Consider the following 72089-nt stretch of genomic DNA (forward strand, 5'->3'; position numbering starts at 1 on the left):
GGTTGAGGTAAGAGAGAGAAAGGCCCTGGGGCAGAAGCATGTTGAGCGTATTAAAGAAATGGCAGGGTGGCCAGAGGGACTGAAACAAATGAACAGTGATGCAGCAGGAAAGGAGGTCCAGGTGGTGCTCAGGACTTGCACATGTCTTGTAAGTTATCGTAAGCAGTTTGGTTTTTACTTTTGATGTGATGGAAAGCCAATGGAGAGCTTTTGAACACTGACGGACATAACTTGACTTATGCCTTAGATGGTCCACTTTGGTTACTGGGTTGGGAAGAGTGGCTGAGGGTAGCAGCAGTGGGATCAGTTAAAGAAGGCTACTGCAGGCATCCTAGTGAGAGACGGTACTGGCTCAGACCAGGGTGGCTGCAGCAAGCTGGTGAGATGTGGTTGGATGCTGGAAGTATTTTAAAGGTAGGTCTAAATCTTGGATCTTGACAGACTGGATGTAGGCTTTAAAAAAAAATTCTTCATTTATTTCTGGATATGCTGGCTCTTCATTGCTACTCAGCCTTTTCTCTGGTTGCAGCAAGCGGGGGCTACTCTTTATTGCGGTGCGCAGGCTTCTCATCGTGGTGGCTTCTCATTGCGGAGCACAGGCTGTAGGGCACACCTGTTTCAGGAGATGCACAATGCAGGCTCAGTAGTTGTGTTTGCTGGGCTCTAGAGCCCAAGTTCGCTTGTTGCAGTATATGGGCTTAGTTGCTCTGTGGCATGTAGCATCTTCCTGGATCAGGGATCGTATCTATGTCCCCTGCACAGGCAGGTGGATTCTTTACCACTGAGCCACCAGGGAAGCTATGGATATAGGCTTTGAGGAAAAGTAAAGACTTTGGTCCACAGGCCCGTAAGGATGGGGCTCAGTTAAGAGTCTTAACTGAGATAGGAAAACAGCAGTTGGAGTAGGTTTGAGCGGAGGATTGAGTTTGGTTTTGGATGTACTAAGTTTGAGATAGCTGCAGGACAATGGGGATATTAAATAGGCAGTTGGATAAAGGAGTGGACCTGAAGTTGCCTTTGTTGATAAATTACAAAGTCCAGGGTGTGACTGTGGCAGTGGGTGGCGGAGATGGCACGGAGGACAAAATCTTAAGGACCCGAAAAGAGAGAATATTGGCAAGATCATCCGTGTGGATATTAAAAGTACCAAGAATTTTGATAAGGGTGCTGTTAGAGTGGCGATGAGCCAAGAGCAAAACTCTTGCTCAGCGGGGATGACCGTGACAAAGAGGGATGAGGGGAACAGTGGATGGTGTGAGATAGAAAGCTCTGGGGTGCGGATTCGGGGAGAGTAGAGGTCTGAAAAGGTGGTGAGGGGCAGAGAGCTGTTATCCCACCTCCAGTCAGCCTGCGTAAGGGGTGTGAGGGGGGAAACGGCCACCATTTAAAGGGGCTGCCGGAGAGTGGCATCCTCAGATTTAGTTACAGTGACAGGCGAAGGGCCTGGTTCCGAGGAGGCTGAGGCTAGCAGAGATTTTGCTGAGGACTGGCTGTGTGATCCGGCAGGTATAGCAGTGGATTTCAGAAGCTAGCAGTGGGTGTTGGCAGAAGACAAGGGTCAGAAAAGGAGATGTCCATGTGGTTTGGGGCCCTGGAGTGTTTTTGGTAGCTGATTCACAGGAATAAAAAGTCTGGTGGTCATGAGGAGGAGGGTGGTGGCTGAGACGTGAGTAGCGGAGGGAGTGGGGGAGGGAGGGGGGGTCTTGCCAGGACAAGCGGTTCTGGGGCTTCGTCTTGCTTCCTGCTAGCGGAAGTGCCAAGGCTGGGGAAAATAAGGTCTTCCTGGTGTGTGGAGCTCCCTCTCGGTTCCTCTGGTGGGGCAGGGAGCTCCCTCTTGTCTCCTGTTGTCAAGGGCATGGTGGCCCTAGAACTCAGTCTAGCTTAGAAAAAAGAGTGCTTGCTGGAAGGTCTCGCATGGGCTCCAAGGGCTGCCTGGAAATCAGCAGCTTAAGTTCGTGGCTCCTCTTTTCAGTCTTTGCTGTTAAGACTCAGCAACCAGCTTCATCGCTCTTGCTCTTCACTCAGATTTGAGCTTTTGAATGGCTCAGCTGACAGAAACAGGTAGGACAAATATGTTTCCCGGGAGGCAACCTCTCTGGATTGTGGGATGAAGATAGGGGAGATCAAAGAGATGGTAGAATGATTATGAACTGGACAGACCCGAGCTGAGATGTCTAATTCACTCAACTGAAGGTTCTCATGCATTAAATGAGGGGTCATTTGATCATATATACACATTCAGTTGAGGTGAAGATTTAGTGAGGTCGTAGATAGACAACTTTTAGCACAGCATATCTTACCCAGTTGGCACCCGCCACATACCAAATTTTATTTTTATAATCACGGTATCTAGTAATTTGTCATCATACAGAGGGACACATTTGATTTGTTCCTGTTGCGTTTGAATCACTGGGCTCATGAGGAAGCTGGGGAGGAGGTGTGTGTGTGCTGGACAGCACGGGAGCCCTGGGGTCTGGCTGGCCCCCACCGGGACCAGCAACGGGCATTGACATTTCAGTGTGGCTTTGTTTTTCTTTGCTTTGGTCTGAAGGGACATTGCATTTCTATTTGTATTTTATTGCTTTTTCTTGTGGAATCCTATCCTATAGAGGTTTGCTTGCATACAGGAACCCCCGACAGTCTGAGGACTCATTCTCAGCTAATGCCAAGGGTCTCGGTGGGTCTCCTTCTCCTCCTGCTACGGCAGCTCCTTCATCTCCTTGACCTTCACGACTGACCTCCACTGGCTTGCTTTTGTCTGGTTTCTAACTCAGTTTCTATTAGGACAGACCTTGAATGTGAGCAGCCATGCATTCGCCCCTTGGATAAGAATTTTTAGTTAGTCCTTTCATTTAGAATGTATTGACTTATGTGTCTATCTGAGCACTTGTGGATAAACGTGGGCACGATGCATAGATGTGCTCTCTATTGTGTGTCTTAAAGAGATCATAAATGTATTGATGGAAGCTGTGTGATAAGAAAAATGTGGTGTGTGCGGGAATCATTTTGGTTCCTACTGAGAAGCCCCAAGGACGCCTAAGTGTACTGAGTCAGTAATGTATTATTGAAGAGGAGCCTATTATAATTCAGGTCACAGTGATTTGCAGCTGCTGCAAGGTCACCAAGACCCCTTCTATGATCTCTGGATTGTCCCAGGTAGCAGAAAATGTTAAACTGTGGATATCAAATGCTGATTTTTCTGATTTCTTGCTTTATTGCTGTGGACCTTGCTGTAAAACATGGGCACAGTTTAGGAGAAATAAACTGTTATGGAATTGAGAAACAAAAGCCCCAAGGCATTTTTGACATGAGTCATAAATAACACCCAGTTGTAACTTGGGAAATGTATGACTATAGAAACTCTTTGGATATGTTGCCGATGATATTATTTGATCAGTTTCTTCCAATTTATCCTATCAGATGTCTGAAGAAAGTAGATAAGCGACTGAAGACAGGTGTTTTTAAACAGATGATTTAAAAATATTAGAATTTTTATGCCTATCCTCCACTGACAGACCAAGTTTCTGAAGCCAGGTGACTTTTCTTCATTAATAAAAATGATAAATGATGAACCTACCATAAAAGCTCTTATCAGGACCTGTGTTCCATCACCACTGCTCTTGAAGGGGCATGGAATATACTGGTTCATCCTCTTTAGAATATCACGGTGTTTTGTTACTTCACTCTCTCTTGTTTTAAAGGATTTCACGGCAAAACACATACTTTATTACTTTAAGCAGATTTTAAAGACACTTGGTGAAATATTGCATGGTTGTTATTATAAAATGAAATATGTTGATTCAGTTTGCCCAGTTCTTGGAACAGGGCAAAATTTACAATGTTATCTTAAATTATCAATTTGAATTGCAAAGAACCATCTTTTTATTATGTAGAGCAATTCACTAGGGGAAACATAATGTATGTATTGAATCTTGTGTAGGGGAAAAGAGTTTGATTGTTACAGACCACAAAATATAGCACGCATAGTCTCCAGTTAACTCCAGACTGAAACATAGCCAGCCTGCCTCTTTCCCTGTTTTCTGGTCCTGTGTTGGATCCTGGTTCTCAGTCATGCGAAATCATGGCAAGTCAAACACTCCAGGGCCATAGTGGGGTGACTTACTAGGCAGTTTTTTCACAAGCTGTTGAGAGGATGGACAGTGTTGTTGTTACTGCTTTCATTGGAGTATGATTGCTTTATAATGCTGTGTTAGTTTGTGCTGTGCAACAGTGTGAATTAGCTGTTAGTATGCATATGTCCCCTTCCTTGAGAGCCCCTTCCAGCTGCATTCTCCATCCCACCCCGGTCCACTCTCAGTCATCACAGGGCACTGAGCTGAGCTCCCTGTGTTACTCGGCAGCTTCCCACTAGTGTCTGTTTCTTGCATGGCAGTGTGTATATGTCAGTGCTGCTCTCCCAGTTTGTCCCACCCTCCCCTCCCCCGCTGCATCCAAAGCCTGTTCTCTATGTCTGCGTCTTTACTTCTACCTTGCAAATAGTTTCATCTGTACCATCTTTCTAGATTCCATATCTATGTGTTAATACACGATATTTGCTTTTCTTTTTCTGACTTACTTCACTCTGTAAAGCAGTGTCTAGGTTCATCCACATCTCTATAGATGATTCATTTTTGCTCCTTTCATTTTTTTTATAAAATTTTTTATTAGAAAACTGAAATTTACAATGTGTTTATATCACTCACTGAGTACATGGCATTTAAAAGCAACATCATTACAGAAAGATAACAAAAATACAAAGTCTTAAAACCTACGGGATATGGAAAACATTATCCACGGAGGCCTTAAATGTAGTAGACTTTACATAAAAAGGAAAAGCAATGAGTATACAAGTATACAGCCTGTTTAAGAAGTTAGCAAAATAAACAGAATAATCATAAAGAAAATAAAGCAACTAATACATACCAGGTATTAATGCAATAAAAATAAAGTTGAGAGGCTCAACAGAATCAAAGCTGCCTTAAAAAGCTTCTCTAAAATGGGAAACATCAGGTAACAATAATCAACAAGAAAAATCTTGCAAATAAACAATACTCAAAATGGGAATTACTCATAGAAGCATTAAGAATATAAATAATAGAAACAAGAAACTGGAGCCTATTATACAGAGTGAAATAAGCCAGAAAGAAAAACACCAATACAGTATACTAACGCATATATTTGGAATTTAGAAAGATGGTAACGATAACCCTGTATACGAGACAACTAATCTTCGAATGTATAGGCAATTTTGTTCCTTTTAAAGGTCAAGTCATATTCAAGAATGGACAGTGTTTATCAATGTATATTTGGTCCATGATCCAATCCTGGGTTCAGGATGCCCCACTGTGAGAGGACCAGGCCAGTTTTTATCTTTACTTGTCAAAGCTGGTGCCAGTGTACAGACTAAGGCCGCACTTACCCCTAGGATTCAGCGACCATTTGGCCCCACACGGAGATCCCAGTTCACCCTCAAGATGACAGCACTGACTCCAAGTCTAACTCTGAGCTTCTGCCCCAAGAAACACAGCTGCCATTTGTTTGAGACTTGGCGTGCCTTCTCCAAAGCCAAGGGTTAGTTAGTGTCTCCATGGAGAGCTTCAAGACAATTGCTTTTGTTGCCCCCAGTTGATTCTCTCACCTCCGTGCCTTTGCATGGGCTCTCACCTCTGCCTGGAACACTCCTCACTAGCACCTCTCCTGCCTAGCTTCTATTTGGCTCTCAGAACTTAGCTTGATGCACTCCCCCAGGAGCCCCCAGGTTTGCCTTACACGCTGCTTGAACACCCATGCTTCTGCTGGGGGAGCCCTTCCCACTCTACCCTGGAAATTTGGTTTCCCTCCACCACTGGGCTATAAGCTATTTTCTTTATATTTAAAAAATTATTTCTTTTCCATATTTAAATCTCTAATTCATATTGACTTTTTGGGTAGAATGTGAGGTGAGGGTCTCATTTTATTGTCCAAATATTTACAGAAGAATTCTTCCCTTATCTTTTCCTTATCTGCCCTGAGAAGATCCTTCTATACTCATCCACTGTTTGTTGAGGGACGGCTAAGTACGAACCTTGCTGATGCCAGGAATGAGAAATGAACGATGCTGCTCCTGACTCAAGAAGCTTGCGTGCATGATGCCTGCTAAGTCGGTTCAGTTGTGTCTGACTCTTTGTGACCCTATGGACGGTAGCCCATCAGGCTCTTCTGTCCATGGGATTCTCCAGTCAAGAACACTGAAATGGGTTGCCATGTACTCTTCCAGGGGATTTTCCCAACCCAGGAATCGAACCTGAGTCTCTTAATCTCCTATGTTGGCAGGCAAGTTCTTTACCACTTGTGCCACCTGGGAAACCCCAAGAAGCTTACATTCTATCAACTATTCTTCAATTAAAATAAATAAATAAATGGAAGAAGAAGTTTACATTCTGTTGGAAAAAAGCAAACAAATAATCATTAGATCATATGAAACTGGCATTTTTGTAGGCCAAGAATGATCAGTATTGGCAATTTCATATAGTTTAATCCAATGCAATACAAAATAAACACAGTGTCTTACTTGATTCCAGGGATCAGAAGTAGGGGAGGGACCATGGGAGTTAAATAGGGGAGGAAAGAAGAAGAATACAGGGGATGCCTTTGGAGTTGGCCTCTGTCCCAGCCACTGGTGGTCAATCTGCTGGAACTTCTGAGGAGCTTTATGAAATGTGAGTCAGAGCTGCCTGCACAGGGACAAGGGGGAACTTTATCCGTGAGTAGTCTCTGAGGGGTTACTTCCCTTGCATGTCATCGGATTGGCCCATGGGTGTGTCCAGTGGGTTTCTGTGGATGTTCCAGTCTTGGCATCAGAGAAGGCCTGGGCCAGGAAGTGAGAGGCAAGCAGCTGGGCTGAGAGGTGCTGTTGTCACACGTATGTGAAGTTGGTCGAATGGGGCCTGGGGCTAGTTGCTGGGGGCAGTGGCTGGAGTAAGAGACCGGACTGAGACAAGCAATAGCTGAGGTCCATCTAAGGAAGAATGGTGGATTCTGTGGAAGTTCGGCTGGGAGGCAGAAGGGTGCAGTGACTAGGGAAACAGAAGAAGGGAGATTGAGCTGAATCTTCTAGGGCTCACTGTTCCCCCCAGGTGGAAGTGGGCAGGGGAGTGGATATTTCAGGTAGACAGAGCAATCTGGGCACAAGCCCAGAGGCATGAACGAACATAGCACATTTAGGGGATTTGAAGCAGATGGATCTGGCTGGATTGTAAAGCCTGGGGAGTGGAAGGTAGGATATGTAGCTAGAGAGATAGCAGGAGTCAGATCAAGAAGCTGACTTGGGAGGTGTATTAGTTTGCTAGGGCTGCTGTAATAAAATACCACAAACCAAGGTGGCTTGAACAACAGAATATAATTGATTCAGAACTCTGGAGGCTGAAAGTCCAAGATTGAGGTATGGGCAGGATTGATGTCTTCCCAGGGATGAGAAAGAATCTTCCTTGTTCAAGATTCCTTCAATATTTTTGGTGTCATTCACACTTAACAACTGCCAACATGAGATATTTTAAAGTTTAATCTGCATTATTAAAATTTTTCTATTACTGAAGTATAAACAACCAGCAGAACAGTAGATCAAGCCCTGATTTATAGCAAAAAGCAAAATGGCTGTCTGAGGAGGCCTTACAAATAGCTGTGAAAAGAAGAGAAGCAAAAAGCAAAGGAGAAAAGGAAAGATATACCCATTTGAATGCAGAGTTCCAAAGAATAGCAAGGAGAGACAAGAAAGCCTTCCTCAGTGATCAATGTAAAGAAATCAGGGAAAACAATAGAATGGGAAAGACTAGAGATCTCATCGAGAAAATTAGAGATACCAAGGGAACATTTCATGCAAAGATGGGCTCGATAAAGGACAGAAATGGTATAGACCTAACAGAAGCAGAAGATATTAAGAAGAGGTGGCAAGGATACACAGAAGAACTGTACAAAAAAGATTTTCAGGACACAGATAATCATGAAGGTTTGATCACTCCCACTCACCTAGAGCCGGACATCCTGGAATGTGAAGTCAGGTGGGCCTTAGGAAGCATCACTATGAACAAAGCTAGTGGAAGCAATGGAATCCCAGTTGAGCTATTTCAAATCCTAAAAGATGATGCTGTGAAAGTGGTGCACTCAATATGTCAGCAAATTTGGAAAACTCAGCAGTGGCCACAGGCCTGGAAAAGGTCAGTTTTCATCCCAATCCCAAAGAAAGGCAATGCCAAAAAATGCTCAAACTACCGCACAATTGCACTCATCTCACATGCTAGTAAAGTCATGCTCAAAATTCTCCAAGCCAGGCTTCAGCAATAAGATGTTCAAGCTGGTTTTAGAAAAGGCAGAGGAACCAGAGATCAAATTGCCAACATCCACTGGATCATTGAAAAAGCAAGAGAGTTCCAGAAAAACATCTGTTTCTGCTTTATTGACTATGCCAAAGCCTTTGACTTTGTGGATCACAATAAACTGTGGAAAATTCTGAAAGAAATGGGAATATCAGACCACTTGACCTGCCTCTTGAGAAACATGTATGCAGGTCAGGAAGCAAGTTAGAACTGGACATGGAACAACAGACTGTTTCCAAATAGGAAAAGGAGTATGTCAAGGCTGTATATTGTCACCCTGCTTATTTAACTTACATGCAGAGTACATCATGAGAAATGCTGGGCTGGAGGAAGCACAAGCTGGAATCAAGATTGGCGGGAGAAATATCAATAACTTCAGATACACAGATGACACCACCCTTATGGTAGAAAGTGAAGAACTAAAAAGCCTCTTGATGAAAGTGAAAGAAGAGAGTGAAAAAGTTGGCTTAAAGCTCAACATTCAGAAAACTAAAATCATGGCATCCGGTCCCATCCCTTCATGGCAAATAGATGGGGAAACAGTGTCAGACTTTATTTTTCTGGGCTCCAAAATTAATTAAAAGACACTTGCTCCTTGGAAGGAAAGTTATGACCAACCTAGATAGCATATTACAAAGCAGAGACATTACTTTGCCAACAAAGGTACATCTAGTCAAGGCGATGGTTTTTCTAGTAGTCATGTCCGGATGTGAGAGTTGGACTATAAAGAAAGCTGAGAGCAGAAGAATTGATGCTTTTGAACTGTGGTGTTTGAGAAGACTCTTGAGAGTCCCTTGGACTGCAAGGAGAGCCAACCAGTCCATCCTAAGGGAGATCAGTCCTGGGTGTTCATTGAAGGGACTGATGTTGAAGCTGAAACTCCAATACTTTGGCCACCTGATGTGAAGAGCTGACTAATTTGAAAAGACCCTGATGCTGGGAAAGATTGAGGGCAGGAGGAAAAGGGGACGACAGAGGATGAGATGGCTGGATGGCATCACCGACTCAATGGACATGGGTTTGAGTGAACTCTGGGAGTTGGTGATGGACAGGGAGGCCTGGCGTGCTGCGGTTCATGAGGTTCCAAAGAGTTGGACACGGCTGTGCGACTGATCCGAACTGAACTGATTTATAGCAGTTGCAGACTTCTGCTTTGTAAGTGCTCCCAGCAAGGAGTTGGGAAGAGGTGTCAGCAGCACGTTATTACACAGCATTGCTGCTTTACAGATGCAGTAGATGTAGATAACCTCAAGAGCATAAATAATAGTAAGATGCAATAAAATAATTAGGAAGTGATGAGTTCTGAGTATTTATTTAGTATTTATTTAGCACAGTATTTTGTAAAGAACCTGCCTGCCAATGCAGGAGACATCAGAGAGGCAGGTCAGGACAATCCCCTGGAGTAGGAAATGGCAACCCACTCCAGTATTCTTGCCTGGAGAATCCCATGGATAGAGGAGCCTGGTGGGCTATAGTCCATAGGGTTGCAAAGAGTTGGACACAACTGAAATGAGTTAACATATACTCATATATTATACATATAAATTAATTTATAAATACAATATAATTTAGTTAGTTGTAAGCTTGTATAATTTAATTTTTAATAATGGCTGCTTTGCTGCTGCTGCTGCTGCTGCTAAGTCACTTCAGTCGTGTTCGACTCTGTGCGACCCCATAGATGGCAGCCCACCAGGCTCCCCCGTCCCTGGGATTCTCCAGGCAAGAATACTGGAGTGGGTTGCCATTTCCTTCTCCAATGTGTGAAAGGGAAAAGTGAAAGTGAAGTCGCTTAGTCGTGGTAAATATTATTCCTGAAAAATGTAAGAGCCACTTCTCAAGAGACAGTGGGTGCTGGCTCCTGTAGGCCATTCCTTCTCCTTTCCTCTCCACGGACTCAAATTCAGTCCAACCGTCAAGGTCCAGTCAAAACTCCACCTTGCTTCAAAACCTGCCAAGTACATATCACATCTTACTTTCCTTAATTCCTTCAATCCTTTCAGTTGATACCAGTCCTTAAAGTCTGTCTTATACTACTGCTCAAGTTTGTCTTCTGTTTTTATCCGATCTGTTTCATCAACAATATGGTCGATTCTGTGAGGGCACAGAGCTTGCATAGTCATCTTTGTACTTTCTGACAGTATCAGCATTGTCTTCACACATGAGGTACTAGATATTATGCTGGTGAGTTTCTTGCTTTTTGGATAAATTAACATATACATTTGTATAATACCCAGTTGTCCCCATCTCATAAAGATGAGCGCAGAGTTGCAAGTCTGATTCCAGTCAAATGGGAGTTTATTGTGTTTGCATAGCTCAGACTCCACTGACGTTGGGGGTTGCAAAACTCACTCAGTATGACCTTGACATACACTGTTCATGTCTCCTGACTCACTTTCTTTGAAAAGATCCTCCTTTAGCCCTCAGAGCTCTGGCAGCCCACATCCAAGCATCATTATTTGTCTTCCCTTAGTCACCTCATCCTTTTCTTATGCAGGGAGTTCTGTCTACCTGTTGAATTTTGAATGAAAACCCAATGGACAGAAGCTCTGTACTGAATTCTATATTTTGTTCTTTGCTGAGCTTCCATGAATATAAAACATCAGCACAAAGGGGAAAGTCAGCAGGTAGAGATCAACACTATCCATATTTAATGAGGAGGGAGCCTGAGTTCATAGACGGGAAAACCACATTAGACGAAGACCAAGTTCAATAACTTGCCCAGGCTTACTGAGTAAGCTTCTAGCAAAAAATGGATAAATATCTTATGATGAACTTTCATGATTTATGCTTTAAAGTATTACCATCATTTTAATCCCTAAGGGGGAAAAAAAGCAAGCAGGGAAGGAATTACATAGTGATTGGTAATTGGGAAATTTCCCTCACCTACAGTGGAGTAAAAAAGGAGAGAGGCAGGGACCCATATCCTTCACCAAGGGTCTGACTCTCTGAATGGGCTGGCCCAGATCCCCACCATTCTCTCTCCTCAGAAGACACCAAAACCCTCACAGTCTCCCCCACTACCCAAAGGTCAATGGTTATGAGGCACAGAGGCCTGGAGTCCGAAGTACAGTGTTCTTCCTACTGTCTCTGGTTGTGTGACTCCCAGTGTGGAGCCTCAGGTGGCCCTCAGCTCTCCCGATGAAAGTGTGTCCCAGCAGTTTCTCCCCTGGTCCCCAGCGGGTTCTGACATCTTTCTGAGGAAATCCTTCATGGCCGCATGATCAGTAGCCATGGCTTCAGTTACGATACTATTGCTTCCAGAACCCTCCTTGGGTGCCTGGGATCTCTCCTGTGTCTCCAGGTGCTAAGTCTTTCGGTGGCTGGGCAGCCATCATCACTCTTTCAGTATCAAATATACAGATGAATGCATTCTTTTAATAAACAGCAGTAATACGGCAGTAATTAATACGGATCACACGAATCGGGGTTTGATATTGTGACATTGCAGGGACATCAAAAGATAAAACGTGGAGTCCCACATCAGCCCAGTTCCTATTCACACCCACTCCTTCTGCACTGGACATAGAAGCACCGTTGAAGCTGTCAGAAAGATCTAGCAAGTCCCAACCCCAAATTCAGTGGGACCGTGCATTGCATTCTTGTTCTCACAGCTGCTTGCTCATTTAAATCGTTGTCTCTCCATTCAGTCACCCACCCAATATTTATTAAGCAGCTAGTATGTGCCAGGTACCGTGACATGGAGAATTAGACCGAAGGCTCCTATTCAAGGTGCTCACAGCCTAATTAATAATAATGATAGTAATAATAATACCAGAACATACAGAATGCTTAGTATGTACCATTTCTCAATATCATGAGGTAAATATTTTTTATTATTCCTTACTTTACAGGTCAGAAAATAAAGACACGGTGAGGTTTAGTTGCTTGTTTTCAGACAGTTAGGCAGGTAAATAGACACTTACTGTATCACGGAGTAACCCGGTGATGCGGGGGAGCCCCCTGTTCAGGGGCACACTCAGGAGTCAGGTGGGATTCAAACCTACCTTGGTTGCATACTTGTGCCCCTGCCTAATTCTAGGATTTTTCAGGCATCATAAAATTTTAGAAAGGGTTTTTAAGAGAAATTAACAGGAACTTGGACTACTGTGATGTTGAATGGTTTGCCTTGGAAATGAACTGAGATCATTCTGTCATTTTTGAGAGTGCACCCAAATACTGCATTTCGGACTCTGTTGACTATGAGGGCTACTCCAACTAACAGGAACACAGTAGCAATAAAACAAAGAAGTGATCATCCAAAATGGGAAAAAATGTTCAGCTTTGGGGTTTGTGTAATTTTTAAATATATGTCTTCAGTCTTTCCCGCAAATCTCAACCCTATTCCTGAAGAAATGGTCTAGTGATGAATTAGAAGGGGTTAGAGATTTGTGATTGCAAAAGAACACTCAGGAAACCTATTCAAAATAGAAAAGACAAGGCATCTGGAGCATGATTCCTCGTGTCTGGAAGCAGGACTTATGCAGACACAGAAAGAATAGACTGGAACCAGCAAAGCTGTTCTTCACACTGTGGAGTCTGCTTAGTTCCACCTCCTACCATTGTGCTAACTCTGGCAGTTCTTTGGATGTGAATTGATGCCAGGTCTCCTTGAGCTGATTTTTTAAGAACTGAGAGAGAGCATACAAACCTGAATCATATGACCAACAGTTTGAAATTCTTAATAAATGTGCATTCTTGATACAGCCACGATACCAAGTCCCTTGTCAGCTCTATCAGTTCAGAGAAGAAATCAGTACAGTGAAAATCCCTGTAGGTTTCATGAAATTGATAAAAGTCCTTAGATGTACTCAGCCATTTGTTTTAATGTCATGTAGAAACAGCCCCTGATTTGTTTTCTGTCTTTGTTGATATTGTGCTTTGGTGATCAGCTAAACCATTCACTCCGAGAGCTAAATTCTTCTGGTGGTATTTTTCCACACCAGTTTGAGGCATGTCAGGAGTTTTTTTTGCCAGCAAGAACAGAGAAGATGATGCCAAAAGGAAGCAGCTTAATGAGCTATTGGCAGTGATTCTACACTTACCTCTAGAAGAAAAGGCTCAGGTTCCAATGTGGTTTTTGCAAAGTAATAATTCTTTGCTGACTTATTCCTAAACATACCTTTCCTGATTGTGAAGAAATAGTCACAATTAATCTTTTTAATTGGGCTTCCCTTATGGCTCAGCTGATAAAGAATCTGCCTGCAATGCTGGAAACCTGGGTTTGATCTCTGGATTGGAAAGATCCCCTGGAGAAAAGAAAGGCTCCCCACTCCAGTATTCTGGCCTGGAGAATCCCATGGACTGTACAGTCCACAGGGTCGCAAAGAGTCGGATGCAACTGAGTGACTTTCACTTTTGCCTTCCCTGGTGGCTCAGACAGTAAAGAATCTGCCTGTGATGTGGAAGTCCTGGGTTTGATCCCTGGGTTGGGACTATCCCGTGGAGAAGGAAACAACAACCCACTCCAGTATTCTTGCCTGGAAAATCCCACGGACAGAGGAGCCTGGCGGGCTATAGTCCATGGGGTCGCAGAGTTGGACAATACTGAGAGACTAACAGACCAAATCTTTTTAAGTAACAAAGGGCCTTTAATGAAAATATTTTGCTTGAGACTAAGAGATTTTGGAGAGATTTACCAATTATTTTTGCCATTATTTCTTTGAATATTCTTTCTTTTCCTTTCGGGACTCCCATTATATGTGTGTTGGGATGATTGATGGAGTTCAACAGATTCCTTAGATTCTTTCATTTTCCTTCATTCTTTTTTCTTTCCTGTTTCTCTCATTAGATAATCTCAGCTGACCTATCTTCAGGGTTGCTGGTTCTTTCTTTTGTCTGCAATAATTTGCTGTTGAGCTCCTGTAGTAAAATTTTAATTTCACTTATTGTACATTTCAACTCCAGAATTTCTATTTGGCTCTTTTTAATAATTCCTCTCTTTTTTGATATTCTCTTGGTAAGACATTGTTCTCATGATTTCCTTTCATTCTTTAGGCATGATTTCCTTTAGAAATTTGAACATATTTAAAATAGCGGATTCAAAATGTTTTTCCAGTATCTCAATGTCTGAGTTACCTCAGGGACGTTTTCTATTGATTGTTTCTTTCCTGCTGTGTATGGACCACATTTTCTTGTTTCTTTCCATGACTCATAATTTTTAAACGAAAACAGCATTTTGAATACTATAGTGTGGTGACTCTAGAAGTAAGAGTCCCTGTCTTCCTTCAGGTTTGTTGTTTCTATTTGTTTTAATTGTTGACTTCCTGGTGACTTTTCTGAACCTGTTTTTAAAAGTGCATCTTTTGGTCATTTGTGACCACTGAAGTTTCTGTTCTGTTAGTCCAGTGGTCAGTTAATGCTTGGCTATGGATTTCCTTAAATGTTTGGGAACAAAGTAGCTCCCCATTTTTTGCACATGGGCTCTCTATGTTGGGGCACACTTCCAGTACTCAGCCAGGCAGTTCACAGCTCTGCCTTAGTGTTCATTTCCTGTTTGCGCAGAGTCAAGGTCAGCCAGAACTGAGAATGGAAAGCCTTCTAAGGTGTTTCCTGAGCATGTGCACAGTCCTGTTTATGTGTAAGACCTTCTAGATGGTTAGGAATATGTTGGAGCCTTTCAAAGTCCTTATTCCCCAATGTGTATCATTTCCCAGCCTTTCCTCCAAATTTTTTAGTTAATCTATTGTTTTTTTTAATAACCGTTACCCATTGCTGCATACAGGACCTATTAAAATATTTGCCTGTAAATATTTTTGACAAACACCCCTGGGTAGTGGTCATAGTTCTGGCTGAGTTCCAGGTGAGAAAAAACATGCCTTTTGAGCTTGTCTTCCATGGAGTCACTGGGCAGATCAACCAAGGATAACTCTTTCCAAATGAGATCTGTTCCATTCCCTCTGGTATCAGCTCTGTTACTGGGAAAGGAAGCTGTTTCTTTCTTTCAAGGCTACTGTTAAGCTGAGCAACAGGTGATGGGACTAAAATGCCACAAAGGTCAATGTTCTTACTGAGATTCAGCCCTTTTTGCTGATTCAGTGCTTCCAAAGTTGCAACAAGCTTTTGGTTTGTCTCCAGTGTTCCAAAAAAAGTTTGATTCTGACAGTTTTTGTGAGAGTTTTAGTTGCTTCTATAGATGGGTGGTCTTCTACAGTTTCTTACTCTGACCATATTGATATCATCTTGCCTATTTTTTCTTACAGGAATCTTGGGCCTTATTCTCGTATTCTTAGAAGTTCTTTATATGTTAGAGATATTAACATTTTGTGATTAGTTGCAAATTGTTTTGCCCTAGTTCATCATTTGGTATGTTACTTCGTTCATGGTGCTGTGACTTATTCAAAGATTTTTGATTGCTATCAGATTTATTAATCTTTTCTCTTACTTCTGGATATTGAGCCATAGTGACAAAAAAATTTCCCTCATTCTAATTCTAGAGCAACTTACCTGTATTTTCATATGGTTTTGTAGAGCTTTATGTTTTACTGTTTTTGGTAGTTGGAGAATATTTATTTATTGCATTTAAAAGCACTAATTTACATTTAAATCACTAACCCATTTGGATTTTATATAGTATGTGGTGTGAGAAATAGATCCAATGTTATTTTTTTCATACAGCTGGAGAAGACTCTTGAGAGTCCCTTGGACTGCAAGGAGATCCAACCAATCCATTCTGAAGGAGATCAATCCTGGGTGTTCATTGGAAGGACTGATGCTAAAACTGAAACTCCAATACTTTGGCCACCTCATGTGACAAGTTGACTCACTGGAAAAGACTCTGATGCTGGGAGTCGATGGACATGAGTTTGAGTGAACTCCGGGAGTTGGTGATGGACAGGGAGGCCTGTGTGCTGTGATTCATGGGGTTGCAAAGAGTCAAACATGACTGAGCGACTGAACTGAACTGAACTGAGCCATTTATACTTTCAGCATTTACTATCTTTTCTCACCAATTTGAGAAAACTTCTTTACTGTATACTAAATTTCCATGTGCAATTGGGTCTATGCCTGAATTTTCTACTCTGTTTCACTGGTTCTCTAGTCATGTGCCAATGCCACAGTGTTTTTAATTATAGTTATTTTATTTTATATAAACTAGTTTCCTATATTCCTCCATTGTTTTTCTTTTTTAAAGATATTTTCATAGCTAGTATTGTTTATTTGTCCTTCCAAACGAAACTTGTAAATTACTATATGCTAGAAAAAAAAATTGATGAAATTTTATATTGGGATTGTGTTAAATTTATATATTACCTTCATGATAACAGATGTGCCAAAACATGATATATCTCTTTTTTCTTTCACATCTACTTTTGAGACTTAAAAGAATGCTTTGTAGTTTTCCTCATATAGTTTTTGGGCAATCTTTTTAAGTTTGTACCTGAGAATTTTATTTCATAGTTTGATATCACAAATGGGGCATTCTCTTCCATTCCAATTGGTTTTTGTTTATATATATAAAACCTACTGCTGTACATTAATTGTATAATATACAATTTTATTATTATCTGTAGTAGTTTTCCCATGGGCTCTTGTGAGTTTTCTAAAGTAATGTCAGCTTCTGGAATATTTTATTTTGGTGGTTTTAGGAAAAACTGTGAAACCACATAATAAGAAATCATGGACATTAGTATTCAGTAATAAGACCCAAAGGTCAAGTTATTCTGTTATATACCTCAGCATTTCTTATGATGTTACTTTGATTTTAGGCCTCTAAATCAGCCTCTAAAAGAGAATTTAAAAAGTGACATTAATGATAAGCCTACAGCAGACATTATTCTCAATGGTGAAAAACTGAAAGCATTCCCCCTAAGATCAGAAACAAGACAAGGGTGTCCACTTTCACCACTATTATTTAACATAGTTTTGGAAGTCCTAGCTACAGCAATTAGAGAAAAAAAAAGAAATAAAAGGAATCCAGATTGGAAAAGAAGAAGTAAAGCTCTCACTGTTTGCAGATGACATGATACTGTACATAGAAAACCCTAAAGATAGTATCAGAAAATTAATAGAGTTAATCAGTGAATTTAGCGAAGTTGCAGGATACAAAATCAAAACACAGAAGTCATTTGCATTTCTAAATACTAACAATGAAAAGTCAGAAAGAGAAATGAAGGAATCAAACCCCTTCACCACTGCAACAAAAAGAATTAAATATCTAGGAATAAACTTGCCTAAGGAGAGATAAGAAAACCTTCCTCAGTGATCAATGCAAAAAAATAGAGGAAAACAATAGAATGAGAAAGACTAGAGATCTCTTCAAGAAAATTAGAGATACAAAGGCAACATTTCATGCAAAGATGGGCTCAATAAAGGACAGAAATGGTATGGATCTAACAGAAGCAGAAGATATTAAGAAGAGGTGGCAAGAATACACAGAGGAACTACACAAAAAGATCTTCACGACACACATAATCATGATGGTGTCATCACTCACTAGAGCCAGACATCCTGGAATGTGAAGTCAAGTGGGCCTTAGGAAGCATCACGACGAACAAAGCTAGTGGAGGTGATGTAGCTCCAGTTGAGCTATTTCAAATCCTGAAAGATGATGCCATAAAAGTGCTGCACTCAATATGCCAGCAAATTTGGAAAACTCAGCAATGGCCACAGGACTGGAAAAAGTCAGTTTTCATTACAATCCCAAAGAAAGGCAATGCTGAAGAATGCTCAAACTACCACACAGTTGTACTCATCTCAGTCAGTTCAGTTCAGTTCAGTTTAGTCGCTCAGTTGTGTCCGACTCTCCGCGACCCCATGAATCACAGCACGCCAGGCCTCCCTGTCCATCACCAACTCCCGGAGTTCACTCAAACTCATGTCCACAGAGTTGGTGATGCCATCCAGCCATCTCATTCTCGGTCATCCCCTTCTCCTCCCGCCCCCAACCTTTCCCAGCATCAGAGTCTTTTCCAGTGAGTCAACTTGTCGCATGAGGTGGCCAAAGTATTGCAGTTTCAGCTTTAGCATCAGTCCTTCCAATGAACACACATGCTAGCAAAATAACATGTGGCCTCAAAATTCTCCAGGCCAGGCTTCAATAGTAAGGGAAACCGTTAACTTCCAGATGTTCAAGCTGGATTTAGAAAATGAAGAGGAACCAGAGATCAAATTGCCAACATCTGTTGGATCATCAAAAAAGCAAGAGAGTTCCAGAAAAACATCTACTTCTGCTTTATTGACTATGCCAAAGCCTTTGACAGTGTGGACTACAACAAATTGTGGAAAATTCTTCAAGAGATGGGAATACCAGACCACCTGACCTGCCTCCTGAGAAATCTGTATGCAGGTCAAGAAGCAACAGTGGGAACTGGACATGGAACAACAGACTGGTTCCAAATCAGGAAAGGATTATGTCAAGGCTGTATACTGTCACCCTGCTTTTTTAACTTATATGCAGAGTACATCATGCAAAATGCTGGGACCGATGAAGTACAAGCTGGAATCAAGATTGTGGGAGAAATATCAATAACCTCAGATATGCAGATGACACCACCCTTATGGCAGAAAGCGAAGAAGAACTAAAGAGCCTCTTGATAAAAGTGAAAGAGGAGAGTGAAAAAGTTGGCTTAAAACTCAACATTCAGAAACTAAGATCATGGCATCCGGTCCCATCGCTTCATGGCAAATAGATGGGGAAACAGTGGAAACAGTGACAGACTTTATTTTTGGGCTCCAAAATCACTGCAGATGGTGACTGCAACTGTGAAATTAAAAGATGCTTACTCCTTGGAAGAAAAGTTATGACAAACCTAGATAGCTTATTAAAAAGCAGAGACATTACTTTGCCAACAAAGGTCCATCTAGTCAAGGCTATGGTTTTTCCAGTGGTCATATATGGATGTAAGAATTGGATAAAGAAGGTTGAGTGCTGAAGAATTGATGCTTTTGAACTGTGGTGTTGGAGAAGTCTCTTCAGAGTCCCTTGGACTGCTAGGAAATCCAACCAGTCCATCCTAAAGGAAACCAGCCCTGAATATTCATTGGAAGGACTAATGTTGAAGCTGAAACTCCAATACTTTGGCCACCTGATGTGAAAAACTGACTCATTAGAAAAGACTCTGATGCTGGGAAAAATTGAAGGCAGGAGAAGAGGATGACAGAGGATGAGATGGTTGGATGGCATCACCGACTCAATGGACATGATTTTGAGTAAACTCTGGAAGTTGGTGATGGACAGGGAGGCCTTGCTGCAGTCTAAGGGGTTGCAAAGAGTCAGACACGACTGAGCAACTGAACTGAACTGAAGGAGACGAAAGAACTGTGCACAGAAAATTATAAGACACTAATGAAAGAAATCAAAGACGACATAAACAGATGGAGAGAGATTCCATGTTCTGGGTAGGAAGAATCAATATTGTGAAAATGACTATACTACCAAATGCAATCTACAGATTCAATGCAATCCCTATCAAATTACCAATGGCATTTTTCACAGAACTAGAACAAAAAATTTCACAATTCATATGGATATACAAAAGACCCTGAATAGCCAAAGCAGTCTTGAGAAAGAAGAATGGAGCTGGAGGAATCAACTTTCCTGACTTCAGATTATACTACAAAGCTACAGTCATCAAGGGAGTATGGTACTGGTTCAAAAACAGAAATATAGATCAATGGAACAAGATAGAAAGCCAAGAGATAAACCCATGCATCTATGGGTACCTTATTTTTGACAAAGGAGGCAAGAATATACAATGGGGCAAAGATAGCCTCTTCAATAAATGGTGCTGGGAAAAGTGGGCAGCTACATGAAAAAGAATGAAATTAGAACACTTCCTAACACCATACACAAGGATAAACTCAAAATGGATTAAAGACCTAAATGTAAGACCAAAAACTATAAAACTCTTAGAGGAAAACCTAGGCAGAACACTTGATGGCATAAATCAAAGCAAGATCCTCATGATCCACCTCCTAGAGTAACAGAAATAAAAACAAAAGTAAACAAGTGGGACCTGAATAAACTTAAAAGCTTTTGCACAGCAAAGGAAACTATAAGCAAGGTGAAAAGACAACCCTCAGAATGGAAGAAAATAGCAGCAAATGAAATAACTGACAAAGGATTAATTTCCAAAATATATAAACAACTTATACAACTCAATGCCAGAAAAACAACCCAATCAAAAAGTGGGAAAAAGACCTAAACAGACATTTCTCCAAAGAAGACATACAGATGGCTAACAAACACATGAAAAGATGCTCAACATTGCTCATTATTAGAGAAATGCAAATCAAAACTACAATGAGTTATCACCTCACACCATCAGTATGGCCATCATCCAAAAGTCTGCATACAATACATGCTGGAGAGGGTGTGGAGAAAAGGGAATGCTCTTGCACTGTTTGTGGGAATATAAATTGATATAGCCATTATGGAAGATGGTATGGAGATTCCTTAAAAAACTAGGAATAAAACCACCATATGACCCGGCAATCCCACTCCTAGGCATATACCCTGAGGAAACCAAAGTTGAAAAAGACACATACATCCCATTGTTCATTGCAGCAGTTTACAATAGCTAGAATGTGGAAACAACGTAGATGTCCATCGACAGATGAATGGATAAAGAAGTTGTGGTACATATACACAGTGGAATATCACTCAGCCATAAAAAGGAACACATTTGACTCAGTTCTGATGAGGTGGATGAACCTAGAACCTATTATACAGAGTGAAGTGAGTCAGAAAGAGAAAGATAAATATCGTATTCTAACACACATATACAGAACCTAGAAGAATGGTCCTGAAGAATTTATTTACGGGGCAGCAGTGGAGAAACAGACATAGAGAATAGACTTATGGTCATGGGGAGAGGGGAGGAGGGGGTGAGATGTATGGAAAGAGTAACTTGGAAACTTACATCACCATATGTAAAATAGATGGCCAATGGGAATTTGCTGTATGGCTCAGGAAACTCAACCAGGGGCTCTGTATCAACCTAGAGGGGTGGGATGGGGCGGGAGATGGGAGGGAGTTTCAAAAGGGAGGGGATATATGTAAACCTATGGCCGATTCATGTTGAGGTTTGACAGAAAACAACAAAATTCTGTAAAGCAATTATCCTTCAATAAAAAAATAAAAAGAAAAAAAGTGACATTAGCAAGACCCTTTGTGTCTACAAACTCACTGTGTATACACTCACACACATAAATATGCCATCTCTGTCGTTCTTGAGAAATAGACTTATTTACAGGGCTGACTAGATTCTACCTAGTAACGTCACCAGGTAAGTTAGTGCAGGACTGGTGAAAAGGACATAAATCCCCTCATCTATTTTTTGTCGAAGCTGAGCTAATTCCTTAGATTTTGCTAACATGCTTTACTTTTTAAAAATTAATTTATTTATTTTAGTTGGAGGATAAATGAAGTGAAATGAAATTCACTCAGTTGTGTCCGACTCTTTGCAACCCCCTGGACCAAACAGTCCATGGAATTTTCCAGGCCAGAATACTGGATTGGGTAACCTTTCCCTTCTCCAGGGGATCTTCCCAACCCAGGGATCAAACCCAGGTCTCCTGCATTGCAGGCAGATTCCTTACCAGCTGAGCCACAAGGGAAGCCCAGTTGGAGGATAACTACAATATTGTGATGGTTTTTGCCATATATCAACATGAATTAGCCACAGGTACACGCTTCATTTTTAATGTGTAATTTTGAGCATTTAAATGCACCTCATTGCTCTTTTGTGTGCATGCTAAGTTATTTCAGTTGTGTCCAACTCTTTGTGACCCTATGGACTCTAGCGCACCAGGCTCCTCTGTCTATGGGAGTCTCCAGACAAGAATACTGGAGTGGGTTGCCATACCCTCCTTTAGAGGATCTTCCCAATCCAAGGACTGAACCCGCATCTCTTATGTCTCCTGCATTGGCAGGTGGATTCTTTACTACTAGTGCCATCAATTATTGTTAGGTGGAGAAGTGGCTATCCTGTTCTAATTTCCCATAAAGCAGAAGTACCGAGGCTATTTAACTGGCTAAGGGAGAAAAGGTTTAGAACTCAGATTTTCTGTCTTCATATATATTCTTTCCAACATACTGAAATACTTGCAAAGTCTTTTGCTGCTATTAAAGCCCATTTCTTACCTATGCTCAGAGGAATCAGGAACAGCTTCTCAGTATCCCCTATTATAATATCCCTTCATATGTATGAATCCTGTGATTTTGTTCCCTTCCAGCATCCCCTACGGCAGGTTAAATAGCCCAGATTCTGTCCCTCATAGAGTTTATCTCCCACCTCTTTTGTCAGTTTTAACAAAGAGGTTGTGACTCTTGGGTTCCTGCTCAACAGAGCTCTTCCTCATTATTTTGTAACCTTTATACCTCCTTCCAGGGAGAGTTAAATAAAGCCTGTGGATTTTTGATATGAATGTCTGGCAGGCTCCTGCTCACACAGAAAGGTTTCCAGCAGGGCTGGCTGATGAAAGCCTCAGTCCGACGACTGAGTCTCATTCATGGCAGATGAAAGGCAGCAGCACCTCTGTTCATTCCAAAACCCACAAATGGGAACAGTGCCCACGTGAAGGTCCAAATTCCACAGTGAGTCCTATTTTGGCAGGAAGAGATGGGTTATAATGAGGATATTTAGAAACTAGGAACCCCTGAATAATTACCTCAGGTGAACAATTCAGTTTTTGGAAAGGCACTGTTCTTTTAGCTTGTTAATCATGTGTAAAAATTATCCCTGACCTACGATCTCATTTATTGCACCTGAGCCAGCCTGAAAATTAGAGAAATGAAGTATCATAAAATAGAAGTATTAAAAAGAGAATCAGCCTTGAGGGTTAACAGCAGTGTGACATTCTGGATGTTAAAGCATGGAGCACGTCCTGCTTGCTTCAGTGGTGTCAAAAACGACCCCAGCACCACTTCAACATCTTTGGGTTTTCTTCCCAGAACCTTCTCTCTGCACCCACAGAAAGGTGCTAGATTCAGACGATGGGAGGATGCTCTCCACCAACCACGTTACTTGCTCTTTCTCTTTCTGGACATCCCCGTATCTGTGGCTGACATCACTGTCCTTGAGAGAACATCGATATGGGTCAGAACAATGAGTATATGCTCAACAGGATCAACTGCTCCCTGTCTCTGAATAACATGTCTCTGGAGCTGGGCACCTGCCCCTCGCATGCATTCCCTGGCTATTCTGTCACTAAAGGAAGACTCCCCTTAAGCTTAGCATCATCTCAGGTTAAGATGAGAAAGTGGGAGGAATCTGAGGAAGCCCCCTTGTGTGTCCTTCATCTTAAAGAATGGGCTTCCCAGATGATGCTGGTGGTAAAGAACTTGCCTGCTGGCGCAGGAGATATAAGAGATGTGGGTTCGATCCCTGGGTCGGGAAGATCCCCTGGAGAAGGACGTGGCAACCCACTCCAGTATTCTTGCCTGGAGAAGCCCATGGGCAGAGGAGCCTGGTGGACTGCTGCCCATGTGGTTGCAAAGAAGTGGACATGACTGAGCGACTTAGCACCCACACATCTTAAAGAACTGAGGCTGATATTGATTCCTTTTTTTTTCAAAAGATTTGACTGAGTATGGAAAACTTTCCAGGAGGCGGAAATGTGGTGAATAAATGAGGAGGCTGAGTGAGCACCAAGAGTCTACCCATCCTGGCATAAGTCACCTTGATTTGGGTTAAGCAGGGCCTGATTAGAGAGGTCCTCAGGGGCATGAAGAGACAGGTGGGCCCTGGTGGCTTCTTGAGCAGGGAAGGGACATTATAAAGTGGTACTGTAGAGGGAGAGTCTGATGACGGTGGGTGTGGAGTGTGGTCTGAGGCAGCAATGGGAATCATGGGAGAGAATGATGCCAGCGTCCATTGTGAAGGGAATTTGCCCTGACTTTTGCAAGAGGAAGCTCTGGTGTAAGTGGAGAAAACACTGGTCTGAGAATGAAAGGGCCTACATTGGAATTCTTGTTCTGCCTTTAATTAGCTGGATAACCTCAAGTCTCACCTCTCTTGAGCCTTAAATCCAGATTTCAAACTAGGTCTGACCAGTGCATTAGTTGATTTTGGCTAACACAGTATTTCATTTTCCACAGTCTCCACTGCTCCCTACTGCATCAGACACAACTTGCTTTACATTTTTACATCACCAGCCTGGTGCCTCTGGTTGTGCAGTCTCTGCCGTAAATCTCGATAAAATAAGTACGTTTGTGTTTGCCTCATTTGTTGTTCACTCTGGGTTACAAGTTCTTAGAGTCAGGCAACTAGTTAACTTTTCCCTTGTAAGCAAGTTATGACCAACCTAGACAGCATATTAAAAAGCAGAGGCATTACTTTGCCAACAAAGGTCTGTCTAGCCAAGGCTATGGTTTTTCCCGTGGTCATGTATGGATGTGAGAGTTGGACTGTGAAGAAAGCTGATCGCCGAAGAATTGATGCTTCTGAACTGTGGTGTTGGAGAAGACTCTTGAGAGTCCCTTGGACTCCAAGGAGATCCAACCAGTCCATTCTAAAGGAGATCGATCCTGGGTGTTCATTGGAAGGACTGATGCTAAAGCTGAAGCTGCAATACTTTGGCCACCTCATGCGACGAGTTGACTCACTGGAAAAGACTCTGATGCTGGGAGGGATTGGGGGCAGGAGGAGAAGGGGATGACAGAGAATGAGATGGCTGGATGGCATCACCGACTCGATGGACATGAGTTTGAGTGAACTCTGGGAGTTGGTGATGGACAGGGAGGCCTGGTGTGCTGCGATTCATGGGGTCGCAAAGAGTCAGACACGACTGAGTGACTGAACTGAACTGAACTGAAGCAGGATGTTCAGGGCAAATTAGTAATTCATAATTACTAGTTGATAATATTCAATAATACAAACGTAGACCCTCTTCCCTCTCCTTGCTGCTCTCCTTTCTGGGAAAACCTATAGCAGTTAGAAATCATGTTTGGGGAATGTTCATAAGGTTAGATTTGACATTACTTTTACTTTCCCTGCTCAATTTGGACTTTTATATATTTAGATCCACAAACGCATAAGGACCTGTATTGGGGAGAAAACTGGTTTTAGCCCCTTTGGTTGATTTATGATAGTACTTTAGGGAGTATGATGAAGAGAGACTCATTGTAAAAGTAGCACAGAAGGGGATTCTAGAGATAATCAGCTCCAACACCTGTACTTTGTAGAGGAAACAGCTGAGCCCCAGATAGAACAAGGGACTTTCCTAGTGCCCCATGTCCAGTACTGGAATCCAGTACCACCCCTCTTGAGCCCATGGCTTCTCTAGCTTGGTGTCGACATAATATTTGTAAGAAATCGTATTCTGCTTGGGGACTGGCTCAGGACATTCATCTAAAGTTAATTAAATCTCTTAGACTGAATATCTCTGCTGAGTTGCTTAAATTGCATTTTAAAAAATGGGGGTAGTGATGTGTTTTTATAGAACTAAAAATCTGCAGTGTAGGTTTATTTTCCCCAAAGATTTAAGAGTCAAGTTACAGAAACCAGATGATTAAAAAATGTAAAGATTTATTCAATTATCATAGAATTTTAAGTATTTAATCACATTTTGAGATAATTGTTTAGTTACAACAAATGCTTTTTTCTTTCATTTTCCTTTCTTTGTTTTATTCACTATGAGTTATTTTATTGTTCCCAAGAGGGTATAACTTTAAAATGAGTTGACATGTTACATTACATTTTCCTTTATAACATAAAATTTAATTATATTGCATTTAATTCATGTAAGTGTTCATCCAACAACTGGATTTTTAAGTATTTTTTTAGTTACTAGAACTAGAGCCTCTCTTTTTTTCTCTTTTTTCTTTTTTCCTTTCCTTTTGCTCCTCTTTTTTCTTTTCCCTCTTTCTTCTCAAATAAATTTCTCAGCACTGTCTCTTGCTTGCAGATTCACAAAGCTGAGCCCATTAGAGCTGAAAGATGCTGTAGTGATCCTCCTGTCCTTGAGTTTCTGACCTTGGGTTCACTTGCGCAGGTAAAGTCCTAGGTGGGCTATTGTGGGGAGCCCCAAACCTTGAAATTCTGTGCAAAGCTCTGTGTTCATGTGCATCTGGGAAGAGGGTCTATATCTTCATCAAATTCTCAGAGGGGTCCCTGACCCCAAAGGTTAAACAAGTATCAATGATGAGAAAAACAACGGCCAAGATATCAGAATACCTCATCCAGGCTCACATAACTGTGTAGCTGCAAAACCAGGAGTAGAAGCTAGGTCTCAGGCTTCTAGTTCAGGCTTTTCCTGCAACACTAAGAAAGCGGGCTTAGTTTCCATTTTTATGGAGTTGATGATGTAGTGTTATGTCTCCTTAAACCTGTATTCCATGGGTAGCTAAGAAATTAGAAATAAATTACTAATAAAATCAGATTGATTGGAACAACTTATCAGCCAGCCCAAACCAAAATACTCTCTGAAGTCCGAGTGCTCTCGTTTCTTTCATATGAAATGTCGCACACTAGGAGTGTGTCTGATACCGTGTATACCTGAAGGCAAAGTGAAAGAGGGAGGGAGGCAGAGTGGGAGGAAGTGGGGAGAGGGTAGGTATTTCAGGGGAGTGAGGGAGGGAAAGAGCCGTGAGAACTTCCAAAGAGCAAGTCATGCCTCCTCCTTCTCCTGATGGGGGCATCCTCCCTTGGAGAACCCAGAGTATTTGAAACTTCTTGAGTATCAGCTCTGCTGCTGCCTTCTTCCTGATTGAAGAAAGCATACTGGTAGGGAGAATTTCAACACCCCCAGGAACTGAGTGTGAAGCCATAGCATGCTGGACTCCATTGCAAGAACCACCATGCCTTAGAGCGCTCTTTCATAAAGCCTGCAGGCATCAGCCTGCTACATACACTAAGCTGGAACAAGACAGTGTTTCCATAGCCCTGCTCATATCCCTTCCCGTGTGACACTCAACACTGACCCCTAACCCATGAGCCCTGCTGTGGGCTGCTTGTCCTCAGAAGGATCTTTTATCTTGGTTCCATGTTTCATTTTAGTTGTTTTGACAGGTGGTAGAGATTTCTAGTCCACATTAGGGTAAGCAATCGTCTTTTCAGACACAATTATTAACTCTTTCTTAAATGCTCTGTTTGTGACCAACTCCTTGATTGTTCATAACAATGAATGGATTTAAAATTTTTTTCTGAGCAGAGGTGCAGTCTTCAGTATGCAAGGAAAGGTTTTTTTTTTTCACCCAAAAGTAATAATGATGATGGTTTAATCTTTTTTTTTTCCCCCTCATGCTGTTATATAATAGAGACAAATCATGCCCAGGCAGTTTTAATCTACCTGTCATAATGGAGGCTGTAATTCTTTGGATTCTTTTTTATTAGCAGTACTTAAAGATATGCCACAACTTAGATTGTTCAGTTGGCCAAATGGCTGGACATCTGTTTCCCTTCCCCATCCCAAAAATTGAATAAAATAAAGGAAAAGAAGGAAGGAGGGAAGGAAGGATGACAGAATTAACCGTCTGTGAAAGAGGCCGGATGAACCACCAGGCCAGGGCGTGTTACTGCTGCTGCTTGAGGAGCAGGCAGGAGCCTGAGGAGCCAGAGAAGAGCTGCAGAGGGTGGGCTGCTCCTGAGTCTGGGCCACGGAACGCACACCCCGGAGAGAAGTGCTCATGAGAACTTCAGTGGTTCCTGGGAGGATGTCGAGGTTAGGTTGGCTCTGGGGCTTTATTTAGATTTTTCCTGTTGCTTTGCCCCTCCCCACCCTGAGTCCACTGAGCCCATATGGATCCAATTTGGATCTCTACAGCTGATGGCTCAGGTGAGTTCGACCTGATGGCTTCTCAGCTCACCCCTTCCCTCTGCTGTCAGTAGGGCAGATGCTATAGTCCCTGCCCTGGCTTTGCCATCTTTCTCTGGGCTTTTTGGCAAGATGAAACCCTCAGCAGCAAGCAGAGGCATCTCTTTCAACTGTCTGCATTTTAGCACCACTTACTAAGCATCTGGCTATGGTGGCAACCATATGATGTCGTGTTCTGGAGCACACAGCATTTATGGCAGTCTACCATCCTCAAGGGAGGTGTAGGGGTGAGTTTTTAATATACCAAGACCATGACTTGGCCTGTGGGAAAGACCATCTGTCAACATCCATATCCTGTGCAGACAGAGGGAGCAGAACAGTACATGGAAGACAAGCTTCAGCCACTGTATTCCCTTGCCCTGTAGACTGAACTCTAAATTAGGCGTCGCCCTGTGAACTTCCAAACATATGGATGGCGGCTGTGATATAGGAGTAAGTTTTTTTTCTATTTTTCCAATATTTTACCAAAATATGGATATTTTTCATCAAGTGTATTTCTATAAAAAAAACCATTCAGTGACTAAAACAAAGGAAATCAGGTAAGTTTAGCCAGACTTCATCATTTGGAACTCATTATTGTCAGTAATTTCATCTTCGTTTCCAAACCACTCACAGTCCATCTCTAAATATTTTGTTCCTGAATTTGACCAGGAATTGATGTCACATACACTGTTCTTTTTCAGACTATGTCTTATTCCCTTTTTTGAAAATTGGTGATTTTCCAATTTCAGTCATCCAGCACATTTTAAAATTTGTATTTCAGAAAAGGGGAAATTTTAACATGTGTTGAGTATTTATTATGTTGCAGGCACTGTCTTAAGTGTTTGTATCTATTAAAATTCAGGTTGGTAATCACGTTTTCCTGTCCTTTCCAACATGAAGGTGATTTCTTTTATGAAAAAGATGGAAGCAAAATAGACACTGAATCATCCTCTTTCCTTTTATCAATTAACTGATATAAGAGTAAATTTAAGCACTGGATGGCAGATACTGCTTTAGTGATTTCCAGAGTTTGCTTGTTTATTTTTTTGGCAAGAGCGTCTTTGATTGATTTCCAGAGATTTTTTGCATCATTGATATCAAAATTAGATGGAAGGGAATCTTAAACAGTTTGGCAGCCATGGTGTGTGGGTTTGTGTGTGTGCGTGTGTACGTGCGTGCTTGTATGAGTGTGTGTGTGAAAAGCCTTGGCTCTTGATGTTGAAAGGAAGACAGCCTCCCGACATTTCAGGAGCAGAAGCTGGGGGGAGGAGTATAAATAGAATTCTGGTTTATTTCTTACTAAAATATCCACAAAGATCCAGTATGAGATGACCATTCATATCGCCATCCCAATGACAATTTGGGATGGACTGACAATAATTATGAAGCAGATGGAGTTGGACTAGGAGAACTAGTCAAGCTTCACATTTGTTTTCAAAGCAGACTGCCTGGAAAAAGTCAAGAGATATTGCATATCCCACCACCACTTGTCCTCTTAATACAAGAACTTAGGTCCCATATAATTTGAAAATGGTCAGTTGCATTTCTGGGGTCCCCGCCTTGAGGCCAGAAGAGTGTATTCTTTTCCCAATTTTCTCCATCTGGGAAGAACTTAAAATCTCAGAAGTCAACTGGGCAGGAGGGGTGTGTGTGTGTGTGAACTTAAAATCTCAGGGGTCAACTGGGCAGGAGGGGTGTGTGTGTGTGTGTGTTTGTGAAGAACTTAAAATCTCAGAAGTCAACTGGGCAGGAGGGGTGTGCGTGTGTGTGCGCGCATGCGCACACCTGTGTACAATAGCACTATATATTTGGGGAGATGTAGTTTCATGGAAAATCCCATGGATGGAGCAGCCTGATAGGCTGCAGTCCGTGGGGTCGCTAAGGGTCCGACACAACTGAACGACTTCACTTTCACTTTTCACTTTCACACATTGGAGAAGGAAATGGCAACCCACTCCAGTGTTCTAGCCTGGAGAATCCCAGGGACAGGGGAGCCTGGTGGGCTTCCGTCTATGGGGTCACACAGAGTCGGACACGACTGAAGTGACTTAGCAGCAGCAGCAGCAGCAGTTTCATGGATAAAGTACTGGTTTAGAAGCAGCACATGCTAGGAATTCCAGTTTCTCATGTATTCCATTGGTTCAAGGGGGAGAGAAAAAGAAAAAAGAGATAGGAAGTAGATAACTCTGCAGCAAATCAAAGATCATTATGAAAACCCACACAAAACCGGGAATGAATTACCCTGGGAGACTGCATATCGCACTCTGTTGACAAACTCTGAGGCTGGCTGGATGCTTCATTCAAAGAAGAGAAAACAATAACATGGGGCATGTGAAAAGATTGTGCAGAGTAAAGGGAAGGAAAGGATCTGGGCAACTCAAGAGGGAAAAGCATACCTTTAAATATCATCTCCCACAGAACCCATGAGAAAATTTCATAAGACTTTTTGACATTCAAGAAGACATGACCTCTATCAGGAGAGAAAGCCAGAAGTAAAAAAGAGCTGAACTGAAAAGGCAGTTGGTTAAGATAAAAAGGAAGTTAAATGAATTGAGAGAGGATTGCTCACAGCAAGAACACAATTGTGGAATTAACAATTACTACATTGAAGCCAGTAAAAGCAGAACTGATGTGAAAAAAGCTGAGTGTAAATGTCCCATGATCCTCCTTAAAGAGAATATGTAATATGAAATTAATAGTAATCTGAATTTTATGAACAAAAAACCTGAGAGTGAACAGAAGAGAAGAAGGAATGTGTTTAAATTTCTTATGTCAAATGGGGCAACTAAAAACTATAATATTTTGTTGGTTCTGACAGGGAAATATAAGCTAAGGTATTATATACAGAAGTATTATTTAGCATAATAAAAAGCAAACACATTTCCAGAACCCTAAATAAATCAAAACCACCTAAACAAACATAAAACAAAAAGAATCCACATAGTAAAAAACATAAAACAAAATTAGCATCAAGAAAGCATAGAATGCTGTGATAAAACTACAAACAACCAGATCAGTTGCCATAAATATAAAAAGGGACAAAATATCATCCTTATTAAAAGAAGTAGAGTCTCATATGGAGTCAAAAAACAGAGTGCAATTTTATGTTGTTGAAAAGGAGTTGACCTAAAACAAAGTGAAGCAAATGCTTAAAGGTGTTGGTATATTAGAAAATGAATAAAAAGGGATAATGTAAAAAGGTATGAAAAGGTAGAATAGTAAAAGGTAATATGAAAAGGTAGAATAAGGAACACATTAAATAAGATTATGAAAAGGTAGAATAAGGAACGCATTAAATAAGATTATGGGACCTTTATGTTGATAAATAATTTTCAAAACTATAAAATCATCATAAACTCTTATGAACCAAATAACATAGATTCAAAATATACAAAGCTAATAATGTCTGAAGTAGAAAGAGAATCTGAACAACTTCAGTAATAAAGGTTACTCTGATATCTATATCTAATCTATATCTATGTATGTTTTTATTTCAGCCTCGATGGAAATATTATTAAGGTTACATAAAATAAATCTTAAAAGTAAAATTTCAAAAGGAAACTGCAAAACACCGTGGCCACCGCCAGTGTGCCTGTGCCCTGGCCTGCTGCAGAACTTTTTTGAACTGCATACCTTCTCCAGGTCTCCAGTTTCCATGGTCCCACCAGTCTCTGACTGTTTTACTTGTTTATGTTACTTGCCTGGCCCTGTACATTTGAATTTGCAGCCTTTGATAAGGGCCTAAAGTTTAGTAAGAGGTTCTCACTGTCTTTGTTTGGGTTAAAATCTATTACACAGGTGGTTATACTCACAGAATCTGTAGGGGGCTGGGATGGTACAATCTCCCAAAGTGTAAAGTAAGTTCAGTTGAAGCTGTATTGGAAAGGCTGCAGGGGGGTTCTGCCAGATTTTGAAGAAAGGTTAGCTGTTTGATCTTGAGTTAGAGGTGAGTTAACTACATGTTCCTAAAGCAAAATAAGAAATGTAAAGATGATCAAGCAGTGATTGGTAACACTTGTAGATTTATTAGAATGGTTTTAATGGGATTTTCTAAAGGCAATGGTATTCTGAAATTTCTAAATATATCTTCTAGGTATATTTAGTTCCTAGGTATATTAGTATTCATCCTTGCTTCATTCTGAAAAGGACTTGAGGCAGTTACTAAGACTGTGACACCCCAAGGGTGGGAAACTGTCTGCTCCAGAGACAAGCAAAAGAAAGGTTTGAGATCAATAGTTCAGTCACTCAGTCATGTCTGACTCTTTGCGACTCCATGAACCGCAGCACACCAGGCCTCCCTGTCCATCACCAACTCCCGGAGTCCAACCAAACCCACGTCCATTGTGTTGGTGATACCATCCAACCATCTCATCCTCTGTCTTCCCCTTCTCCTCCTGCCCTCAATCTTTCCCTGTATCGGGGTCTTTTCAAATGAGCCTGCTCTTCACATCAGGTGGCCAAAGTATTGGCGTTTCAGCTTCAGCATCAGTCCTTCCAATGAATATTCAGAATTGATTTCCTTTAGGATGGACTGGTTGGATCTCCTTGCAGTCCAAGGGACTCTCAAGAGTCTTCTGCAACACCACAGTTCAAAAGCATCAATTCTTCGGTGCTCAGCTTTCTTTACAGTCCAACTCTCACATCCATACATGACCACTGGAAAAACCGTAGCCTTGAGATCAATAGTACAACTGGCTAAAAGCCAGTCTGGTTTTTATTAGCATTTACACCAGTATCCTAAACAATATCAGTGATAAAATACTCCTTCTTGCCATGATGGATAATTCTATCATTTATTTAAAATACAAACAGTGTTTATATCTATTTAAAATAGGTGTATTTATTTTAAATCGTGTTTCAAAATTGCGGATCAGAGTCTATAAATTGGAAAATAGTATCAACACTTCATTTGTAATAAAATGTTGTTTTCAGTGAAAAATAAGTGCAATATGTCTGTAAAACAATAAGTTGGATTTCTTTGGGACTCAGCCTGTGACTTGCTTAGATAAACTGCCTAGGTAAGAGGTTCGGGGCGCGCCTCTGTGTCGTGCCACGGGTTCCGTAGGCGACCGCGCGGCGCGGAGAGGCGGGCGTTCAGGGCCGACGCGCAGCCCCATGTCCCCGGGGAGCGGCGTGAGGAGCGAGGACAGGAAGCGCTCCCAGGAGCCGCGCTGGGACGGGTCCGGGCCGTGCTACCGTGCGCTGCGCCACTGCCGCCTGGGTCGCCGGCTGCGGGAGCAGGAGCACGCGCCCTGGCTCTGGGACGGCTGGGGCCAGGCCGGCTCCTCGGACGACTCGGCGGCTTCGGCGTCGTCGGGCCCCGGGGCCCCAGTGCGCCCCGGCCTCGCCGCCGCCCGCGGAGCCTGAGACGCGCGTAGGGCCGGAGGAGCGGGGCGTGGAGGCCGCGGGGGACGCGGAGGACGCGGCGCTGCCAGCACTGCCAGGGAAAGATGTAAAAGAAAAACCTGAACGACAGATCAGGATGAGAGGCCCTGAAAATTCAGCCAGCAGTACTGACCCTCAGCAACCACCACGTGCCTTAGCTGCCCGAGGAAGCAGGAGAGCCAAGAGTCCTCAGAGGTCAACCGCTAGAATAAAAGAACACAGGCACCCGTTTGCCCACTATGGGTGGGGAGAGAAACAGACAGATATAGGAAGTCAGAAAACTCACAACGCCTGTGCTTCTGCCCACGTGCGTGAGATCCATGAATCATATGAGCCAAGAGCAGAAGGCAGGTAGAGAAGAGGAGGCTGGCGGCTCAGAGGCAGCAAGCTCTGCTGATGTGGAGAAAAATAGGCGGGTCAAGCCTGCCTCCTCAGAGTAACCCATGGATGACAGAGTATATGAGATGCTACTCCACCAGAGCTTGAGGGAAGGAACAGTTGCTTGGACAACCTCTTTTTAAAAGTGTAAATGAAAGAAAAGAACAAAACAAAGACTATCAAAAGAAATTGGACACAGGTTTAAGAAACCAACTGATTATGCAAGATTTTTCTTGGGGAATTTCCAGAAGATTGTCTCTTTTGATGAATCCTGGTCACCTACCTCAGCAGTAGGGTGACAACTGAAGCCATAGACATTTGGTTTTTTATGAGGAGAATTCCCTAAATCTTTGATATTCTTATAAGGGTTTTGTTTTAAAGCATCTTAATCTTTTAAGATACTGACACCAAATGCCTTTAAATGGCTGACAGGTGCTTAACTTCGGTATCTGTGCTCAGTTTAGGTGAAGCCTGTTTTCCTCCTGTTCTGAACAGCTTCTCAGATTCCATAGCTGGTAAGGTCATGCCAGCTTGCCACAGAAGATTCCTTTTCCTTATGTGTAGTTTGCTTTGGGAAAGAACATCAAGTTAAAAGTGAGTTTCAACACTACAATTGATTCCATGTATAGTGAAAGTATTGTAGAACATTGGTAGTTCCTAAACAATTAAAGTCATGCTCAAAATTCTCCAAGCTAGGCTTCAGCAATATGTGAATCGTGAACTTCCAGATGTTCAAGCAGGTTTTAGAAAAGGCAGAGGCACCAGAGATCAAATTGCCAACATCTGCTGGATCATGGAGAAAGCAAGAGAGTTCCAGAAAAACATCTATTTCTGCTTCATTGACTATGCCAAAGCCTTTGACTGTGTGGACTACAACAAACTGTGGAAAATTCTGAAAGAGATGGGAATCCCAGACCACCTGACCTGCCTCTTGAGAAACCTGTATGCAGGTCAGGAAGCAACAGTTAGAACTGGACATGGAACAACAGACTGGTTCCAAATAGGAAAAGGAGTACGTCAAGGTTGTATATTGTCACCCTGCTTATTTAACTTATATGCAGAGTACATCATGAGGAACGCTGGGCTGGAAGAAGCACAAGCTGGAATCAAGATTGCTGGGAGAAATATCAATAATCTCAGATATGCAGATGACACCATCCTTATGGCAGAAAATGAAGAGGAACTCAAAAGCCTCTTGATGAAAGTGAAAGAGGAGAGTGAAAAGGTTGGCTTGAAGCTCAACATTCAGAAAACAAAGATAATGGCATCTATCTGGTCCCATCACTTCATGGGAAGTAGATGGGGAAACAGTGGAAATAGTGTCAGACTTTATTTTTTTGGGCTCCAAAATCACTGCAGATGCTGACTGCAGCCATGAAATTAAAAGACGCCTACTCCTTGGAAGGAAAGTTATGACCAGCCTAGATAGCACATTAAAAAGCAGAGACATTACTTTGCCAACAAAGGTCCGTCTAGTCAAGGCTCTGGTTTTTCTAGTGGTCATGTATGGATGTGAGAGTTGGACTGTGAAGAAAGCTGATCGCCGAAGAATCGATGCTTTTGAACTGTGGTGCTGGAGAAGACTCTTGAGAGTCCCTTGGACTGCAAGGAGATCCAACCAGTCCATTCTAAAGGAGATCAATCCTGGGTGTTCTTTGGAAGGACTGATGCTAAAGCTGAAACTGCAATATTTGGCCACCTCATGCGAAGAGTTGACTCACTGGATAAGAGTCTGATGCTAGGAGAGATTGGGGGTAGGAGGAGACGGGGACGACAGAGAATGAGATGGCTGGATGGCATCACCGACTCGATGGACATGAGTTTGAGTGAACTCCGGGAGTTGGTAATGGTCAGGGAGGCCTGGCGTGCTGTGGTTCATGGGGTCGCAAAGAGTCAGACATGACTAAGCGACTGAACTGAACTGAAACAATTAAATGTTTTTTGTTTTTCAGTTCAAGCACCACTTCATGTGGACTGTGATATTTAAGAACTATCTGGGCTGGGTGAGGGTCCTCTTTTCTCTTTAAATTGTCATCTGGGCACTTATTAATAGTTTAGTTCAAGTGCATTCCAGTAAACGAAGTGTTTAGAAGTAGTATTGAAGTTTCTTTTGAGTCAAAGACTGTCACTTTTTATTGAGATTTTTTAATGACACTTAATGGGGTACCAGTCACTTGCTGCAGTCTGGCCTTTTGGCACTCACCCACTGTGGACTTTTGCCTCTTCTAGAAGAGTTTAGCAATGATACTTAGAATTTAAAATCAGAAATTTCACTTAGTAAATTGATATTGTCTTACTGGGGATGGGGGACAGATTTTAAGCTACCTATTAGAGATATGGATCACCCCTACTTTTCTCCTCCATGGAACTTACCAATAACAAAGCCTTGATGATGTACGTTGTTCAGACTTTTGGTTGAAATACATTCTTCATAGGTTCCTAGCTGGTAGGTTTGTGTAGAAGCTAATGTGAGGGGATGCTGCTGTGTGTATGGGTGTAGATGCGAGCATTTCAATGAAGTGTTTCCTTCTCTCCAGTACATTTGCTTTTGGGGTAGAAAGTGGTTTTGAGAAACATTTTTTCCATTTAGCAGAGACAGGAATCTACAGTAAGGATGAATGCTAAATTCCTGATAAGAGAGAAAAAAGTATTCTGCCAGCTTACCATGTAGAGATGTGTGAATGAAAATTTGGTGTTTGATGAGCATTTGAGCATTCCCTTGATATTTTTACTCTGGGTCTTTGAAGTATTATGGTTGATTTCTACAAAAATGTTTCATTCCATGTAAAATCTTCACACAGTATCATCTTACACAATCATATTAAGCTTTGCAAATTCATATTGAAGAATCATGAGCTTTAAAAAAAACTTAAAATATTTGCTTTATTTTGAGGTGAATATATAGAGAGCTCTTCTGGTCACTACAATGTATGTTTAGTAAGAGAAAGGTCTATGTGTTGTCCAAAATGTCCTTGCTAGGGATTCTGGTGAATCTTGCTGTTATTATAATCCTTAAACGCTGCAGGTACCTAAAGATGAAATTTCTGTGGTAATGTGGTGGTGGAAAATGTTCCTTAAAACCACTTCCTGCATGTATAGTTTCATCCACCAGCTCCAGTGTTCTGTTCCCGTTGTAGCTGACAGTCTTAGGAAGAGGCTGTGGGGAGTAGCTCAGGTCCACACTGATGGACTGCCTTAGAAACCCGACCCCTCAAGGCCCTGAGCAAGCCAGACTCTCTTCTTTAAAACACAGATTTGTGTTTAATATGCTTAATTACTACTGCAAACTCCACATGCAGATCTGGAAGAACCTAGAGGGTGATATTGGCCAGTATTTCCCCCCTTTTAAGTAGAGGACCAACGAACAGGATTTTTTAAAGTGTTTTTAATGTGCATGAACAATAAATGAGTTAATATGAAGAAACGGGAATCCCCTTCCTGTGTCCAAGCCATTAGTTGGTTAGGGTTTCCTTTTGTTCTTTCTCTTTAGGGGTAAAGATGATCTTTTGAACCTATAAAATTTTTTAAGTTGTAACAACTTGATGTCCTTCTTTTTCCTTCTCACTAATGTCATTGTGATCATGTTCTTATTCCTTGAGACAACTTATGGAACAGCGAGGTAATTTAAAATTGCCTTTCATGTTGAAAAGTTTGATAATCCAGTGATATTTAAAATATAGATTGAAATAACTGCTGCACAAGAGTCTCTTTTTAAAATTTTAGTTTTTAAGTTCTTAAACAACTTGTTGAGTACTCGCCATTTCAAAATGCTGCTAAGACCTTGGGGACAGTTGAGTGACACCCCCACACCCCCGGGCTCGGCAGAGAGCGACTCATGGAACGGCTGTGAGCAGACTTCACATCACTTCACTGCCAAAATGACATCATTTTCCACCTCTGCCCAGCGTTCAGCTTCTGACAGTGCTTGCAGGATCTCTCTAGAACAAACCGATCAGGTATGACCAAAACTGCCTCTTTTGAAGATTTTGCAGGCAGCAGGTGCACGAGGTGAAATGTTCACTGTTAAAGAGGTTGTGCATTGTCTAGGCCAGTATATCATGGTGTAGCAGCTTTATGATCAGCAGGAGCAGCATATGGTATATTGTGGTGGAGATCTTTTGGGAGAACTACTAGGTCGTCAGAGCTTCTCTGTGAAAGATCCAAGCCCTCTCTATGATATGCTAAGAAAGAATCTTGTCACATTAGTTACTGCTACTGCAGATGCTGCTCAGACTCTCGCTATCGCACAGGAGCACAGTATGGATATTCCAAGTCAAGACCAACTGAAAAGTGTAGAGGAAAGTTCCAATTCCAGGAAAAGAACTGAAGAAGGCAATATTCCCACACTGCCTACCTCACAGTATAAATGCAGAAATTCTAGAGAAGATGAAGACTTGGTAGCAAATTTAACTCAAGAAGAGACGTCAAGACTGGACCTCGGGTTTGAGGAGTGGGATGTAGCTGGCTTGCCTTGGTGGTTTTTAGGAAACTTGAGAAATAACTATACACCTAGAAGTAATAGCTCAACTTACAGACTAATCAGGATATAGGTACTGCCATTGTTTCAGACACCACAGATGACTTGTGGTTTTTAAATGAGTCAGTGTCAGAGCAGTTTGGTGTTGGAATAAAAGTTGAAGCTGCTGATCCTGAACAAACAAGTGAAGAAGTAGGGAAAGTGAGAGACAAAAAGGTGACTGAAGTGGGAAAAAGTGATGACCTTGAGGACCCTAAAGCCATAAGTGATGATGCTGAGAGAGAAGTCACCTCTGAGGATGAGTGGCAATGTACTGAATGCAAGAAATTTAGCTCTCCAAGCAAGAGGTACTGTTTTTGTTGCTGGGCCTTGAGGAAGGATTGGTATTCAGATTGTTCTAAGTTAACCCATTCTCTCTCCACGTCTGATATCACTGCCATACCTGAAAAGCAAGAAAGTGAAGGAATTGATGTCCCTGACTGCAGAAGAACTGTATCAGCTCCAGTTGTTAGACCTAAAGATATATACATAAAGGAAGAAAACTCTAAACATTTTGATCCTTGCAACTTGGTGGAATTCTTGGATTTGGCTCATAGTTCTGAAAGCCAAGAGACCATATCAAGCATGGGAAAACAATCAGATAACCTTTTTGAACAGAGAAAAGATACAGAAAACATGGAGGATTGCCAGAATCTTTTGAAGCCATGTAGTCTGTATGAGAAAAGACCACGAGACGGGAACATTATTCACGGGAGGACAGGCCATCTTGTCACTTGTTTTCATTGTGCCAGAAGAGTAAAGAAGGCCGGGGCTTCTTGTCCTATTTGCAAGAAAGAGATTCAGTTGGTTGTTAAGGTTTTTGTAGCATAGCTGAATCCATGAATTCCAGACAGATATTAACAGAGCTGGTCATGTGTCCAAATATCAGTATTGAGCATCTCTACGCAGGGTGACCCGTTTCATACTTTCATTTATTCATGTAAACTTTTATCTTCTAGGACCTTTTTACCTCTAAACTCATAGAATTTGAGAATAAGTTCTTTAGAACTAGATTATCAATTTGGAGACTATTAACATTAAAAGAGAAGTTAATAAAAACAACTTGTTGTAACATGTTTTCTGTGTTTACTAAAAGCAATAATAAAATATTAAAAAAAATTGCCTAGGTAAGCTGCCTTTCTCTTCAAACCATTGATCAGCTATTACCACCAGCCTAGTCCTAGTTCCAGATGTACAAGCTGGATTTATAAAAGGCAGAGGAACCAGAGATCAATTCGTCAACATCTGTTGGATCATAGAAAAAGCAAGAGAATGCCAGGAAAACATCTACTTCTGTTCCATTGACTATACTAAAGTCTTTGACTGTGTGGATCACAACAAACTGTGGAAAATTCTTAAAGAGATGGGAATACCCAACTACCTTACTTGCCTCCTGAGAAACCTGTATATAGGTCAAGAAGCAACAGTTAGAATTGGACATGGAACAATGGACTGGTTCCAGATTGGGAAAGGAGTACATCAAGGCTGTATACAGTCTCCCAGCTTTTCTGACTTATCAACATGATAAGTTGATGTTGAGAAATGTCAACAACCTCGGATATGCAGATGATATCACCCTAATGGCAGAAACCATCCTAATGTGATATACTTAGGCTCATAATAAAATACTTATTGGATAATTTTCCCCTAAAATCGTGCATACTTGTCATTTGTCATCTGTATGCATTCAGTCCACTTGTAATTAGACCTCAAGCCAATTCCATGGACCTTCTCATCAGTTCTTCTCTGTCAAACTGGGATTTTTACCTTCCCTTGTGGTAGGCACACATCACCTTCCTGTTGATGTAGTATTTGCTGTGTTTCCTTTCCCCTTCTTTCTATGAGAGGAAGGAGAAGCCTGCAGACTGAAAACTTTTTCACTCTTAGGCATCTTGTTGTTTTCAAAAGTTAGGAAGCAGGCTCTGGGAAGGTAGGTTAACATAGGCACATGGTGTGGAAGTTCTAGGAACCTGCCTACATGACTTTCTTAGGAAGGTGTTAAGCTCCTAATGGTGTCTTCCTTCTCAAAAAAGTCCGTTACTCAACTTTCAGGCATAAAATATCCCTCTTCTTGGTGGAGTGCCAGCCTATTCCTGTGGGCAGTGGCATGTCCATGATAGGGTGGGATGGTGAGGAGAGGCACTTGTGCCAAAGGAGAAGACAGAAAGTTTTAGGATTGGACTCAAGAAGTTGCATCCACCAGCTGTACAAGACGAAGGGAGATTTGTTCCTTTGCTCTCTATTCAGTGTTCCTCTCCTGAGTTGTCCCGTTACTGTCAGGTGATAAAAGGGAGCCTCTTGGGTCTAAATTTCTATTTCTAAAATAGAAGCCACATTGGAGCACTCAGGGATCTTATGTTTGGCATCATTCCAGCTAGTGTTGCAAGGAAGTGTGAAATTGTTCGCTGTTTTCCAGACTCAGAGTATGAGGACCAGACTGACTTTAGCACTGAAGGGGAGCAGGGAGGGCGTGGTTGTGCTGTTATTCATCTTTGTCAGCGGTGGATTTGTCATGCTGGCCACAGGTGAGGAGGGATTTCGACCTCTGAGCCCTACACAAATTGTTCAAAAGAGCTTTGGAAATCTTCAGACAGAAGTGCTGTGAGGAGGATGACGCATCTGAGAAAAGAGATAGATGGGGCTACAGACTCTTGTTCTACAGGCTTTCCTGTTTCCTTCCTTATCTTTTGAGAAAGAAAAATGCAAAAAAAAACCCAGCCACTCTGTAGCTTGCAGGGGATTGACTTTGACGAATTTGAAAAGGACCACAAAGGACTGATTTGGGGGTATAGAAATGGCTAATTCTCAGAAGGAGAAACAGGTATAATGGTTTTTAAACCTCTTGAAGGGAATAATTATGAATATGACTTGGTATATCTATTCTATTCTTGCACATATATTCAAATCTACAACAAAGTTTCTTGGGTCATTGCTCACGTCAGAACCCTTGAAAAGCTGGTTCCCCAGGGTTGTCATATGGCTAATACTCAGGCAAGTGGTACAACAAGAGTTATACTAAAATGACTTAGCTGGCAGCATAGGCACTAACCAGTCAACCTGGAGCCCTGATGGATTTGTATAGTATGCATGACTGGCACAGCTGTGTCAGTGTGTGCTGACTGAGGGTTAGAGCTTGGAATAGTGAGGGGTGGGTTAGCTTTGGGGGTTTCCCAGGTGGCTTAGTGGTAAAGAATCCACCTGCCAACACAGGAGACACATGAGACTCAGATTTGATTGCTGGGTTGGGAGGATCCCCTGGAGGAGGAAATGGCAACCCTTTCCAGTATTCTTGCTTGGAAAATCCCATGGACAGAGGAGCCTGGTGAGTCCATGGGGTCACAAAGATTTGGACACCACTGAAGTGACTGAGCATACACACAGGGTGACTTTGGAAACTTCAGAATGTCTTCATTGACTTTGCCACTCCAAAAGAAAACATGCACGTGTGCATGTGGGTGTGCATGCACAAGTGTGTGTGTGTGTGCATGTGTGCAGACACACACACACACTAGCAGGAGAGAAGTGAGATTTATCAAAACCAGATGAAGGCATGCCAAGGCAACAGTCTATAATTAGCACCAAAATATCACTGGAATAAAAGGGAAATATATGAGTTAACTCAGGGATCCTAACAGAACTGAAGTATAAACCCATTCCTCTCATTGAAATAAGCAGTACCCTTAATAGTGGAAGTATAAGACACTGATCCACTGAGTAGTTCTGTAGAGGGCAAGATTCATGGTGCAGAGGCAGGTGGTGTACTGTTCTGTACCAAACTTGGTAACAAAGGCCACAGAAGTCAGTGATTCCTGATCGTTAGTCACTGGTATACTCAGATGTCACAGTGGGTTCCTGTGCTGCTATAAGACTTCATTGTACTCAGTCGCTAAGTCGTGTCTGACGCTTTGTGACCCCATGGACTGTAGCCCGCCAGGCTCCTCTGTCCATGGGATTTTCCAAGCAAGAAAACTGGAGTGGGTTGCCATTTTCTCCTCCAGGAGATCTTCCTGACCCAGGGATCGAACCTGCAACTCCTGTGTCTCCTGCATTGTCAGGTGGATTCTTTACCACTTAGCTACCTGGGAAGCCCAAGACTTTGTTACTCTCAGCCGTAAGGTGGCAGGGCCTGAAGTGGCAGGAGCTCCTGAGCAGCCTCGGGAGGGTAACCCAAGTGGAGCTCAGGCTGCTCTGTGGTCCCCCTGGGGACAACTGTGTTGAGCAAAACCCAGCATGCATGGCCCTAGGTTACTGTTCTGAGTGAGGTCAGGGAGCTCTTTTCCCCAGAGACCTACTTCAGCAGCCAACTGGACAGTACACTCTGCCACCTGTGGACTTGGGCCTGTGGAGCTGTTGGAGAATCTGTGTGTTTGCTGCCCCAAAAGTAGGTGGTTGGAGGTGGGTGAAGTGCAGAGGTTGGCTATTGTTTCTTGTGGGCCAAGCTCTAGGTCCTGACTCTGCATCCATCTAAGTATGTCAGTTTTCCATTAATATTCCCACACATTTAGTGGCTTAAAGCAATACAGGTTTATTATCTTACAGTCCTAGAGGTCAGATATCAGAGATAGGATTCACTGGGCCAAAAATCAAGATGTTGGCAGGATTGCATTCCTTCTGGAGGCAGTCAGGGAGAATCTTTCTGTTCCTTAACCTTTTCTAACTTTCTGAAGCCACTTGCATTCCTCAACTTGTGACCCCTCTCTCCATCTTCAAAGCCAAAAACGTGGCATCTTCAAATATCTCCCTGACTCTGTCACATCTTCTCTGACTCTGACTCGACTGCCTTCTACTTTTTCTTAGAAGAATCCTTGGGATTACATTGAGTCCACATGGGTAATCAGGAGCATCCTCCCATCTCAAGAGTCTTTAACTAACCATTTGCTAGTGAAGTAGCATATTCACAGGTCCCAGGAATCACAGCATAGATATATTCAGCCTCCCACACAGATGAAGGCTTCCTTGTCTGTTTTGTAGGTGATTGGCTCTGGAGGGTGACATTCATGCCCTCCAACTTAGAGTGTTATTATTTTGAAATGTCTGAGGTAGTAAAGTTCACTGGATCAAAAATCTGTTCCCATCATTAAATACATTTCAATATTATATTGCCACTGAAAAGAAAGAAGAGTGGTTAGGTTTTTAAAGTATAATTTTCACTGTTGTGAAATTTTCAATGGTTATTTATTTTCAATGGTTAAAAAATTTTTATTATATGTATGTGTACAAAATTTCTCATTGATGTGACTCTCACAAATTTCAAGGGTCACCAGTAAAAACTGTTGATCAGGAATTGTGTGTAGCCATTTCAGCCTTAAAATCAGATATAAGAAAGTTATGCTTGTTATCTTCATGGAAGCAGGCTCAAGGTTCTCATTAAAAAATATGAAAAGATTTGGGGAAAGTTTTATTCTAGTTCAATATTCAACACATTCCCTATTATCTTTTATTTTTATCATGATTATATAAAAACAAAGAAAATGTAATGTTTTTACACCAAGTTTCAAAGAGATATGCTCAAATCTCCCCAAATTACCTCAGCATGATATATAACTGTTATCATTTTCTATATGTGGATAATATGAAAAAGATTGGGGAGAATAGACTGGGTGACCCCATACATTGTGATTGTGCAGGACCAACTCAAGACAATTTCAAAGGAAATATTACATAATGGTAGAAAATTGCATTATAAGATCAACTGCAAAGTTTAGAACACATAATAAATCTCTTAATTTGACCATAAAGAAAGAAGTGAATAGTTGCTCCTTGTTGTCTGTGGAGGACTGGTTCAAGGATTTCCCACAGATATGAAAATGCAAGGATGCTTCAAGTCCCTTACACAAAATGATGTAGTATTTACATGTAACCTATACAATCCTTCTGTATACTTCAAATTATCTCTGGATTACTATAGTACCTAATACAATGTAAATGCTATGTTCAGTTCAGTTCAGTCACTCAGTCGTGTCTGACTCATTGCAACCCCATGGACCACAGCACACCAGGCCTCCCTGTCCATCACCAACTCCCAGAGTTTAACCAAATTCATGTCCATTGGGTCGGTGATGCCATTTAACCATCTTCTGTCATCCCCTTCTCTTCCTGCCCTCAATCTTTCCCAGCATCAGGGTCTTTTCAAATGAGTCAGCTCTTTGCATCAGGTGGCCAAAGTATTGGAGTTTCAGCTTCAACATCAGTCTAGTGAACACTCAGGACTGATCTCCTTTAGGTTGGACTGGCTGGACCTCTTTGCAGTTCAAGGCACTCTCAAGAGTTTTCTCCAACACCAGAGTTCAAAAGCATCAATTCTTCGGCGATCAGCTTTCTTTATAATCCAACTCTCATATCCATACATGACTACTGGAAAAAAGCCTTGACTAGACAGACCTTTGTTGGCAAAGTAATGTCTCTGCTTTTTTTTTAAATAATTTTTATTTAATAAATGGTACAAAGCACAATGCCAAAAACATTAACAGTTAAAATTTCACCAAATGAAAAAATACTATAGAATACACAGTTGTAAAAAGCTACATTAAGTTATTTTATAACTTCCTCAAGCAGCAAAAGGAAAAAAAACCCAATGCCATACCTAAGTTATCCCTCTCTCAAAATAATGCCATTTATGTTATAAACCATGAGCATCCCATCAAAAGACAGGAACTGCTTTTGTTAATTCATATATATATATATATATATGAATGACTGTATCACTTTGCTATACAGCTGAAACAAACACAACACTGTAAATAAAATATAGTACAATATAAAATAAAAATAAGTAACAGACCTTTGGGGCTTTACACTGAGTTAGAGTTCCTATGTCTCTGCTTTTTAATAAGTTGTCTAGGTTGGTCATAACTTTCCTTCCAAGGAGTAAGCGTTTTTCTAAAACCTGCTTGAACATCTGGAAGTTCACGGTTCACGTATTGCTGAAGCCTGACTTGGTGAATTTTGAGCATGACTTTACTAGCGTGTGAGATGAGTGCAATTGTGCGATAGTTTGAGCATTCTTTGGCATTGTCTTTCTTAAGGATTGGAATGAAAACTGACCTTTTCCAGTCCTGTGGCCACTGCTGAGTTTTACAAATTTGCTGGCATATTGAGTGCAGCACTTTCACAGCATTATCTTTCAGGATTTGAAATAGCTCAACCGGAATTTCATCACCTCCACTAGCTTTGTTAGTAGTGATGCTTCCTAAGGCCCACTTGACTTCACATTTCAGGATGTCTCGCTCTAGGTGAGTGATCACACCGCTGTGATTATCTGCGTCGTGAAGATCTTTTTTGTGCAGTTCTTCTGTGTATTCTTGCCACCTCTTCTTAGTATCTTCTGCTTCTGTCAGGTGCCTACCATTTCTGTCCTTTATCGAGCCCATCTTTGCATGAAATGTTCCCTTGGTATCTCTAATTTTCTTGAAGAGATCTCTAGTCTTTCCTGTTCTATTGTTTTCCTGTTTCTTTGCACTGATCGCTGAGGCAGGCTTTCTTGTCTCTCCTTGTTATTCTTTGGAACTCTGCATTCAAATGGGTATATCTTTCCTTTTCTCCTTTGCTTTCTGCTTCTCTTCTTTTCACAGCTATTTGTAAGGCCTCCTCAGACAGTCATTTTAGTTTTTTGCATTTCTTTTTCTTGGGATGTTCTTGATTCCTGTCTTCTATACAATGTCACAAACCTCTGTCCATAGTTCATCAGGCACGCTATCTATCAGATCTAGTCCCTTAAAGCTATTTCTCACTTCCACTGTATAGTCATATTTGATTTAGGTCATACCTGAATAGTCTAGTGGTTTTCCCTACTTTATTCAATTTAAGTCTGAATTTGGCAATAAAGAGTTCATGAACTGAGCCGCAGTCAGCTCCCAGTCTTGTTTTTGCTGACTGTATAGAGCTTCTCCATCTTTGGCTGCAAAGAATATAATCAGTCTGATTTCGGTGTTGGCCATCTGGTGATGTCCATGTGTAGAGTCTTCTCTTGTGTTGTTGGGAGAGGGTGTTTGCTATGACCAGTGCGTTCTCTTGGCAGAACTCTGTTAGCCTTTGCCCTGCTTCATTTTGTACTCCAAGGCCAAATTTGCCTGTTACTCCAGGTGTTTCTTGACTTCCTACTTTTGCAATCCAGTCCCCTATAATGAAAAGGACATCTTTTTTGGGTGTTAGTTCTAGAAGGTCTTCTAGGTCTTCATAGAACCATTCAACTTCAACTTCTTCAGCATTATTTGTTGGGGCATAGACTTGGATTACTGTGATAATTGAGTGGTTTGCCTTGGAAACAAACAGAGATCATTCTGTCGTTTTTGAGATTGCATCCAAGTACTGCATTTTGGACTCTTTTGTTGACTATGATGGCTACTCCATTTCTTCTAAGGGATTCTTGCCCACAGTAGATATAATGGTCATCTGAGTTAAATTCACCCATTCCAGTCCATTTTAGTTCACTGATTCCTAGAATGTCGACGTTCACTCTTGCCATCTCCTGTTTGACCACTTACAATTTGCCGTGACTAATGGACCTAATATTCCAGGTTCCTATGCAATATTGCTCTTTACAGCATCGGACCTTGCTTCTATCACCAGTCACATCCACAACTGGGTGTTGTTTTAACTTTGGCTCAATCCCTTCATTCTTTCTGAAGTTATTTCTCCACTGATCTCCAGTAGCATAGTGGGCACCTACTGACCTGGGGAGTCCATCTTTCAGTGTCCTATCTTTTTGCCTTTTCATGCTGTTCATGGGGTTCTCAAGGCAAGAATACTGAAGTGGTCTGCCATTCCTTCTCCAGTGAACCACATTTTGTCCACATTTGTCCAAATGCTATATAAATAGTTGTAAATACAATGAAAATATTGTGTAAATAGCTACCCTCAAGTTTAGCTTCTGTAACTTTCTGGACTTCCTCCCCCTCCCCTGAATATTTTTCACTGAGGTTGGTTGAATTTGAGGATGTGAATCCTCCAGGATATGGAGGGCTGCCTGTCTATAAGTCTGTATGTGTTTATACATATAGATATGTGTATCCGTGTATTTATACAGGTAGATAATAGATATATGTATCCATGTGTTTACATATGTAGATATGAGTATGTGTACATGTGTGTACACAACACACACACCCCTTTAGAAGGTTTGTTTTTCAAGGTCCCAAACTGGTCCTTTGCTGGGCTTGCTGGGGCATATCCAGGCTGCCCTCCTGTCTTGAGTCCCGTTTTCTGCCTCACACCTATGGTCTACCTGGTTAAGTTACTGTGAAAGTTAAAGGAGGCAGAAATGCACCAAAGTGTCTGTTACAACCCCAGATGCTAATAGTGATGACTCAGTAAAAGTTAATGCCCATCTTCTTTGAGCTCTTTGGAAAGAAAATGATTCATGCCTCTAAGTCAAGCCTGGTTTTTTCTTTTCTTTTTTTTTAAGTGAAAAAGATCCATTTCATCAGTAGGTGAGCTGAAATCCTGGAGATATTGATCGTCAGGATGATGTGCAGGAGGCCTCCCCACGTTGGCTTGAATGCCCACCCCGCCCTGGGCAGCCGTCAGGTTCACGCAGCAGTGAGAGGAGGAAGGCTCCACCTTCTTCTCCTTGTCTGCTCCTACATGTGGAGGCAGTCAGTTCAAACATGGCAGTGTCCAACAAGAAGGGCAGCAAACCATAATTGCTAAAAAGCCCATGCTGCAATGTGAGCCCTGCCTTCAGCTTTTCTTAGCTCGGAAAGGCGAGGAGTCACGGGGAAACCCAGCAGGAAGGCCAAGGTTCCCACCTCCTGCAGACCAGGCAGGGCCTCAGCATCCTCCACAGTATGCAGGCGGCAGTGGTACCCTTTGTGGCAAATATTTATCAGGCTCCACTTTGCATCTGGTTTCTGGGCCTAATGAATGAGGTGGCAGAGGTTTTAGGTTAAAAGGCCTAAAATCTATTTAACGCCTGGGTGGACATCAGAATTAGGTGACAGATGCACCATAAGAAAATCAAGGCAAGAAATGGGCCCTTGCTGGAGTGAGTATACACACTGAGAGACGGCCCTGGATCATTTTTTTGTGCTGTATGGTCCCCATGTTTCTGCAGACTCTGTAGGTGCTACCTAGTCAATGCTTGTTAGTTTATGGTGCGGAGGATTTTGGAATTATATAACTTCTTCTTTGCTCTGCTGCTGCTGCTAAGTCACTTCAGTCATGTCTGACTCTGTGCGACCCCATAGATGGCAGCCCACCAGTCTCCCCCATCCCTGGGATTCTCCAGGCAAGAACACTGGAGTGGGTTGCCATTTCCTTCTCCAATGCATGAAAGTGAAAAGATAAAAGTGAAGTCACTCAGTCGTGTCTGACTCTTCGCAACCCCATGGTCCGCAGCCTACCAGGCTCCTCTGCCCACGGGATTTTCCAGGCAAGAGTACTGGAGTGGGTCGCCATTGCCTTCTCTGCTTCTTTGCTCTAGAAACATACAAAACCATGGATAGTGAATGAAGAGGTCTGCGTTCGAAGGTTGGGGAGGAGTTGATAGGATCCAAGGCAGTCGTGCATGAGTGACCCCTGTCGGTGCCGCTGGCTTCGCTTGCTTGGCCTCTCCCTGCAGCTCTCCAGGACAGAGCCGGCTGTCTCAGGCTCTCAGGTGCCTTGACGGCCCGTGGGTGTGTCCATGCCTGATGAGGCCAGGATGTTTTTGGGTTTCGGTGTGAGCACAACTCAGCAAAAGCACAGAGGCCTGGCTTTGGTATAATTTGCCCCTGGGCTAGTGCCTGTCTGCAGGTGTCTAGGTTCCCGTGTCCCTGGAGGCAGTGGGCAGGGGCGAGGGTGACAGTGCTGTCTCTGTCAGGGTGCTCGCCTGCAGTGTGCAGGGGCGGCCGGTCCAGCTTGCGCTCTGTGCCCCTTTCCTTCCCCTCCCAGGGCTACTTCCTCCCTTGGTTTGTTCCCATTTATTCATTCAGCAAACATTATCTTCTGGTGCTGGGTGCTATATCCCCTCTACCCAGTGTGGCCAGCAGAGACAGAAATAAGCAGATGGTTACAAACTAGGGGGTTCATGACATGCAGGCTGAGACCTGAAGGATCTGAAGGTGTTGGGCAAGGGTCTGAGCAGGAGGACTTGGGGGGTGTGGAGAGCATTCCAAAGAGGCCCGGAAGTGAGGGAGCAGGTGAGGGCATGTTCTGTTGGGGCTCAAGTTCCTTCTGTTCTCTCTTCCACAGACCAGGAAAGAGTGTGGTTGAGAGCAGCAAAGAGGCTCAAACAGGCAGAGCCTGGTAGAGGGGCAGTGCTCAGTATCTAGAAGCTGTTGCTAACTACTTTTGAGTGCTTCTTCTCTTTTCCCCATGCCTTTTCTCTTTTTCTTGGCCTCTTTCAATTCTCTCTCTTATCTGAGGCCGAGCTCTGATCCATGATTTCTGGAAACCCTCTTCTGTTCTATCTGTCAACCTCTTCTCCTGCACCTCCTGTTATTTTTAATGAGACCTATGACATTTTATGCTTCAAGAATCACCTTGAGTGTTGTAGTGATGCTCTACAGAAATAGAACCAATAAGATGTGTGTCTGTATTCCACAATTAAGAAGGCTGACAAGCCCAGAATCTGTAGCACGGGCCAGAGGGTTGGAGACCAGGAGGAAAGGCCATGTTGCTGATGAAGTCCAAAGGCTATCTGCTGGCAGAATTCCCTCTTGTTTGGATGAGGTCAGTCTTTTTGTTTTATTCAGGCCTTCAACAGAACAGATAAGGCCTACCCACATGAGGGAGGGCAATCTGCTTTACTCAATGTCTACCCATTTAAATGTTAAAATCATCCCCTCCCCATTCAAATACCCTCATAGAAACAGCCAGCATAATTGTTGACCAAATAGATGGACATTGTGGCCTAGCCAAGTCACATAAAATTAGCTATCACAAGTATGTGGATGGTGCTTTGAAACTAAATGAGAAGCATTTTGAAATTAGAAAGCCCCTTATTCTGAACTCGTCATATTCTAGACAGCTCTAGCATTCTGCCAGGGTCCAAATGAAGCTCGAGTAATGTTGGCCAAAATAGTGCTTGAGTAATGAGCAAGCTTCAGATCCAGCATGGGGATTGGGTGGGAGTGGGCAAGGTATCTGTTCTACCACCAGGGTGACCATTTAAATTAAGGTGTTCCTGCTTGGAGGACTTCAACCTGGAGGCTAATTTTGAATTTGATGAAAAATTTATAAAGGCTTTAAAGATAATGGTATTTCCAAATGCATCAGGAAAGCAAGTTATTAACCTTCGTGATTTTGACTCTCCTTATTTTCTCTTACTCCATTTATGTTTTTATTCCTTCCTCACTTTGGAAAGAATATAAAGTGAAAATGAACTGAAAGTATATGTGCAGGGGTCCAAGTTTCCCATGGTGACAGGTCTTCGTAATTATTACTTTGTGGGTTGTGAGAAGCTGATCTCCAGTATGAAGTATGGAGAGTCTCTGCTCAGTCAATGCATTCATGCCACCCACATGGGGGAGGGCAATCACGGTCATGTCATGACCATGGTCACGGTCATGGTCAATGGCTCATGGTCGCTCTCCCTCTGGAGTTCCCACTCCAACCTCATTCTGCTTCCTCCAAGTGAGAATTCACACACTGTGACATACAGACACATTGTGAGGTAATTTGTGAGATATGAGGGTGGCAGAGGATGAGTTGGTTAGCTAGCATCACTGACTCAGTGAACATGAATCTGAGCAAACTCTGGGAGATAGAGAACAACAGGAAAACCTGGCATGTGCAGTCCATGGGCCTGCAAAAAGTCAGACATGACTGAGCGACTGAATAACATAGGCATAGCACCACTGGAGAAAATAAATAAGTAAAGGGCAAGTGAAAGTGCTAGTTGCTCAGTTGTGTCCAACTCTTTGTGAGCTTATGGACTGTAGCCTGCCAGGCTCCCCTGTCCAGGGAATTTTCCAGGCAGGAATACTGGAGTGGGTAACCATTACCTTCTCCAGGGGATCTTCCCAACACAGAGAATGAACCTACTTCTCCTGCATTGCAAATAGATTCTTTACCATCTGAACCACCAGGGAAGCCATCAGCAGACTTATAATACACAGGACAGGGACTGTGTGATGGCTGAGTTTATGTGTCAGCTTGTCTTGGTCTTGGTACCCAGATGTTTGGTCAAACATATGTGGATGTTGCTGTGAAGGTATTTCCTGGATGAGACAGACTTTTAAATCAGTATACTTTGAGTAAAGCAAATTACCCTCCATAATGTGGGTGGGCCTCATCCTATCAGTTAAAGAACTTAAGGAAAAGAATACTGTCCCCAGGGGCTTCCCAGCTGGTGCTAGTGGTAAAGAACTTACCTGCCAGTACAGGGGACATAAGAGACTCGGATTCAATCCCTGGGTTCAGAAGAGCCCCTGGAGGAGGGCTTGGCAACCCTCTCCAATATTCTTGCCTGGAGAATCCCATTTACAGAGGAGCCCGGTGGGTTACAGTACATGTTCAGTTCAGTTCAGTTCAGTTGCTCAGTCGTATCTGACTCTTTACGACCCCATGAACCGCAGCACGCCAGGCCTCCCTGTCCATCACCAACTCCCAGAGTCCACCCAAACCCATGTCTGTTGAGTCGGTGATGCCATCCAACCATCTCATCCTCTGTCGTCCCCTTCTCCTCCTGCCCTCAATCTTTCCCAGCATCAGGGTCTTTTCCAATGAGTCAGCTCTTCGCATCAGGTGGCCAAAGTATTGGAGCTTCAGCTTCAACATCAGTCCCTCCAATGAACACCCAGGACTGATCTCCTTTAGGATGGACTGGTTGGATCTCCTTGCAGTCCAAGGGACTCTCAAGAGTCTTCTCCAGCACCAGAGTTCAAAAGCATCAATTCTTTGGCGATCAGCTTTCTTCACAGTCCAACTCTCACATCCATACATGACCACTGGAAAAACCATAGCTTTGACTAGCCGGACAGTACATGAGGTCACAAAAATTTGGGCACCACTGAGCATGTACACATGTACTGTTCCCAGAGGAAGAAAGAATTGTGCTCCAGGCTGCCTTTGGATCTGAGCTGTGACATCAACTCTTCCCTGGGTCTCCAGCCTGCTGGTCTACCCTACAGAGTTTGGACTTGAATCTCCATAATTGTGTGAGCCAATTCCTTAAAATTAATCTATTCATCTATCTACCTACATATTTATCTATCTATAAACCAGTATATCTAAATACTCACACATCTCCAAAGGGTTCTGTTTCTGTGGAGAATCTTTTCTACCACACTGTGGTCAAATGGATGTTTATGTTTATTGGACTATATGACTGGAAGTCCAGAGATAGAACAGGCTTCAGTGCTGGCTTAATCTAGGGGCTCTTGCCCCGTTTCCCGAGATGCTCTTGGCTTTGCTGGCCTCTGTGGATAGGCTTATTCTTGTGTGTGAAGCACTCATCTATGTGTGGAGAAAGATAGTGATAGTTGCTTCTGGAAGCTTGAGAAGCTGCCCCCCCTCCCAAATCTTTTCTTATGTTTCCTAGATCTGAATTAGGTGATATGCCCTTGTGGAACCAATCACCGGAAAAGGATGGAAATGATAATACCTTTGGAACATTGTGAAGCTGGGAATGAGATAAAATTTCCCTTATGGGCTACCTGGAGGAGAAAGTATTTCCTTGGAGGAGATCCGAATTCTCTTAGGGAGAAAGGCAAATAGGGAAGAGACACTTGAATAGTGAAGACTTGTTGTTGTTCAGCCACTAGGTCATGTCCGACTCTTTCTGACCCCATGCACTGCAGCAAATAGTGAAGACTCTGGGGTAGCAAAGAGGAGAGACAGTTATTAGATGCTCTGGTGCTGAAAAAACATCTCTCCATGTTGTTGATTTAATTGATGCCTTACAATTTTTATTCATTCAACCATCACTTTTTGACCATTAAATCTGTGTCTGGCACTATGCTAAATGCTGGAGATACAAAGAATAATACAAATAGTGCCCTATCTCTTGAGGGTCTCACAGTCTATTGGAGGAGACCTACAGGTGAACAAAACTATTCTGAGAAACATACAAGAAAGTTATTAAAGAGATAAAGCAAAGTGCTGTGATGACTCAAAGGAGGGAACAACTAAATCTATAGGGAAGGAGGCTGAGGAGGAGGGTAGCTATCTGGGAAGTAGAAGGAGCAGCATGTGAAATGGTGCAGAGCCACGGAAGGTGGTGGAACGTTCCACTATCTGTGTGTTCATGTGGGGGATGGCGAGGGATGAAGGCTGAAGATTCAGGTCCTGGAGAAACTTGGACGTCTTCCTGTACCTGCCAGGACTTAGGCAGATAAGTAGGTAGGAGGGCCATGGGGGTAGGAGTAGAAAGTCTCTTCTGACTTGGTATAGAGGACAAACTGGAGGAGGCGACCTTGAAGGCAGGGAGGTTCGTTTGTTTGTTTAATTTTTAAACATTGGAGTATAATTGCTTTACAGTGCCGTGTTAGTTTCTGCTGTACAGCAAAGTGAACCAGCTATATGTATACATACATCCCTTCTATCCTGGGCCTCTCTCCCACACCACCCCATCTCACCCATCTTGTTCAGTCATAACAACAGCAACTACAGTGTTGGTAGGAATATAAATCGATAAGTCACTAAGGAGAACAGTTTGAAGGTCCCTTAAACTACCGTATGACCCAGCAATCCCACTACAGGGTATTTGTTGTCGTTTAGTTGCTAAGTTATGTCCAACACTTGGTGACTCCATGGACTGTAGCCTGCCAGGCTCCTCTGTCCGTATACCCTGCAAAAACCACAATTCAGAAAGATACGTGTATGTCCACTGCAGCACTGTTTACAGTAGTCAGGACATAAAAACAACCTAAATGTCCATTGATAGAGGATTGGATAAAGAAGATGTGATACCTTTATAAAATGAAATAGTACTTAGCCATCAAAGGGAGGTTCTTTCAGCAGCCAAGTGGGAAATAAAAGGCAATGAGAGCCTGAACTAAGGAACGGATGGAGGGTCTGTAGCAGAGAGGACACAGCAGAGGGAGATTCAGAAGGAAGAATAATCAGGTCCTGATGATGGCGTGGCTGTGGGGGATGGGAGGAGAGGGGTGGCAATTCCAGTGGCAGGCGGGAATAGGAGTAGGCGAGGGCTCCGGCAATAAGCAGATCAAGGCAGTGTATTTGAGATCGATAGGCAGGAAAGGCCATTTTGAGGAGGAAGCATTCAAGCCCATACATGAATGGACTCATGGAGCAAGGCATGTAAATATTTTAATACAAGGAGCTGGTCATTTCCTAGGCTGCTTTTCCTAATAGCTATAAGAGCTATGGAGCCAAGGTTGGGAGGAAGATGCTCACTGACAGGCAAAGGCATAATTTCGTTAGTCCTCCTGAGTTCTGTGGGTAGCAATCTATCTATCTGTGTGTTCTGGTGAGGCTGCTGGCCCTAATGGAGAGTGTGCTGGAGACTGGCCCCGATCTGAGTGTGCCTCCTGCCATGATTTCTCTTCCCTTCCAGCCATGCTCCTGGCACAGAATCTTCCAGGTCTTTCTTAGAGCTTGGCTGTAGTCTGCACCTAGCAGTAGGGAGCTCCACTTGATGCAGATACTGCTTCTGAATACCAGGGGACTCTCTTGAGAACCTGAATCAACCTGGATGACATCTAGGACAAGGCATCTTCTGAGGTGTCCACATCGAATTGGGTGTGATGCAAGGAAGGGACTGAAGCGTTATCCGCTTATTCAAGCTCAAATTACATTTTTAATTTGGGATCAAAAGACACCTCATCCAATAATTTCCATGACTAAAACAAAGTCTCATAAAGGTCTCATTTCTCTACTTTACTGATCTTGGTCTTGAATTATTTGTTGAGTGAATAAAAGAATGAATACTTAGGTAAAATTCCAGGAGAATTTTCAAATGGGGGTAAAGATCGGAAGTAAGTCATATTTTAAAATGGAATATGTTGTTCATTCTTTGAAAGAGGTTATTCTTTGGTGCCACTGTCTCTTTAACATCCGGCCTGTACCAGGTGACGTGTCTTAGATTGCTGGCCTGCAAATGCCATCTACTGCTGCCGCAGCCATCTACTGTGTTTTAAGAAAGCAGACTTATGTTAGCACCAGTTTAAGTAAAAATGAAAAATACAGCAGGCCTGAAGGCAGTCTGTTCTCCGTGACTCCTGTTACCATATTCTGCCATCGCATGTGATTCTTCAGGTCCTGGTCCATGGGGAATGGGCAAGTGAATGAGAATTCACTTAAAACAAAACCAACCCCCAAACTCTATTTGCCAGCCAGTAGGCAAGTTTGGTGAATTCATTGTTTTACCATCCTCAAAAGAACACCCATAAAGGCTTTCATATCGGACACCACTAGGTGTCGCTAAATATCAAGCTTCTCAGAACATTGAGCTGGAGGATTTACCAACCGTGGCTCCCCGCGTTCTATTAATATTTTAAAACTCTATTTGTACTGTATACATTTTCCACATCATTATTTCTTTCTGCATCTTTTACGTTTAATGTGACATGCATTCCTAGGAACACAATTTCATCCTATTTGACAGTAAGCCAGCTTATTCTTCAGATGGAGTTAACTCCTCCAGCCCGTCCTCCGTGTGGCAAGTGGATTCACGTTTCATTTGTTATTAAAATATTATGGCCAAATGTGCGTGGTTCTGTTTTTGACATCGGCAGAGTACTTGTTCTCTGATGCGTTTTGGCTGCTCAAGCACAATGTGAAAAAACTGGAAGCTTGATTGCTTGCGTGTAATTTAGACTGCTTGAGAAGTGTGAGGCTCTCACAGATATCATGGTGTCCATCTGTGGCCTTCCGACAGGGCCGCCGTGAAAACCATCTGTGGAGAGTGACGAGTCAGTTCTGCCTTAAAGACTCTATAGAAAAGGTCTTTGCTAAAACAAAACCCCTTCCTTTGATGCCCCTTAATCCCTTTATCTTTCTCTAGGCTTCCTTGTCATATTTTCTGTGACAGCTCTCAGGGGACCAAGGCCAGCAGAATTTGCTATGCCTTGGGAATATCTATCCCCATCAGTAATTCAGACAGTAGGAAGGAGAACTTGTGCGTGTCCCCAGGGGACGCTTCAGTTGTGCGTTTGATGTTGACGGCTCTCTTTGTCATGAAGAATGAAATCAGGGGTACAGGGATCACACTGTCTAATGATAAAACTTTGGAGCTATATCAGGCTTTACCACTTCCGGAGCACTTTCACATCTATCATCTCACTTTATTCTCACAACCATCTGTTAAGGAAGGCAGGATGGGTGTTTCTATTTCTGTTTCACAGAAAAGGAAGCAAAAACTCAGAGAGGTTAAATGGCTTGCCCAAGGTCGTCCAGATAGAAGGCGGAGTTGTAACACTCACTTGCGTTTCCTCCCCACCCCCTCACACCAAGCTGTTCCCTGCGGTGGAATTGTTAGGGCAACAAGAGAATGAGATTCTAGCCAGGCTGCTTCCACAAAGCTGGCCAAGAATCAAAAATCAGGTGCTGGAGATTTCAGGGCAAGGGCAGAGCAGTCCTCGTCCTTCTGCTGCCAACTGCCCCCTTCCCAAGACACCTACTGAAGGCACACCATCATCTGGCTGATTGCATGACTGGCACTGCTTGATGAAGCCGCTATTTAAGAGATGTGAAAAAGATGGAGAGTACACAGGAAGCTATTAAAAATGCTTTCATGACTGCAGGGTACTTGGGGAAAAAAGGGTTCAAGATATGGAGCTTATTTCATTTGGAAAAGCAAAGTTGAAAAGAGAAGTTGAACATTGTTTTCAAGTCAAAACCCCAAACTTATCTTCTCCTTGGAGTGTAAGAGGAGGTAGAACCGGTGCAGTAGGTGGAGATAATGGAAATGATACCAGGGCCTGTGGGTTGAGTTTCCAGCTTTCCCAGACCAAGAGGGTCAGGAGTGGGTTTAGGGCGGCTTTGATAAACTTCTTTGTCAGTAGCAGGGGCTGTATGTGCTAGTTGCTCAGTTGCGTCTGACTATTTTTGACCCCGTGGACTGTAACCTGCTAGACTCCTCTGTCCATGGGATTCTCCAGGCAAGGGTACTGGAGTGGGTAGCCATTCCCTTCTCCAGGGATCTTCCTGACCCAGGGATTGAACTGGGAAAAAGCAGTACTGCTTTTAAAAATTTTTTTACAATTATACAATTTTAACTTTTTTACTTTTTAAAACAACTTGTAAAATTTTATATTGGAGTATAGCCAATTAAAGTGTTGAGATAGTTTCAGATGGACAGCAAAGGGACTAGGCTATACATACACCTGTATCCATTCTCCCCCAGACTCCCTTCCTATCCAGGCTGCAGGGGCTACTGCTTGACCAAAGTTTATCTATAAGCATTTTACTAACCTGATGAAAAATACTAGCTAGCTGAGAAAAGAAGAGAAGCTAAAGGCAAAGGAGGAAAGGAAAGATACACCCATTTGAATTCAGAGTTCCAAAGAATAGCAAGGAGAGATAAGAAAGACTTCCTCAGTAATCAATGCAAAGAAATAGAGGAAAACAATAGATTGGGGAAGACTAGAGATCTCTTCAAGAAAATGAGAGATACCAAGGGAACATTTTATGCAAAGATGGGCACAATAAAGGACAGAAATGGTATGGACCTAACAGAATCAGAAGATATTAAGAAAAGGTGGCTAGAATACACAGAAGAACTATACAAAAAGGATCTTCAAGATCCAGATCACCATGATGGTGTGATCACTCACCTAGAGCTAGACTTCCTGGAATGTGAAGTCAAGTGGGCCTTAGGAAGAATCACTATGAACAAAGCTAGCGGAGGCAATGGAATTCCAGTTGAGCTATTTCATTTCCTGAAAGATGATGCTGTGAAAGTGCTGCACTTAATATGTCAGCATATTCGGAAAACTCAGCAGTGGCCACAGGACTGGAAAAGGTCAGTTTTCATTCCAATCCCAAAGAATGTTCAAACTACTGCACAATTACACTCATCTCACAGACTAGCAAAGTAATGCTCAAAATTCTCCAACCCAGGGTTTGACAGTACATGAACTGTGAACGTCCAGATATTCAAGCTGGATCTAGAAAAGGCAGAGGAACCAGAGGTCAAATTGCCAACATCTGCTGGATCATCAAAAAAGCAAGAGAGAAACATCAAGCAGAAAAACATCTATTCCTGCTTCATTGACTATGCCAAAGCCTTTGACTGTGTGGATCACAATAAACTGTGGAAAATTCTGAAAGAGATGGGAATACCATACCACCTGACCTGCCTCCTGAGAAACCTGTATGCAGATCAGGAAGCAACAGTTAGAACTGGACATGGAACAACAGACTGGCTCCAAATAGGAAAAGGAGTACATCAAGGCTGTATATTGTCACCATGCTTATTTAACTTATAAGCAGAGTACATCATGAGGAACGCTGGGCTGGATGAAGCACAAACTGGAGTCAAGATTTCCAGGAGAAATATCAATAACCTCAGATACGCAGATGATACCATCCTTATGGCAGAAATCGAAGAAGAACTAATGAGCCTCTTCATGAAAGTGAAAGAGGGGAGTGAAAAATGTATCTCAAATCTCAACATTCAGAAAACTAAGATCATGGCACCTGGTCCCATCACTTCATGGCAAATAGATGGGGAAACAATGGATACAGTGACATACGTCATTTCTTTGGGCTCCAAAATCACTGTAGATGGTGACTGCAGCCATGAAATTAAAAGATGCTTGCTCCCTGGAAGAAAAGCTATGACCAACCTAGACAGCATATTAAAAAGCAGAGACATTACTTTACCAACAGAGACCTGTCTAGTCAAAGCTATGGTTTTTCCAGTGGTCATGTATGGATGTGAGAGTTGGACTGTAAAGAAAGCTGAGTGCCAAGGAACTGATGCTTTTGAACTGTGGTGTTGGAGAAGACTCTTGAGAGTCCCTTGGACTGCAAGGAGATCCAACCAGTCAATGCTAAAGGAAATCAGTCCTGAATATTCATTAGAAAGTACTGATGCTGAAGCTGAAATTCCAACACTTTGGCCATCTGATTTGAAGAACCAGATCATTGGAAAAGACCCTGATGCTGGGAAAGATTGAAGGTGGGAGGAAAAGGGGACGACAGAGGCTGAGATGGTTGGATGGCGTCACTGACGCGATGGACATGAGTTTGAGCAGGCTTTGGGAGTTGGTGATGGATACGGAAGCCTGGCGTGCTGAAGTCCATGGGGTCGCAGAGAGTCATACGTGACTGAACAACTGAACTGACCGAACTGAATCACTAAAATAAGCTGTTAATCTGCTGAATGGTGGGGTCCCTCTCCTGATGAATAGAGACTGAAATATACTGCTTAATCAGTGATGACGACTGGGCTAGTTTTCAAACGCAGCTGATAATTGACTAAAGAGTGCAGCTCTAATGTCCTCCTTATAAGCCATAGGATGCTGGAGCAAAAGGCACCTCAGTTCAGTTCAGTTCAGTTCATTTCAGTCGCTCAGTCGTGTCTGACTCTTTGCGACCCCATGATTCGCAGCACGCCAGGCATCCCTGTCCATCACCAACTCCCGGAGTTCACTCAAACTCATGTCCATCGAATTGGTGATGACATCCTGCCATCCTCTGTCATCCCCTTCTCCTCCTGCCCCCGATCCCTCCCAACATCAGAGTCCTACCTGCTATTATTTCAGAAAGAGGACCTACCTGCAAAATCCATTTGTGAATTCCAAAGCAGCTTGCTTTCAGGGTACATTCTGAAATACTGGCCTTTCCACCAGATGCCTAATTATTGCTAAGGTCCAGCCTGAGTGCCATTTGAAGGCAGCAGTGTTTGCCTTCACGTTCCAAGGTTGGTTTTGCAAGACTAGCCCCTCAGTTCTCATTAGAACTGGTGGTTCTTGACCTTGGCTGCTCATGAACATTGCTTGGTGAGCTTTAAAAAATTGCTGATGCCTGGACTCCATCCCTAGATGTTCAGATTTAATTGGCTGAGGTTGAGTCCAGGCACTGGTGTTTTTAATAAGTGCCCTAAATGATTGTACTCTGTAGTCGGGGATGGGAAGCACTGTGTTAGAGCATGTAGGACACTTGTCTCATGGTTGGTAACTGAGAATTCTGGTTAGCATAGTTTTCCATTCTTTTTGTTTGTTTGAGTGAAAGAAACTTTGTGCATGAATCAGTAATTATTTTATTTATTTAAAAGTTCAATCACATTTAAGTGCTGAATTGAAATATATATACCAGCTCCTTGTTATAATTTGTTCTACAATTTAATCTAGTGTTTTTCAAAGGTTTTTTTTTTTTTTATCATTCACATTACAATATGTGTGTGTGTGTGCACTCAGTCATATCTTGATTTTTTGCGACCCCAAGGACTGGGGTCCACCAAGCTCCTCTGTCCATGCGGATTCTCCAGGCAAAAATACTGCAGTAGGTAGCCATTTCTTTCTGCAGGGGATCTCCCCTACCCAGGGATCGAACCTGTCTCCTGCATTGGCAGGAGGATCATCAGTCACCACTGAGTATCCCGGGAAGCCCTGTCAGAATGTAGGGTATTTGTTAACATGCAGGTTCCTGGGCTCCCTTCCAGACCTACTGAACGGAGCCCTCTGGGTGGGAGCCCAGGAATCTGCATCGTGGCAGCTGTTCGGGGGTTCTTGGTGAGAGACTGCAGCAATACTTAACAGGTTTTAATGAATATTAACACTGTTTGTCCTGAGGGCATTAGTAAATCTTAGTACTTACAGTGTTTTATTTTGTTTTGCTTCTGAAATGGCAAGGCTTCTAGCCCTGTAGCCCTTCATCACTTCTCTGTCAGAACCATTAGGTATTTATCTGTGTAGGCTGTTTGCTGATGAGAGGGATTGCCTGCTTTAACCCTTCTGGCATTCCTGACCAGCTAAAAGATCCCTTGTATCTTTCCTCAATTCTGTCACAAAAAAGGAAGGAAAAATGAAGTAGCAGCATGATGTCACTGGTGTGCTTAAAAACCCCATGACTGTCCATTTCCAATTAGCAGTCTCCCTGCTGGCTGGCTTCTAAGTCTTTCCAAGTTTGCCCTGGTGTCAGGTATCCAGCTGCATGGTGTTTGTTGATTTATTTGCATCAAATAGTCCCCTAATAACTGTGTCTCACTGGATCAAACACTTCTGCTTTTTGGCATGGTTTTCTCTCAAGAGTTTGGAGTTAAACAAAGCCAAGTTCTATCCACGATGCTGCAAATCAATTTTAGAGAACACATAGAATTGTGAAGTAGCCTTAAAGAGGTTTTTCCACGCAGATGAAATCTTTCATATCCCTGCTTCGCTCTGGTCCCTCTTCTGGTTCTGGTCTTTCTAATGGCAAACAGATTCTCGGTGGGTGCCTTACTCATACTCTCAAACTTTTCTAAAATCAAGCTGCCTTGTATCTTATTCCCAGTTACACTGAAGCATTAACGTGATGAAGTCTGAATCAAAGAGTCAAACCGAACACATGCTAAGCGATCCTATTCCCATATCAAACATATAGAAATGGCCAGAAAAAATTATTCAAAGTCAAAAGAAGCCAAGAAGAAATCTTGAAAATGAGAAACAGAGTCATTGACCTAAACGCTCTATGGATGAGTTATAGGATAGTTTAGACACAGGTAAGGAGAGAATTAGTATTTGGAAGATAGAACTGACATCGTTCTCCCTATGTAGCAGAGAGCAATGGACAGAAATTGAGAAATGAAGGATATGATGAGAAATGCCAACTTATATCAAATAGGAACTCCATAAAAAAAAGAATATGACAATGATGGAAAGCCAAGATTCACAGAAGCAATGGCCAAGTATTTTCTGAATACGAAGATATAACATTTTAGAAAGAAAAAGTTAGAATGCCAAGGATTGAAAAAGAAAAAAGTCCTTCTGTAGGTTCCAATTATAGTAGAATGGCAGAATACAAAATTATAATATCCACTGGAACTACCTTCAAGGCAGTGGCCATCAGACTGACAGAAGACTTCTCATCAGTACATGCCGGAAGATAACAGCTTTTATTCTGGAACACTCTACCTCAGAATTTCATATCCAGCTGTTAAGAACTCAACTAAGTCTATTCAATCACTGCTTTATTCTTTTGGTAAATTTTGGTGGCTTCTAGTAATTGGGAGTGAGTAAAGTCCCCTTCTGTACAATTTTGTCACCAGGTAGAATGTAATAATGAAAACAAGTCTTATACAGAATTCTGCCCCACTCCGAAACATTTTTGGTAAGCAGGCATAAATAGCAATCATTCCTGTTCTTATAAGGTCAAGGAAATTCCAGTTTGGCATCCTTTAGTCATTTCTGCCAAAGCCCTGCATAAAATATTTCATAGAGGCAGATGTGACATTATTCTAGAAGAAGGATATTCTTGCTGAATCAAATGACAAAGAGTCCTCCTTTAAATGGCAGAATGCTGGTCAAAAGGGAGCTTCTCGCTCTGCAGGGAGGTAAGCAGTTGGGCTGACCCAGTTCTGTACCCTATTTCTGCAGGAACAGAGAAGGTGTCTACTCAACATTTCTAACCAATCCATGTAGCCTGACCACCAATTATTTCAACAATGAGAAATATTTCTATAAAACTGTGATAATTAACATGCTCTCTCTGTGGTTTTGGATAGCAGTCTTTATGAGGCTTGCAAAAGTTGCCTCTGGGCAGTCTTGAATGGAATCTTTTTTTTTCTTTTCTTTTTTTTTTTTTTTATTGGAGGCTACCCTTATGGCAGAAAGTGAAGAGGAACTCAAAAGCCTCTTGATGAAAGTGAAAGAGGAGAGTGAAAAGGTTGGTTTGAAGCTCAGCATTCAGAAAACAAAGATCATGGCATCTGGTCCCATCACTTCATGGGAAATAGATGGAAAAACAGTGGAAACAGTGTCAGACTTTGTTTTTTTTGGCTCCAAAATCACTGCAGATGCTGATTGCAGCCATGAAATTAAAAGACGCTTGCTCCTTGGAAGGAAAGTTATGACCAACCTTGATAGTATATTAAAAAGCAGAGACATTACTTTGCCAACCAAGGTCCGTCTAGTCAAGGCAATGGTTTTTCCCGTGGTCATGTATGGATGTGAGAGTTGGACTGTGAAGAAGGCTGATCGCCGAAGAATCGATGCTTTTGAACTGTGGTGTTGGAGAAGACTCTTGAGAGTCCCTTATACTGTAAGGAGATCCAACCAGTCCATTCTAAAGGAGATCAATCCTGGATGTTCATTGGAGGGACTGATGCTAAAGCTGAAACTGCAATACTTTGGCCACCTCATGCGACAAGTTGACTCACTGGAAAAGACTCTGATGCTGGGAAAGGTTGGGGGCGGGAGGAGAAGCGGACGATGGAGAATGAGATGGCTGGATGGCATCACCGACTCTGTGGACATGAGTTTGAGTGAACTCCGGGAGTTGGTGATGGACAGGGAGGCCTGGCGTGCTGTGATTCATGGGGTCGCGGAGAGTCGGACATGACTGAGCGACTGAACTGAACTGAACTGAACTGAATTATTTTACAATATTATATTGGTTGGTTTTGCCATACATTGACATGAATCCGCCCCGGGTGTACATGAGTTCCCCTTCCTGAACCCCCCTCCCACCTCCCTCCTCCCTTTATCCTCCCTCTGGGTCATCCCCCCAAACCAGCCCCGAGCATCCTGTAACATGCATCGACCCTGAACTGGTGATTCGTTTCACATATGATAATATACATGTTTCAATGCCATTCTCCCAAATCATCCCACCCTCACCCTCTCCCACAGAGTCCCAAAGACTGTTTTTTGAATGAAATCTTTTAAATTCAAATTGTAACTAACCACACTTAGTGATTATTATTAATTAGGGTACTCCCAGTCTTAACCAACCACCACTATAGATTGAAACTAGCACACATTTTCATAGATGTATGTCATGCAACTCTGTTGAAATATTTAAAAGTAAATTATAGACTATATAGCATCAGCCAAATAATATTTCTAAGAGTGAGAGCAAAAATTTTAAACATAACAGAACTTGAATAGTTTACTACTTACAGATAGAGAAAACTCATAAAGAATGTCCTAGGGGCTTCTCTGGTGGTCCAGTGGTTAAGAATTCACCTTTCAATGCAAGTGACACTGGTTCAGTCTCAGGTCCAGGAAGATCCCACATGCCACAGACCAACTGAGCCTGTGCGCTGCAAATACTGAAGCCTGAGCACGCTAGCGCCCACACATCGCAACAGAGTAGCCCCCTCCCCTAACCCACTCACTGCAGCTAGAGAAAGCCTGTGTGCAGCAACGAAGACCCATCACAGCTAAATAAATAAATCTAAAAAAAAAAAAAGCCCAAACACCAGTAAACCTGGAAGGAAGATAGGAAGATATGGGATGCAAAAGCACAGCTATTTACGTACTTGTTTAAAAGCAAAATATAACTAAAACTCTTGGCTATAAAACAACAAAGGTTTAAGACTGGGTAAGTTTGGGAGGGAAGTTAAAGCAAGCAAAGATTCGGAAGGTGGAATGCAGGTATCAAATAACTCTAGATTTAGTTGCAAAAATAGGAAGTTAGGTATGTATTTTAAAATCTTAAGGGTGACCATTGAAAAATAGAACTGAAAAGTGAGATCAGGAGTGAAAAATAAAGGGTTATGAATGTAAAATTGTAGGAAAAAATGGATGGAAAGATATCTGCTAAACTTGCTGGTAGTGATTTTCTGGGGATGAGGCTGGCAGGAGAGTAAAGATGGGGGAATGAGGTTTGTGAAAAAAGAGATAGTGGACAAAATGATTAATTCTGCATGGTGGGAATACAGACTTTTTTGGTGTTGTTTAAAAAACTAAGGACTGATGCTAAAGCTGAAACTCCAATACTTTGGCCACCTCATGCGACGAGTTGACTCACTGGAAAAGACTCTGATGCTGGGAGGGATTGGGGGCGGGAGGAGAAGGGGACGACAGAGAATGAGATGGCTGGATGGCATCATGGACTCGATGGAGGTGAGTTTGAGTGAACTCCGGGAGTTGGTGATGGACAGGGAGGCCTGGCGTGCTGTGATTCATGGGGTCGCAAAGAGTCGGACACGACTGAGCGACTGAACTGAACTGAACTGAACTGAAAACAAGAAGAAGCACGTTGGAGCTTTGGGTCAATTTAAGTGTAGCTGCTGGGAGACAAAGACTTGGGTGCAAGGCGCGTAGACCGAGCACTTCAGGAGCTCGGACCAAGTGTTTTAATCATTATATCAAGCTCATAGTAGATGCTCAATTAATGCTTATAGCTACAGATTTGTCTCTAAATGCTGACATATTTGATTTCTGGGAATTTCAGCCCCTTGAACCACTTTCTCAGAAGGTCCAGCGTTGCCCTTGTCACGCTCTGCTGTACCCCCTCTTCATCTGCCCTTCCTGGGGTCCCTGCCCCAGCGCACTCCACAGTGACTCGAACTTTAAGTTCATTCTACAATATTGGGCCTTCAAGTGTTCTTGCCTGGAGAATCCCAGGGACGGGGGAGCCTGGTGGGCTTCCGTCTATGGGGTCACACAGAGTCGGACACGACTGAAGTGACTTAGCAGCAGCAGCAGCAGCAGCAAGTGTATTCAGGACAGTTAAGGAAAGTCTGTTCTCAGACAATGTATGTGCAAAGATCCTCACTGGCCCCTTGCCTGTCCCATTGACACTTGTCACTCCTCTTCTGTTGGGAGGAGGCTTCTGGGAGGACCTAGGCTGGGTAGGAGCCATACAACCTGAAGGGCCTTAGACTACTTGGGTTTGCATCCCTGTCCTGCTCCTCACCAGCTCAGGATCCCAGGCAAGTTACTTAAGTTTATGCTGTCTCAGTTTCCACATCTGTGAAATGGGGATAATAACAGTGCTACCTCACAGAATTTCTGTGAGAAGAAAATGAGTTATTTTACGATGATGGCTATGAACTAGTAAGAATTCCTGGCACCGTGTATACTTGTCAACTATCTGGAATGTGGGAAGGTGGGGCTCTGAGGAGCGGAGGAATCACAGAGAGGGGTTCAGATTGTACTCTGCCATCTACAGGCTCTGCGTCCTTGGAGGAGCTCTTTAGCCTCTTAAAGTCTAAGTTTCATGTATGTGTCATGGAGAGTATAACACCTGTACCAGGTGGTGGTGAGAATTAAAGGCGATACAGGATGTAGAATATCCAGCAGTGTTTGTCATACATAATAATCTTTCAGCACATGTTATATGGGGAGGAAAATGTCTCACTGAAGGTTTAGCTTGTGTTCTGTGTAAGAGATGAAATCCCTGGGGTGAAACTCAGGGAGTAGCTTTGTTCTTTTTGCGGGGAGGGTGGGCAGGGGAAGAAAGAGGATGGAGTTGGCACTGGGAAGAGGAAGGGATGGGGAAGGTGGGGGAGGGAACAGAGAAGGAGAGGGAAAGGGAGCTGGCAGAATAGGGGAGGGCTGAAGACATTGAGGACAGCCGTCCTTGATTGTTTTGAGATCTGCTGAATTTCAAAGCTGAAAAGAAAACTCAGCTTGCCATCGGAGGTCTAGAGTCAGGGAACTGAAAGGGATAGCGGGCTCTAGCCACATGAGTGAATTCTGATCGCCGAGCTCCTGAGCACTCTGACATCTGGAGAGGAGGTTGGGAGGGAGCGGGGAACATCAGCTAAGAACTGCTGTCCTGGGAACCCACGTTAGGGTGGGCATCCTTCGCTGAACTTGACATTGAAGGCCACTGTCCCCTCTCGGAGGACCAAGGTACTGGATCAGCACGGGGTAGGTGGACAATCAGATTTCAACAGCCTCTCTGGTGGCAGCAAGAAGCCTGGTGGAAGGGGACCACCAGATACCGGGGTTCTCCTTGGTCAGCGTGGAAGGCAGGCTGGCCTTGACTTGGAGGGTACAGTGAGAAAAAATACTGGACGCTGTGCTGTGTGGTAGGTGGGTGATTGAGCCAGTTCTGGATTTACTTCAGAAAAGATACTGAAGGAGGGAGGAGAGGAAGAGAGAGAAAGGGAGGGAGAGGGAAAGGAGGAGAGCGGGGGGAGCTGTTTCCTGAATCAGTAGGTCGTTCCTTTTCTGTCTTTTTGGAGGAAAAACGGGGGAGTCCTTTCCTACTGCCAGAGTTGCCTTTTTCCATGGGCTGAGGTCAGGAAAGGTGACTACCCTGTGACAAGGGTCTGCAGGCTGGACCCATGCCTCTCCTCACACAGGATACCCACAACAGGAATTTGTACCCCCTTTGAGTTTCATCCATGCCTTCTGCCACACAATTATCACAACAACCCTGAGAATCAATATTTCTATCCATTTTACCAATGAGAAAACAGAATGCTAGAGAGATGTTGGAACTTGCTCCAGGTCTCACGGGGAGATGCTGCTGTCTGATCTAAAATTCCACATTGCTTCCACTGCCCCATTCCCTGCCCCATGCAGTCTCTCTCAGCCCTTGTGTGAGCATACCCCTAATGTTAGAATTGAATACAATGGCAGTTCTATCACATGATTTCAGTTTTCTTTATTGTTCTGAGTCTAGGCTTCTTTAAGTCCATAAATAAGGCATAAATTAGTATGTTGAGCTGATTGCCACCTTTTTTCAACAAGCCTTCAGTTCTTCCTGAGATCAATAAAGCTTAAAAGAGAAGAAAAAAGCCAGCTCAGCTTGTGTCTGGATCCTGGACCTTGCTCTAATTCAGACCCCTTTCCTATCATTTAGGAAGCCATGCTTGACAGCTCAGCTTTCTTGTCACTAATGAGTTGGGATGTGATTGTGCATTCCAAATCTAGTAAGGACGGAGCCAGTGCAGTTGGATCCACAATGCTGACTAAACATAGGTGCAAAGAAATTTCTTTTCACGGGGATGTGTAAGAGGAGAGGCAGAGGTTTCTTGTGTGTGCATTGCTTCCTCTGAACCATGGCTGTACTACGGGCTGCTCAACTTTCCACAGGGGACAGCAGAAATCAAATCACATAGTCGAAATTAAAGAAAAAAAAAAACAACAACAAATACCGGGGGGAAAGGCTGGGGGAGGGATAGATTGGGAGTTTGGGATTGACATGTACACATGGCTATATTTAAAATGGATAATCAACGCATAAAACAGGCAACTCTACTCAATATTCTGTAATACCCTAAATGGGAAAAGAATAAAAAAAAAAGAGAGATGCATGTATGTGTACAACTGAATCACTTTGCTGTACTCCTGAAACGAACATAACTTTATCAATCAACTATATTCCAATATAAAATAAAAATTTTAAAAAGAAAAATTAAAAAAGAAAGAACTGGAAAACAAATAACCAAAGAAGGAAAGAGCAACAATTCAACATGATGAGAAGAAGCAACAACCTAATTCGTCATACAGAAGAAGCTGCCCACTAAGGACCCACAGAGTGCCAGTTCAGATGGCACTTGGTGCCAAGTGGGAAAGGGACCCTCTGTAGGCACACACAGCTCTACATGGGCTGAATTTCAGGTCCACTCACTTCTCATCCAGGCCCCCTTGTGCAGGGGACCCACCTTATTGCTGTGCATGGGACCCTGTGGGTCTGCAGGTAATCATGTCATATTTCCAGCCTTTCCTTTTGTCAGATTTTTCTTTTTTTTTAAAAGATTCAGGAGCTACTTTATTTTTTTAGGACTATGAGGCTGTGCCCTCTGACATGATATATAGATAAAAGATGTCACAGGGATAAGAGATAGAGAAAGCCTTAATGAGAAGAGCTTAGACCATTTTCAAAGCACCACCATGGTACTCGGAGAGGCCCCAGAGTGGTGGAGTGCTGGGTGACACGCCATGGGTGACACACCATGGCAGTGGGCTCTTGCTTGTGCAAGGCCTTGCTCTGATGAGCTGGGCAATTGGAGGACTGTTTAAACAGACCAAAGAAAAAATATCAAAAGGCAAATTGGAGTCAGGGAGAAAATGAATAGCCCATGATCTCCAAGGGAGATTACAGAGGTAATGACAAAGTAGTCAGGTTTTAAAAGGAGCTGTTATTGAAAGAAAGGTAATTTTGCTCAACTTTTTTTTTAAATGGAAAAGAGGATGAAGAGATCAGTACCAGCTAAATCATCACTGTCAGATAAAAGATAAATCTTTCATTAAGAAACATTTCTTTGCGTGCCCTTTTGACACTGAAGAATATATTTGATGTAAGGATTTGTGGCTTTATCAAAACTGTAATATGCTAGAATAAACAAAACCGTGATGCGATGTTTTATTGGAGAAGAGCAGCAGTGGGAAAAAAAAAAGGAAGAGAACTTCCAAGATTAATAGTGTATTTTCCCTATAGGGGGAAACTCTTTTTAATCATTTTTTAAGATCCATACTCAGGAATGTTTGCACTTTCAGCAAACACGGGCTTGGATAACGAGAGTGGCTGCCTTGACCCCTAGAGATTCAGGGGCAAACTCCCATCCAGAGATTTCCGCTGCCTGCAGAGCTTGGTTTCCTAAATAGGTTTCTTGCCCCAGACCACTGCTGAGATCTTGCCTCTATCCTCAGCGGGTACGTTAACTGCCCACCACCCCTCCCAATTTCCCAGTTCCCCCACTCCACCCAGATGTCTGCAGGCACAGGTTGCCCTTTATTCTGGGACCAATGAGAGAGAAAATGAAGGTGTTAGTCACTCACTGACTCTTTGAGACCCCATGGACTGTAGCCCGTCAGGCTTCTCTGATAATGGAATTTTTCAGGTGAGGATACTGGAGTTGGTTGCTATGTCCTCCTCCAGGGACTTTTCCTGACCCAAGGGTCGAACCTGGGTCTCCTGCATTGCAAGCAAGTTCTTTACCATCTGAGCCACCGGGGAAGCCCAGGGGATGAATGAGGAGAAATTAAAGAAACTCTCCCGAGATGTGATCAGCCGCTGGTCCTTCTGGGACCCAGTGCTTCTGCATGGTCCTGGCCTTCCCCCTGCCATCACACCTCCTCAGTCCCCCCGCCATCAGCACAGGGCTGCGCATCCACCAAGTCTCCGTGGGATTTGTGTTCTGCCCACATCATGACCCCTGCCTCTGACTTCCTTAAAGCTGTCTCCAACCCCCTGTATAAACTGTTCCCATCCCCTGGCAAGAGCTCTGCCACTGGGCAGGATCCCACTCATGACCCTGGGCTGTAATTCTGGGGTCACGCCTGTGTCAGTCCCCAGTTTCCCTGCACACCATCTGGTGACGGCTGGGTGTCCTTCTACAGCCTGAACTGTGCCCAGGCCTCAGTATCTGACCTAACCTCCTGGACAAGTGTGTTCTCCAGGTTACCAACCCCGTAGTCTTACCTATAAAACTCTACCCTAGTCAGGGAGTTCATGGCTTTTCGTTTTAGAGTACTGCCATTAACACAACCGGAGAAGGCAATGGCAACCCACTCCAGTACTCTTGCCTGGAAAATCCCATGGGCGGAGGAGCCTGGTGGGCTGCCGTCTATGGGGTCGCACAGAGTTGGATATGCCTGAGCGACTTCACTTTCACTTTTCATTTTCACACATTGGAGAAGGAAATAGCAACCCACTCCAGTGTTCCTGCCTGGAGAATCCCAGGGACCGGGAAGCCTGGTGGGCTGCCGTCTTTGGGGTCGCACAGAGTCGGATATGACCGAAGCAACTTAGCAGCAGCAGCAGTAACACAACACAGACACACTCTCTTGGAACATCTGCTCCAATCTCTTGTGGATTAGACATCTCATCCTCCACTTGATATGTGTTCTCTACCAAGCGTCTCCATGACTCACAGTATATGCTCCCTTAGAACTTCAGCTTCTGCAGGGCCCATTTAGCCTGTGTGTCCTCCCTCTCCCTCTCTGCGTGTCTCTGTATATCTGTCTCTCCACCTCTATGTATCTTTAGAGAGAGAGACATATGTAGACATTTATTTATGTATTTATAGAAATAAAATTATGTATGCATACAGGTGTTCGATATAGACATTTCTCTGGTGCTGTAGTAGGCACTACCCCTGGGCTCTGCCCAGATCCCCATTACTGGGCCACTGGGCCCATCCCCCAGCTGCCATGACCATTGTCTGCTAAAGCTCCCAGCTGCTCCTTTCCCTGGAGCATTATCCATCCACTACAGATAGGAAGGCAGACCCTACCATCCCAGGGCAGACGAGTAGCCGGCTCTGCAGGTCAAGACTAGACTTTTTCTGAGGTCACAGCTTTTCTCAGCACTTCCCTCTTTTTTGTGCTGCTGCTACCTCATAGATTTTTCCTGAAGAACACTTCCTCAGTAAACCATGTGTGCCGGAATCCTTGTCTCAAGCTCTGCTTTTAGGGAACGTGATTTAGGCAGGAACTCAGTTTACTTCTCTGAAAAGTGAAGTAGGAAGCTGGGTTAATGAGCTCTGAAGTCCCTTCCTATTCTGTTAACCACTGATGCTTTTCCTGTGCATTGTCTCACTTCTATTTCCCGAAAAGACAAGGCTTAGAAGAAAACTAGTGGTCAAACAGCAGATGGAAAGAGTGAACATCGACGTTTTAGGAAGCAGTGAACTAAGATGGACTGGAATGGGTGAATTTAACTCAGATGACCATCATATCTACTACTGTGGGCAGGAATCCCACAGAAGAAATGGAGTAGCCATCATAGTCAACAAAAGAGTCTGATATGCAGTACTTGGATGCAGTCTCAAAAATGACAGAATGATCTCTGTTTGTTTCCAAGGCAAACCATTCAATATCACAATAATCCAAGTCTATGTCCCAACCAGTAATGCTGAAGAAGCTGAAGTTGAATGGTTTTATGAAGACCTACAAGACTTTCTGGAACCAACACCCCAAAAAGATGTATTTTTCATCATAGGTAACAGGAATGCAAAAGTAGGAAGTCAAGAAATACCTGGAGCAACAGGCAAATTTGGCCTTGGA

The 72089-nt window shown here is 42.8% G+C and overlaps 2 pseudogenes; both read left to right on the top strand.

The window, feature by feature from the left end:
- Positions 1–32973: 32973 nt before the first annotated feature.
- On the top strand, positions 32974–33959 carry LOC129553039 (centriole, cilia and spindle-associated protein pseudogene; annotated as a pseudogene).
- A 3770-nt stretch (positions 33960–37729) lies between these two features.
- On the top strand, positions 37730–39198 carry LOC129553038 (protein Mdm4-like; annotated as a pseudogene).
- The last annotated feature ends 32891 nt before the right edge of the window (positions 39199–72089 follow it).

The sequence above is a fragment of the Moschus berezovskii genome, chromosome 18 (assembly GCF_049115385.1).
Source record: "Moschus berezovskii isolate FMDL1 chromosome 18, NW_MosBer_1.0, whole genome shotgun sequence".
NCBI lineage: Eukaryota > Metazoa > Chordata > Mammalia > Artiodactyla > Moschidae > Moschus > Moschus berezovskii.